Source organism: Falco peregrinus, chromosome 8, assembly GCF_023634155.1.
Source record: "Falco peregrinus isolate bFalPer1 chromosome 8, bFalPer1.pri, whole genome shotgun sequence".
Classification (NCBI taxonomy): Eukaryota; Metazoa; Chordata; class Aves; order Falconiformes; family Falconidae; genus Falco; species Falco peregrinus.
The window spans coordinates 370,829-442,917 of record NC_073728.1 but is presented as its reverse complement, the minus strand read 5'-3'; the positions used below and the strand labels follow the sequence as shown (position 1 = coordinate 442,917).

Here is a 72,089-nt window from a genome sequence, read left to right as displayed (position 1 = left end):
TCCGACCGGGCGACAACAAGGACGCCTGCGCAACGGCACTAGCACGGGCTCCTCCAGCGCAAAGCAACAAATGGCTCCTCCAGGGCGCTGCCACCATCGGCTCCTCCTCGGCAGCGTAACAAAGGGCTGCTCCTCTGCGGCACGACGAGGGGCTCCCGAGGCGCTTTGCCACCAATCGCTCCCCTGTGGCGCTGCGCTACAGGGCTGCTCCGGGGCGGCGCCACTGGGGGCTCTCCAGGAGCAACGCTATCAGCATCTCCTCTGGGGTGGTGCGAGCGCAATGCAACACGACTCATACCACGCTGGAAAGAACAGACTTGGAATACAATACGTCATACCACATATTACAAACAGCCCAGCAGAAAACAGAAGACGTACCATAGGATACAAAATACAACCCCCCACACACCATACCCACTAGGCCGGAAATACAAGATACAGCTCAAGAGACCCTCAGTACAATAAGCACTAAACCACTCAAAACCAAAACAATACATACAGCACAAAATACAGTCCAGATCAGATCATGCAATACTCAGTAGACACAGGACGACGCAATACGGAACACAAAACCAACTACAGTACGCTCCACCATGTACCCCCCGCCCTTGCTACAACCCATCCCCGACAAAGGACATTGTACAGACCACTTAAGAGACACAGAAGATGCCGTACAACCAAATACACCAAACCAAACGCCATACAAAAGAGCAAACGCAATGATGCGGCGATGACAGGCTCCTCCGGTGACATCTGGCAAAGGGCTCCTCCGGGGTGCCGCCATTCAGGGCTCCTTCAGCGCGGGGCGACGAAAGGCTCCACAGAGACGGCCTGGGCTGTGTGATGAACATGTCCTCTGGGGCTGGCACGATGCAGGGCTCCCCAGGCTAAACAACCCCAGCTCCCTCAGCCTCTCCTCGAGACACACACCACCGAAGAAATCGCAGGAGCCAGAACATTACAAACCATAGCGCATGTCACAAGACACTTCCAGAAACAGCGCACAAAACCAGACGCAAAAGACAAGACAGGAAACAGAATCTGGGCGGGAAATACCTCAAAAGACAATACGTACCAGAAAATACAGGCAAAACAAGACAAAACCCAGTAAACGACACACAACAGAAGGTACTATGCAATACATATAACATACAACAGAAAACAAAACACGAATACATACCATCAAAATCATCCTGCACAATAAAAGACAGCACAAAGAATACACAGAATACTGAACAGACAATAAAAAATACTCTACAGAAAACAAAATCCATTCCATGCAATGTATACCATACAGCACACACTGTACAAGAACTACGACTCCATACACACAATACATATGCTACAATACAAAATACAAGTACCACAGTAGAAAAATACAGGTCAACTACAATGCGACACCATCCCAGACCGGACAGGAGATACCACAGGCAGGGACCAGACCCACAGTACCTACCGTAGGGTACATACCAAATCACCAGCGTCAGGAAGATCTCCCGTGGGGCACTGCGATGCAGGGCTCCTCCAACATAGAGTTGACACAGGTGCCCTAGCAGGCAGCACGAGAAGCGGCTCCTGCGGGGCGGCACAAAGAAAGGCTCCTCCAGGGCTGCGCAACCAAGGACTCCTCCAGAGCGGAAAGACAAAAGGGCTCCTCTGCCGCCAAGCCATCAGGGGCTCCCCCAATGCTGCACCACCAAGGGCCCCACCAGCATGGCACCACCAACAGCTGCTCCGCTGCACCAAAGGGGCTCCAAGAAGAGCTGGGCATCAAACAAACTGCTCCTCCGGCGCTCCCTGCTAACCACTGCTCTGCTGCGGCGGCACAAAGCCAACCTCTGGGGAGGCGCCAAGACACGCTCCTCCGACGGGGCGACAACAAGGACGCCTGCGCAACGGCACTAGCACGGGCTCCTCCAGCGCAAAGCAACAAATGGCTCCTCCAGGGCGCTGCCACCATCGGCTCCTCCTCGGCAGCGTAACAAAGGGCTGCTCCTCTGCGGCACGACGAGGGGCTCCCGAGGCGCTTTGCCACCAATCGCTCCCCTGCGGCGCTGCGCTACAGGGCTGCTCCGGGGCGGCGCCACTGGGGGCTCTCCAGGAGCAACGCTATCAGCATCTCCTCTGGGGTGGTGCGAGCGCAATGCAACACAACTCATACCACGCTGGAAAGAACAGACTTGAAATACAATACGTCATACCACGTATTACAAACCCCCCAGCAGAAAACACAAGACGTACCATAGGATACAAAATACAACCCTACGCACACCATACCCACTAGGCCGGAAATACAAGATACAGCTCAAGAGACCCTCAGTACAATAAGCACTAAACCACGCAAAACCAAAACAATACATACAGCACAAAATACAGTCCAGATCAGATCATGCAATACTCAGTAGACACAGGACGACGCAATACGGAACACAAAACCAACTACAGTACGCTCCACCATGTACCCCCCGCCCTTGCTACAACCCATCCCCGACAAAGGACATTGTACAGACCACTTAAGAGACACAGAAGATGCCGTACAATCAAATACACCAAACCAAACGCCATACAAAAGAGCAAACGCAATGATGCGGCGATGACAGGCTCCTCCGGTGACATCTGGCAAAGGGCTCCTCCGGGGTGCCGCCATTCAGGGCCCCTTCAGCGCGGGGCGACGAAAGGCTCCACAGAGACGGCCTGGGCTGTGTGATGAACATGTCCTCTGGGGCTGGCACGATGCAGGGCTCCCCAGGCTAAACAACCCCAGCTCCCTCAGCCTCTCCTCGAGACACACACCACCGAAGAAATCGCAGGAGCCAGTACATTACAAACCATAGCGCATGTCACAAGACACTTCCAGAAACAGCGCACAAAACCAGACGCAAAAGACAAGACAGGAAACAGAATCTGGGCGGGAAATACCTCAAAAGACAATACGTACCAGAAAATACAGGCAAAACAAGACAAAACCCAGTAAACGACACACAACAGAAGGTACTATGCAATACATATAACATACAACAGAAAACAAAACACGAATACATACCATCAAAATCATCCTGCACAATAAAAGACAGCACAAAGAATACACAGAATACTGAACAGACAGTAAAAAATACTCTACAGAAAACAAAATCCATTCCATGCAATGTATACCATACAGCACACACTGTACAAGAACTACGACTCCATACACACAATACATATGCTACAATACAAAATACAAGTACCACAGTAGAAAAATACAGGTCAACTACAATGCGACACCATCCCAGACCGGACAGGAGATACCACAGGCAGGGACCAGACCCACAGTACCTACCGTAGGGTACATACCAAATCACCAGCGTCAGGAAGATCTCCCGTGGGGCACTGCGATGCAGGGCTCCTCCAACATAAGTTGACACAGGTGCCCTAGCAGGCAGCACGAGAAGCGGCTCCTGCGGGGCGGCACAAAGAAAGGCTCCTCCAGGGCTGCGCAACCAAGGACTCCTCCAGAGCGGAAAGACAAAAGGGCTCCTCTGCCGCCAAGCCATCAGGGGCTCCTCCAATGCTGCACCCACCAAGGGCCCCACCAGCATGGCACCACCAACAGCTGCTCCGCTGCACCAAAGGGGCTCCAAGAAGAGCTGGGCATCAAACAAACTGCTCCTCCGGCGCTCCCTGCTAACCACTGCTCTGCTGCGGCGGCACAAAGCCAACCTCTGGGGAGGCGCCAAGACACGCTCCTCCGACGGGGCGACAACAAGGACGCCTGCGCAACGGCACTAGCACGGGCTCCTCCAGCGCAAAGCAACAAATGGCTCCTCCAGGGCGCTGCCACCATCGGCTCCTCCTCGGCAGCGTAACAAAGGGCTGCTCCTCTGCGGCACGACGAGGGGCTCCCGAGGCGCTTTGCCACCAATCGCTCCCCTGCGGCGCTGCGCTACAGGGCTGCTCCGGGGCGGCGCCACTGGGGGCTCTCCAGGAGCAACGCTATCAGCATCTCCTCTGGGGTGGTGCGAGCGCAATGCAACACAACTCATACCACGCTGGAAAGAACAGACTTGAAATACAATACGTCATACCACGTATTACAAACCCCCCAGCAGAAAACACAAGACGTACCATAGGATACAAAATACAACCCTACGCACACCATACCCACTAGGCCGGAAATACAAGATACAGCTCAAGAGACCCTCAGTACAATAAGCACTAAACCACGCAAAACCAAAACAATACATACAGCACAAAATACAGTCCAGATCAGATCATGCAATACTCAGTAGACACAGGACGACGCAATACGGAACACAAAACCAACCACAGTACGCTCCACCATGTACCCCCCGCCCTTGCTACAACCCATCCCCGACAAAGGACATTGTACAGACCACTTAAGAGACACAGAAGATGCCGTACAATCAAATACACCAAACCAAACGCCATACAAAAGAGCAAACGCAATGATGCGGCGATGACAGGCTCCTCCGGTGACATCTGGCAAAGGGCTCCTCCGGGGTGCCGCCATTCAGGGCTCCTTCAGCGCGGGGCGACGAAAGGCTCCACAGAGACGGCCTGGGCTGTGTGATGAACATGTCCTCTGGGGCTGGCACGATGCAGGGCTCCCCAGGCTAAACAACCCCAGCTCCCTCAGCCTCTCCTCGAGACACACACCACCGAAGAAATCGCAGGAGCCAGTACATTACAAACCATAGCGCATGTCACAAGACACTTCCAGAAACAGCGCACAAAACCAGACGCAAAAGACAAGACAGGAAACAGAATCTGGGCGGGAAATACCTCAAAAGACAATACGTACCAGAAAATACAGGCAAAACAAGACAAAACCCAGTAAACGACACACAACAGAAGGTACTATGCAATACATATAACATACAACAGAAAACAAAACACGAATACATACCATCAAAATCATCCTGCACAATAAAAGACAGCACAAAGAATACACAGAATACTGAACAGACAGTAAAAAATACTCTACAGAAAACAAAATCCATCCCATGCAATGTATACCATACAGCACACACTGTACAAGAACTACGACTCCATACACACAATACATATGCTACAATACAAAATACAAGTACCACAGTAGAAAAATACAGGCCAACTACAATGCGACACCATCCCAGACCGGACAGGAGATACCACAGGCAGGGACCAGACCCACAGTACCTACCGTAGGGTACATACCAAATCACCAGCGTCAGGAAGATCTCCCATGGGGCACTGCGATGCAGGGCTCCTCCAACATAGAGTTGACACAGGTGCCCTAGCAGGCAGCACGAGAAGCGGCTCCTGCGGGGCGGCACAAAGAAAGGCTCCTCCAGGGCTGCGCAACCAAGGACTCCTCCAGAGCGGAAAGACAAAAGGGCTCCTCTGCCGCCAAGCCATCAGGGGCTCCCCCAATGCTGCACCCACCAAGGGCCCCACCAGCATGGCACCACCAACAGCTGCTCCGCTGCACCAAAGGGGCTCCAAGAAGAGCTGGGCATCAAACAAACTGCTCCTCCGGCGCTCCCTGCTAACCACTGCTCTGCTGCGGCGGCACAAAGCCAACCTCTGGGGAGGCGCCAAGACACGCTCCTCCAACGGGGCGACAACAAGGACGCCTGCGCAACGGCACTAGCACGGGCTCCTCCAGCGCAAAGCAACAAATGGCTCCTCCAGGGCGCTGCCACCATCGGCTCCTCCTCGGCAGCGTAACAAAGGGCTGCTCCTCTGCGGCACAACGAGGGGCTCCCGAGGCGCTTTGCCACCAATCGCTCCCCTGCGGCGCTGCGCTACAGGGCTGCTCCGGGGCGGCGCCACTGGGGGCTCTCCAGGAGCAACGCTATCAGCATCTCCTCTGGGGTGGTGCGAGCGCAATGCAACACAACTCATACCACGCTGGAAAGAACAGACTTGAAATACAATACGTCATACCACGTATTACAAACCCCCCAGCAGAAAACACAAGACGTACCATAGGATACAAAATACAACCCTACGCACACCATACCCACTAGGCCGGAAATACAAGATACAGCTCAAGAGACCCTCACTACAATAAGCACTAAACCACGCAAAACCAAAACAATACATACAGCACAAAATACAGTCCAGATCAGATCATGCAATACTCAGTAGACACAGGACGACGCAATACGGAACACAAAACCAACTACAGTACGCTCCACCATGTACCCCCCGCCCTTGCTACAACCCATCCCCGACAAAGGACATTGTACAGACCACTTAAGAGACACAGAAGATGCCGTACAATCAAATACACCAAACCAAACGCCATACAAAAGAGCAAACGCAATGATGCGGCGATGACAGGCTCCTCCGGTGACATCTGGCAAAGGGCTCCTCCGGGGTGCCGCCATTCAGGGCCCCTTCAGCGCGGGGCGACGAAAGGCTCCACAGAGACGGCCTGGGCTGTGTGATGAACATGTCCTCTGGGGCTGGCACGATGCAGGGCTCCCCAGGCTAAACAACCCCAGCTCCCTCAGCCTCTCCTCGAGACACACACCACCGAAGAAATCGCAGGAGCCAGTACATTACAAACCATAGCGCATGTCACAAGACACTTCCAGAAACAGCGCACAAAACCAGACGCAAAAGACAAGACAGGAAACAGAATCTGGGCGGGAAATACCTCAAAAGACAATACGTACCAGAAAATACAGGCAAAACAAGACAAAACCCAGTAAACGACACACAACAGAAGGTACTATGCAATACATATAACATACAACAGAAAACAAAACACGAATACATACCATCAAAATCATCCTGCACAATAAAAGACAGCACAAAGAATACACAGAATACTGAACAGACAGTAAAAAATACTCTACAGAAAACAAAATCCATCCCATGCAATGTATACCATACAGCACACACTGTACAAGAACTACGACTCCATACACACAATACATATGCTACAATACAAAATACAAGTACCACAGTAGAAAAATACAGGTCAACTACAATGCGACACCATCCCAGACCGGACAGGAGATACCACAGGCAGGGACCAGACCCACAGTACCTACCGTAGGGTACATACCAAATCACCAGCGTCAGGAAGATCTCCCGTGGGGCACTGCGATGCAGGGCTCCTCCAACATAAGTTGACACAGGTGCCCTAGCAGGCAGCACGAGAAGCGGCTCCTGCGGGGCGGCACAAAGAAAGGCTCCTCCAGGGCTGCGCAACCAAGGACTCCTCCAGAGCGGAAAGACAAAAGGGCTCCTCTGCCGCCAAGCCATCAGGGGCTCCCCCAATGCTGCACCCACCAAGGGCCCCACCAGCATGGCACCACCAACAGCTGCTCCGCTGCACCAAAGGGGCTCCAAGAAGAGCTGGGCATCAAACAAACTGCTCCTCCGGCGCTCCCTGCTAACCACTGCTCTGCTGTGGCGGCACAAAGCCAACCTCTGGGGAGGCGCCAAGACACGCTCCTCCGACGGGGCGACAACAAGGACGCCTGCGCAACGGCACTAGCACGGGCTCCTCCAGCGCAAAGCAACAAATGGCTCCTCCAGGGCGCTGCCACCATCGGCTCCTCCTCGGCAGCGTAACAAAGGGCTGCTCCTCTGCGGCACGACGAGGGGCTCCCGAGGCGCTTTGCCACCAATCGCTCCCCTGTGGCGCTGCGCTACAGGGCTGCTCCGGGGCGGCGCCACTGGGGGCTCTCCAGGAGCAACGCTATCAGCATCTCCTCTGGGGTGGTGCGAGCGCAATGCAACACGACTCATACCACGCTGGAAAGAACAGACTTGAAATACAATACGTCATACCACGTATTACAAACAGCCCAGCAGAAAACACAAGACGTACCATAGGATACAAAATACAACCCTACGCACACCATACCCACTAGGCCGGAAATACAAGATACAGCTCAAGAGACCCTCAGTACAATAAGCACTAAACCACGCAAAACCAAAACAATACATACAGCACAAAATACAGTCCAGATCAGATCATGCAATACTCAGTAGACACAGGACGACGCAATACGGAACACAAAACCAACTACAGTATGCTCCACCATGTACCCCCCGCCCTTGCTACAACCCATCCCCGACAAAGGACATTGTACAGACCACTTAAGAGACACAGAAGATGCCGTACAATCAAATACACCAAACCAAACGCCATACAAAAGAGCAAACGCAATGATGCGGCGATGACAGGCTCCTCCGGTGACATCTGGCAAAGGGCTCCTCCGGGGTGCCGCCATTCAGGGCTCCTTCAGCGCGGGGCGACGAAAGGCTCCACAGAGACGGCCTGGGCTGTGTGATGAACATGTCCTCTGGGGCTGGCACGATGCAGGGCTCCCCAGGCTAAACAACCCCAGCTCCCTCAGCCTCTCCTCGAGACACACACCACCGAAGAAATCGCAGGAGCCAGAACATTACAAACCATAGCGCATGTCACAAGACACTTCCAGAAACAGCGCACAAAACCAGACGCAAAAGACAAGACAGGAAAGAGAATCTGGGCGGGAAATACCTCAAAAGACAATACGTACCAGAAAATACAGGCAAAACAAGACAAAACCCAGTAAACGACACACAACAGAAGGTACTATGCAATACATATAACATACAACAGAAAACAAAACACGAATACATACCATCAAAATCATCCTGCACAATAAAAGACAGCACAAAGAATACACAGAATACTGAACAGACAGTAAAAAATACTCTACAGAAAACAAAATCCATTCCATGCAATGTATACCATACAGCACACACTGTACAAGAACTACGACTCCATACACACAATACATATGCTACAATACAAAATACAAGTACCACAGTAGAAAAATACAGGTCAACTACAATGCGACACCATCCCAGACCGGACAGGAGATACCACAGGCAGGGACCAGACCCACAGTACCTACCCTAGGGTACGTACCAAATCACCAGCGTCAGGAAGATCTCCCGTGGGGCACTGCGATGCAGGGCTCCTCCAACATAAGTTGACACAGGTGCCCTAGCAGGCAGCACGAGAAGCGGCTCCTGCGGGGCGGCACAAAGAAAGGCTCCTCCAGGGCTGCGCAACCAAGGACTCCTCCAGAGCGGAAAGACAAAAGGGCTCCTCTGCCGCCAAGCCATCAGGGGCTCCTCCAATGCTGCACCACCAAGGGCCCCACCAGCATGGCACCACCAACAGCTGCTCCGCTGCACCAAAGGGGCTCCAAGAAGAGCTGGGCATCAAACAAACTGCTCCTCCGGCGCTCCCTGCTAACCACTGCTCTGCTGCGGCGGCACAAAGCCAACCTCTGGGGAGGCGCCAAGACACGCTCCTCCGACGGGGCGACAACAAGGACGCCTGCGCAACGGCACTAGCACGGGCTCCTCCAGCGCAAAGCAACAAATGGCTCCTCCAGGGCGCTGCCACCATCGGCTCCTCCTCGGCAGCGTAACAAAGGGCTGCTCCTCTGCGGCACGACGAGGGGCTCCCGAGGCGCTTTGCCACCAATCGCTCCCCTGTGGCGCTGCGCTACAGGGCTGCTCCGGGGCGGCGCCACTGGGGGCTCTCCAGGAGCAACGCTATCAGCATCTCCTCTGGGGTGGTGCGAGCGCAATGCAACACGACTCATACCACGCTGGAAAGAACAGACTTGGAATACAATACGTCATACCACGTATTACAAACCCCCCAGCAGAAAACACAAGACGTACCAAAGGATACAAAATACAACCCCACACACACCATACCCACTAGGCCGGAAATACAAGATACAGCTCAAGAGACCCTCAGTACAATAAGCACTAAACCACGCAAAACCAAAACAATACATACAGCACAAAATACAGTCCAGATCAGATCATGCAATACTCAGTAGACACAGGACGACGCAATACGGAACACAAAACCAACTACAGTACGCTCCACCATGTACCCCCCGCCCTTGCTACAACCCATCCCCGACAAAGGACATTGTACAGACCACTTAAGAGACACAGAAGATGCCGTACAATCAAATACACCAAACCAAACGCCATACAAAAGAGCAAACGCAATGATGCGGCGATGACAGGCTCCTCCGGTGACATCTGGCAAAGGGCTCCTCCGGGGTGCCGCCATTCAGGGCCCCTTCAGCGCGGGGCGACGAAAGGCTCCACAGAGACGGCCTGGGCTGTGTGATGAACATGTCCTCTGGGGCTGGCACGATGCAGGGCTCCCCAGGCTAAACAACCCCAGCTCCCTCAGCCTCTCCTCGAGACACACACCACCGAAGAAATCGCAGGAGCCAGAACATTACAAACCATAGCGCATGTCACAAGACACTTCCAGAAACAGCGCACAAAACCAGACGCAAAAGACAAGACAGGAAAGAGAATCTGGGCGGGAAATACCTCAAAAGACAATACGTACCAGAAAATACAGGCAAAACAAGACAAAACCCAGTAAACGACACACAACAGAAGGTACTATGCAATACATATAACATACAACAGAAAACAAAACACGAATACATACCATCAAAATCATCCTGCACAATAAAACACAGCACAAAGAATACACAGAATACTGAACAGACAGTAAAAAATACTCTACAGGAAACAAAATCCATTCCATGCAATGTATACCATACAGCACACACTGTACAAGAACTACGACTCCATACACACAATACATATGCTACAATACAAAATACAAGTACCACAGTAGAAAAATACAGGCCAACTACAATGCGACACCATCCCAGACCGGACAGGAGATACCACAGGCAGGGACCAGACCCACAGTACCCACCCTAGGGTACGTACCAAATCACCAGCGTCAGGAAGATCTCCCGTGGGGCACTGCGATGCAGGGCTCCTCCAACATAAGTTGACACAGGTGCCCTAGCAGGCAGCACGAGAAGCGGCTCCTGCGGGGCGGCACAAAGAAAGGCTCCTCCAGGGCTGCGCAACCAAGGACTCCTCCAGAGCGGAAAGACAAAAGGGCTCCTCTGCCGCCAAGCCATCAGGGGCTCCTCCAATGCTGCACCCACCAAGGGCCCCACCAGCATGGCACCACCAACAGCTGCTCCGCTGCACCAAAGGGGCTCCAAGAAGAGCTGGGCATCAAACAAACTGCTCCTCCGGCGCTCCCTGCTAACCACTGCTCTGCTGCGGCGGCACAAAGCCAACCTCTGGGGAGGCGCCAAGACACGCTCCTCCGACGGGGCGACAACAAGGACGCCTGCGCAACGGCACTAGCACGGGCTCCTCCAGCGCAAAGCAACAAATGGCTCCTCCAGGGCGCTGCCACCATCGGCTCCTCCTCGGCAGCGTAACAAAGGGCTGCTCCTCTGCGGCACGACGAGGGGCTCCCGAGGCGCTTTGCCACCAATCGCTCCCCTGCGGCGCTGCGCTACAGGGCTGCTCCGGGGCGGCGCCACTGGGGGCTCTCCAGGAGCAACGCTATCAGCATCTCCTCTGGGGTGGTGCGAGCGCAATGCAACACGACTCATACCACGCTGGAAAGAACAGACTTGGAATACAATACATCATACCACATATTACAAACAGCCCAGCAGAAAACACAAGACGTACCAAAGGATACAAAATACAACCCCACACACACCATACCCACTAGGCCGGAAATACAAGATACAGCTCAAGAGACCCTCAGTACAATAAGCACTAAACCACGCAAAACCAAAACAATACATACAGCACAAAATACAGTCCAGATCAGATCATGCAATACTCAGTAGACACAGGACGACGCAATACGGAACACAAAACCAACTACAGTACGCTCCACCATGTGCCCCCCGCCCTTGCTACAACCCATCCCCGACAAAGGACATTGTACAGACCACTTAAGAGACACAGAAGATGCCGTACAATCAAATACACCAAACCAAACGCCATACAAAAGAGCAAACACAATGATGCGGCGATGACAGGCTCCTCCGGTGACATCTGGCAAAGGGCTCCTCCGGGGTGCCGCCATTCAGGGCCCCTTCAGCGCGGGGCGACGAAAGGCTCCACAGAGACGGCCTGGGCTGTGTGATGAACATGTCCTCTGGGGCTGGCACGATGCAGGGCTCCCCAGGCTAAACAACCCCAGCTCCCTCAGCCTCTCCTCGAGACACACACCACCGAAGAAATCGCAGGAGCCAGAACATTACAAACCATAGCGCATGTCACAAGACACTTCCAGAAACAGCGCACAAAACCAGACGCAAAAGACAAGACAGGAAAGAGAATCTGGGCGGGAAATACCTCAAAAGACAATACGTACCAGAAAATACAGGCAAAACAAGACAAAACCCAGTAAACGACACACAACAGAAGGTACTATGCAATACATATAACATACAACAGAAAACAAAACACGAATACATACCATCAAAATCATCCTGCACAATAAAAGACAGCACAAAGAATACACAGAATACTGAACAGACAGTAAAAAATACTCTACAGAAAACAAAATCCATTCCATGCAATGTATACCATACAGCACACACTGTACAAGAACTACGACTCCATACACACAATACATATGCTACAATACAAAATACAAGTACCACAGTAGAAAAATACAGGTCAACTACAATGCGACACCATCCCAGACCGGACAGGAGATACCACAGGCAGGGACCAGACCCACAGTACCTACCGTAGGGTACATACCAAATCACCAGCGTCAGGAAGATCTCCCGTGGGGCACTGCGATGCAGGGCTCCTCCAACATAAGTTGACACAGGTGCCCTAGCAGGCAGCACGAGAAGCGGCTCCTGCGGGGCGGCACAAAGAAAGGCTCCTCCAGGGCTGCGCAACCAAGGACTCCTCCAGAGCGGAAAGACAAAAGGGCTCCTCTGCCGCCAAGCCATCAGGGGCTCCTCCAATGCTGCACCCACCAAGGGCCCCACCAGCATGGCACCACCAACAGCTGCTCCGCTGCACCAAAGGGGCTCCAAGAAGAGCTGGGCATCAAACAAACTGCTCCTCCGGCGCTCCCTGCTAACCACTGCTCTGCTGCGGCGGCACAAAGCCAACCTCTGGGGAGGCGCCAAGACACGCTCCTCCGACGGGGCGACAACAAGGACGCCTGCGCAACGGCACTAGCACGGGCTCCTCCAGCGCAAAGCAACAAATGGCTCCTCCAGGGCGCTGCCACCATCGGCTCCTCCTCGGCAGCGTAACAAAGGGCTGCTCCTCTGCGGCACGACGAGGGGCTCCCGAGGCGCTTTGCCACCAATCGCTCCCCTGCGGCGCTGCGCTACAGGGCTGCTCCGGGGCGGCGCCACTGGGGGCTCTCCAGGAGCAACGCTATCAGCATCTCCTCTGGGGTGGTGCGAGCGCAATGCAACACGACTCATACCACGCTGGAAAGAACAGACTTGAAATACAATACGTCATACCACGTATTACAAACAGCCCAGCAGAAAACACAAGACGTACCATAGGATACAAAATACAACCCTACGCACACCATACCCACTAGGCCGGAAATACAAGATACAGCTCAAGAGACCCTCAGTACAATAAGCACTAAACCACGCAAAACCAAAACAATACATACAGCACAAAATACAGTCCAGATCAGATCATGCAATACTCAGTAGACACAGGACGACGCAATACGGAACACAAAACCAACTACAGTACGCTCCACCATGTACCCCCCGCCCTTGCTACAACCCATCCCCGACAAAGGACATTGTACAGACCACTTAAGAGACACAGAAGATGCCGTACAATCAAATACACCAAACCAAACGCCATACAAAAGAGCAAACGCAATGATGCGGCGATGACAGGCTCCTCCGGTGACATCTGGCAAAGGGCTCCTCCGGGGTGCCGCCATTCAGGGCCCCTTCAGCGCGGGGCGACGAAAGGCTCCACAGAGACGGCCTGGGCTGTGTGATGAACATGTCCTCTGGGGCTGGCACGATGCAGGGCTCCCCAGGCTAAACAACCCCAGCTCCCTCAGCCTCTCCTCGAGACACACACCACCGAAGAAATCGCAGGAGCCAGAACATTACAAACCATAGCGCATGTCACAAGACACTTCCAGAAACAGCGCACAAAACCAGACGCAAAAGACAAGACAGGAAAGAGAATCTGGGCGGGAAATACCTCAAAAGACAATACGTACCAGAAAATACAGGCAAAACAAGACAAAACCCAGTAAACGACACACAACAGAAGGTACTATGCAATACATATACAACAGAAAACAAAACACGAATACATACCATCAAAATCATCCTGCACAATAAAAGACAGCACAAAGAATACACAGAATACTGAACAGACAATAAAAAATACTCTACAGAAAACAAAATCCATTCCATGCAATGTATACCATACAGCACACACTGTACAAGAACTACGACTCCATACACACAATACATATGCTACAATACAAAATACAAGTACCACAGTAGAAAAATACAGGCCAACTACAATGCGACACCATCCCAGACCGGACAGGAGATACCACAGGCAGGGACCAGACCCACAGTACCTACCGTAGGGTACGTACCAAATCACCAGCGTCAGGAAGATCTCCCGTGGGGCACTGCGATGCAGGGCTCCTCCAACATAAGTTGACACAGGTGCCCTAGCAGGCAGCACGAGAAGCGGCTCCTGCGGGGCGGCACAAAGAAAGGCTCCTCCAGGGCTGCGCAACCAAGGACTCCTCCAGAGCGGAAAGACAAAAGGGCTCCTCTGCCGCCAAGCCATCAGGGGCTCCTCCAATGCTGCACCCACCAAGGGCCCCACCAGCATGGCACCACCAACAGCTGCTCCGCTGCACCAAAGGGGCTCCAAGAAGAGCTGGGCATCAAACAAACTGCTCCTCCGGCGCTCCCTGCTAACCACTGCTCTGCTGCGGCGGCACAAAGCCAACCTCTGGGGAGGCGCCAAGACACGCTCCTCCGACGGGGCGACAACAAGGACGCCTGCGCAACGGCACTAGCACGGGCTCCTCCAGCGCAAAGCAACAAATGGCTCCTCCAGGGCGCTGCCACCATCGGCTCCTCCTCGGCAGCGTAACAAAGGGCTGCTCCTCTGCGGCACGACGAGGGGCTCCCGAGGCGCTTTGCCACCAATCGCTCCCCTGCGGCGCTGCGCTACAGGGCTGCTCCGGGGCGGCGCCACTGGGGGCTCTCCAGGAGCAACGCTATCAGCATCTCCTCTGGGGTGGTGCGAGCGCAATGCAACACGACTCATACCACGCTGGAAAGAACAGACTTGAAATACAATACGTCATACCACGTATTACAAACAGCCCAGCAGAAAACACAAGACGTACCATAGGATACAAAATACAACCCTACGCACACCATACCCACTAGGCCGGAAATACAAGATACAGCTCAAGAGACCCTCAGTACAATAAGCACTAAACCACGCAAAACCAAAACAATACATACAGCACAAAATACAGTCCAGATCAGATCATGCAATACTCAGTAGACACAGGACGACGCAATACGGAACACAAAACCAACTACAGTACGCTCCACCATGTACCCCCCGCCCTTGCTACAACCCATCCCCGACAAAGGACATTGTACAGACCACTTAAGAGACACAGAAGATGCCGTACAATCAAATACACCAAACCAAACGCCATACAAAAGAGCAAACGCAATGATGCGGCGATGACAGGCTCCTCCGGTGACATCTGGCAAAGGGCTCCTCCGGGGTGCCGCCATTCAGGGCCCCTTCAGCGCGGGGCGACGAAAGGCTCCACAGAGACGGCCTGGGCTGTGTGATGAACATGTCCTCTGGGGCTGGCACGATGCAGGGCTCCCCAGGCTAAACAACCCCAGCTCCCTCAGCCTCTCCTCGAGACACACACCACCGAAGAAATCGCAGGAGCCAGAACATTACAAACCATAGCGCATGTCACAAGACACTTCCAGAAACAGCGCACAAAACCAGACGCAAAAGACAAGACAGGAAAGAGAATCTGGGCGGGAAATACCTCAAAAGACAATACGTACCAGAAAATACAGGCAAAACAAGACAAAACCCAGTAAACGACACACAACAGAAGGTACTATGCAATACATATACAACAGAAAACAAAACACGAATACATACCATCAAAATCATCCTGCACAATAAAAGACAGCACAAAGAATACACAGAATACTGAACAGACAATAAAAAATACTCTACAGAAAACAAAATCCATTCCATGCAATGTATACCATACAGCACACACTGTACAAGAACTACGACTCCATACACACAATACATATGCTACAATACAAAATACAAGTACCACAGTAGAAAAATACAGGCCAACTACAATGCGACACCATCCCAGACCGGACAGGAGATACCACAGGCAGGGACCAGACCCACAGTACCTACCGTAGGGTACGTACCAAATCACCAGCGTCAGGAAGATCTCCCGTGGGGCACTGCGATGCAGGGCTCCTCCAACATAAGTTGACACAGGTGCCCTAGCAGGCAGCACGAGAAGCGGCTCCTGCGGGGCGGCACAAAGAAAGGCTCCTCCAGGGCTGCGCAACCAAGGACTCCTCCAGAGCGGAAAGACAAAAGGGCTCCTCTGCCGCCAAGCCATCAGGGGCTCCTCCAATGCTGCACCCACCAAGGGCCCCACCAGCATGGCACCACCAACAGCTGCTCCGCTGCACCAAAGGGGCTCCAAGAAGAGCTGGGCATCAAACAAACTGCTCCTCCGGCGCTCCCTGCTAACCACTGCTCTGCTGCGGCGGCACAAAGCCAACCTCTGGGGAGGCGCCAAGACACGCTCCTCCGACGGGGCGACAACAAGGACGCCTGCGCAACGGCACTAGCACGGGCTCCTCCAGCGCAAAGCAACAAATGGCTCCTCCAGGGCGCTGCCACCATCGGCTCCTCCTCGGCAGCGTAACAAAGGGCTGCTCCTCTGCGGCACGACGAGGGGCTCCCGAGGCGCTTTGCCACCAATCGCTCCCCTGCGGCGCTGCGCTACAGGGCTGCTCCGGGGCGGCGCCACTGGGAGCTCTCCAGGAGCAACGCTATCAGCATCTCCTCTGGGGTGGTGCGAGCGCAATGCAACACAACTCATACCACGCTGGAAAGAACAGACTTGAAATACAATACGTCATACCACGTATTACAAACCCCCCAGCAGAAAACACAAGACGTACCATAGGATACAAAATACAACCCTACGCACACCATACCCACTAGGCCGGAAATACAAGATACAGCTCAAGAGACCCTCACTACAATAAGCACTAAACCACGCAAAACCAAAACAATACAGCACAATATACAATTCTGACAAAGGTCGTGGAATACATACCCATGAACACAACACATTCTTTAGAATACACGCAAAACACCATACAAAAACTACACTACACTACATTACATATGATGGAAGATATAATACAGGACATATACTACAGATTTCAAAATAAAATACTAAATACAGAATGCAATATGAAATACTACACATTGCATAAGATAAACAAGAGACTGTTATAAATCATTAGGGTAGAACACATTATTGCACAGTAAATACCATATTACACAGCATACAATAAAAGCCACCCCACTCTACAAAGGACACATAGAACACAGGAAATACATTGCATAAAGAATTCTCTACAGAAAGCACAATCCATTCCATTTCATGGATACTACATAGTACATGCAGTACAAAACCTACAGTTCAATACACATAAGACATCCACTACAATACAAAATATAAATACAATAGAAAATACAATACATACAAAATGCAATACCTTACCATATGATACCATAGATACCGGACTTAGATTACATACCACACAATACATGCTAAGTTATACCACACCTGCTAAAAAAAAGGCATGCATACCATACATTACAATGCATACCATGCAATACATACCAGACCGTTCCCCACACCATCGCCTAAATACCACAGCATACCTGAAATACCCTGTAATAGCATACCATGCCATCCTACAGCATAAAAAAATATACCTTCCCATACTAAAAAAACCCACCACTATACATACCATACTGCAAATACAGGAAAGGCAATACAAAATGCAATATCACGCTTAACGTAAAACAACGCAGACCACACAATACCATACCCAATGCCTAACCACATCCCACACTACAGCCAATGCTTCTGGGGCAGCACAGTGAAGGGCTGCAAGGAGGCCTGGGCAGCACGATGAACAGCTCTGAGAAGGAGGCAAAATATAGGGCTCCTCAGGCATGGGGCAACAACGGGCTCCTCCACGGCAGCGTGATGAAGATCTCCTCTGGGGTGGCGCAAGGAGGGGCTCCTCCCGTGCAAAGCTAATAAAGGCCTCCTCAAGGGCGCTGCAATGAAGGGCTCCTCTGCGGGGGTGCAAGAACCAGCTCCTCCGCTACCAAGCGACTAGGGGCTCCTCCAGGGTCACATGAGGTCACATAATTCCACCGAGCTATACAACCCCACTTCCCTCTGCTGCTCCTCAGACAACTTGCAATACACACCCCAGATACAATACAAAACAAAACAAGATACACACCAGACATTCCATACCATACCCGACATACAAAACGTACAGTACAATTCCTAGAATAAACATAATAAATACCATACAACCTATAGAATACAAGAAAGCCAACAGATTACATACATAAATACCATACAATACAGAAAATACACGCTACAACACAAATAACCGCACACAAGATGGCACAAACTGAAGCACAATACAATACATATGAGACAATGCAAGAGCCCTACATAAAATACAGTACATACAAAACATACCAAACAACACAGGAAATCATACAGCACCACACATACCACACAATTTATGACAAACCACACCATACAAACCACAACACAATACACGTCATCCTAAAACACACATCACAACACAGAGAGAATACAACACTACACACAAGAGACAGGAAATACTAAGTGTCAAATACCATGCAGACAGGGCATTACAAACCATCCAACAGAAAATACAGGGCATACCCCAGAATACAAGACTATACTATACATACCATACACACAACACACACAGAAGTGCATGACACACAACACAAAATACAATCTATGCAATACCAAACCATACAACGGGAAACGCATGCAACCCAAAATACAGTCCAATACAAAATACAACCCATACCACGCAATAAAATACAGACCACAAGAAACAATACATACATATTACTGTGCGTGTAATACTATGCCACACAACACAATGCATAGAATTCTGCACAACACAGGCAATACACAATACAATATACAATCCAAAACAACCTGCAGTACAATATGGTACATACTGTATGGTCTGTCTCACAGGGTATCTACTACACCGTACGTACCATGCAACACAATACAAGAAAACACAGAATACAAAACACAACACAGAATGGAAAAAGTAGTATACAATAGAACACAAAATACAATAAAACACACAAGAGAATACAGTACATCTAACAACAAAATTCCCACACAATACATACAATAAATATACAACACATACAGTAGAAGTACTACACAACACAATGCACTAACACACTAACAGAAAAAATATAAAAAGAGTACATACGATCCAATATGATACTACACATACAATACATACAGATACACACAACACAGTACATAAAACCAATACACAGAATACATACAGTGCAATACAAAATATAAATACCATACCATAGAATAGAAAATACAATACATACAATAGAAAATACCATACCGCACTATACCATACCATACAATGGATACCATACATGCAAGACATATATTATATTCCATACAATACATGCCAAACAATACTATACATGCTGTACAATACAATGCATATCATGCGGTACATACCATATAACTAAACACCATACCCTAAACACTGTACACTAGCATAACCTACCATAGGCACAATACCATACCACACATACTATACCATACAAAATACACCTTACCATCCAAACCAAAACACCATACATACACTAACGGCAATACAAAATGCAACACAACGGTCAAAGTAATGCATAGAACACAGTACCACAGCCAGTTCCATACCATATCCCGTACCACACCAATACCTCTGGCACAGTATGCTGAAGGGCTCCAAGACCACCAAGAAACACAATGGAACTGTCAAAAAACACCAACTGGGGAATCACCCCAAAGAAACTAGGAAGAGAATGGCTCCTCCAGGGCCATGCAGCGAAGCCCCTCACCAGCGTTGTGTGGTGATGCACTCTAATAAAAGCTGGATGATGAAGCACTACTAAACAGATACACAGTGAATGAAGCTCCCCAGAAAATCCAGGTGGTGAACTCCCCAGGAAAGCCAGGCAGTGGAGGAACCCAACAAAGCCACTCTGTGAAGGACTAGCTGGGCATTCAAGCATCCTCCAGGACCTCATGCTGACACACTCCTCACATGCTTCAAAACCCTTGTGAGCACTTCTAGAAAACAGCACTGAAATAGCTGTTCTTATCCTCAGTCAGAAATACCCAGCCAACAACCGTACAGAGATAATTCCTAGGAAGCTGCAGGAAAGTTCCTGAATGCATCCAAATTCATCACCTCCTAGGCCTTCCTGGGAAATTCCTCATTTCTCACTGGTTTTACTGTGCTAAAGAACTGCACTACACCATTCCCAGAATGGAAATGCTGCCTGCGTTTAGCCAGGCTACACCTCACAGGGACACAAATGCCGCATCTCTTCCCAGACCACTGCTGTTGCACAGGGATCAGTCAACTTTGTGGGCAACAGAGTTGAGAAGAAGCTATCCTCTTCAGTCTTTATGTTAAATATATACTACCTTTACAGGGAACATAGACATTCTCAAGGCCAAGGGAGGAAGGGCTTGTCCCTGCATGGCATTTAACAGTCTGTTCCAGAAGAAAAATAAAGTACCGAGATTAATTTCTGGGCCCCAACACCACAATCCAGCATATCCTGTAAATGCAGACTTAAAGGGAAAGCAGTGAGCAAGCCACTGCACTTTAGACACAATCCTGCAACACCTTCATGCATACGAGGGCAGGGGGGTCTCCCTGGCAGCGAGTTACCTCCTCCCCCTGCCAGCAGCAGGGACAGAAGAGCGACAAGCACTCACACCATAAGCAAAGACATGTTTCTGACACTGCTTGGAAAAGACCACTCCACACCACCTACTCACACACACTGAGCACCACAAAGCTGGGCAGCACTAAATTCAGCCTGCTCAGGCAGCTCCTGCTTGCCTCGGGGGTGATCCACATACCCTTCTCCCCACAGCCAGCACAGGAAGACTGGAGCTCCCTGAGCACAAAACCCTGGCATCGTTTCTACATGCACCCCAGGGTGTAGCGCAGGGCATGGGCCAGGCTTCATTTATTCCACATGAAGAACTGCCTGAAGAACAGGTTCTGAATGGACTGGTGCCCATGAACCATCTTAGCTGCCCCTCACATCAACAGCACATCCATAACCAGCTCCGTTTAGTTTTCAAATGCCAAGGGGGGTGTGCGTTCAACAGCCTCTTTTGAGGTGGAAACTGGCAGCACCAGAGGTCCCCGGTCCCTATCTCCAGTGCTCAGCCTCTGAACCGCGGGGCCTGATGCTAAACCACCCGGCGTGACACAGCGCCACAGCCCGGCGCACACTCGGGGCCTGTCACCGTGCTGGCTCCTCACGGCAGGGCCGGGCACAGGCTCCAGACCCGCAGGCAGGCTGCCCGCCGCCCGCTCCGGGGGAAAAGCGCCTTTCTCCCCTCGCCAGTCCCGCCGGACAAGGTGTTGGCTCACCCGGCCGTCCTCCACGAAACTGCCGCCGCCGCCTCAGGGCGCTGCCGCCTCAGGGCGCCGCAGCCGCGTCCTAACGACAGCTCCGCGCGCGGCAGGAACCGCCCCTCGCACCGGCCGGTGCCGCCCGAAGTTTCCCGAAGCCGCGCGTGCTTCGCACCCACCAATGGGAGGGGAGGGGAGGGGCGGGCCAGAGCGGAGCGGGTGCCGACAGCCCCGGCCGGAGGCCAGAGTAGCCCGCCCGCAGCTCTGGCGGGCCGAGGGAGGGGAGAGACAGCGGCGCCCGCGGCAGAGCCCGCCTGGCAGGGCTCGGCTCGCCCGCCCGCTCCTACCCAGTCCCCGTAACCCCGCACCTCAGCCCCGGCCCCGGCCCCGGCCGAACCCCACCTGAAGCCAAGCCTGGGGCGAGCCCCAGTCCCAAGCCGCAGACCAGCTCCTGCCTGTCCCGGGGAGGACTCGCTGAGGCGGCTCCGTCCCGACACAGCCCGGCTCCGATGCCTCGCTGCGGCAAGAGCTCTGGCCGCGGCAGCTCCCCGCCGAGGGCAGCTCCCCCCGCGGGCAGGGGCGGCTCGGCCACAGCGGCGGCAGCAGCGCCCGCCGGCCGCAGCCGCCCGCGGGGAGGCGCTGAGGCGCAGTGCCCTGGCAACAGGCAGACGCGCTCCGGGGAACCCCTCAGATTCCCTCTCCTGTGACAAGGCGCCACCCCATTGGCCGGCGGCCCCGACGCCTCTGGGCCCAGCCAATGGCGAGCGCCCTGGCCCCCCGCCCGCCCGCCCGCCCGCCGGCAGCCCCGGGCCCGGCCGGGCCCAGTACAGGCCCAGCGTGGGGGGCGGTAGGCTCAGGGCTGCGGAGGCCGCGCACAGCTCGGGGCAGGAGCAGAGGGGCCCCCTCAGGGCCCGGTTTGAGTCCCCCTCGACTCCTTCCCCGAGAGGAGCCTGGTCACAAGGGGACGGCCACAGGAGCTGGTCAAAGAACACAGCAGGGGTGTTGCAGAGGGCACCGCGTCCACAGAGGCCTCCTCAGGCGGCCACAGGGAGGGCAGCGGGCCTTCACCCCACTGTAGGGAGAGGGGACTCAGCCAAGCCCTGTAACGTGCTTCCCTGTCAGCATCAACACCACTCACGGTGACTCCCTTGAGCAAAACTATTGGGGGACAAACTTGGAAGAAACCTGCAATAAACTTTGTCAGAATCCACGGCTGAGCCTATGGAAAGCTCTTACTCCTTTGCTGTCTGCCCAGATGTCACGGCAGGATGGTAAAGAACTAAGAGGCAAGAAAAGCAGAGAAAAATCAAATTCAATTGAAAATAAATTCCTTTAGTTTAAAAATGAAATCACATTAGTTTAACTAAAGAACTCCTTTTCAGGTCCCACTCCAAGATTAAGTCATTATCCCAGAGTTACGTGTATTCGGGCCACCACAACAAAAAATGGCAATGAAGAGAGGACTGTGCAACAGGAGCAGCAGAGCAGCTCCCTCCTCTAAGCCCCTGTCAAGGGCAGGTACCTGGGCACGGACCCCAGACGGCCTCCGTGCCCCCTCACCTGCCATGCCCATGAACAGGCCAGCAGAGGTTTGTCTCTGCAATCACTGACCTCGGTGGAAAACCCCTCCCAGGATCATGCCTGGGCTGGGGTCTCCTGTCATTCTCACCCGAAACAGTGTCTGTTTCTGAGGATCACTCTTCCAGAAAGACATAAGCCAAGGAGAAAGCAGCCAGAGGCTATGGTTAAGAAGGGTCAGGGCTTCAGGAAACAGGGTCTCACAGGATTAATCATAGGGTGAACGGACTTGTTTAACATCAGCATCTTCTTAACAGAAGAGCTGTCTAAGGGCCTTTAAATATTTAAAAGGATGCTACAAATCAAAAAGTAATTAACTTCTCCCCATGCTCTGGGTTGAGGGCACTCCGTGTTGACCAGGCTTTCAATGAAGCAAAGGAAATGCATTTGAGGTGTTACGGAAGGAGAATTTGGGGGCAGTTTGAGAGCAGTCTGTAGCACCACAAGATAAAAGGAGGGAGGAGTTACGGTCTGCGCCCCATCACACAAGGAACAGAGGCTTGCACATCTTAGCCATATTATTAAAACAGATGGGTACCCTCTCAGGTGGCAGCTGGAGAGAAGCACTTCCTACTCACTTCATTTGAAGTACAGTATTTCAAAATGGATTTTCTGGGGAGGAGGCAGGGGGGTAAAGATTTCACCAGTTGCTTTTTTTCAGAGCAAATAAGCATGTATTACAGGGTAAGGTGATGCAGAGTCTACGTGGTGAAACGTTACCCTCTGCCTTTCTGGGTAACTTGAAAATTTTCAGGGTCTCCTGAGTGCCCGGGTACTCTCATCTGTATCTCCAACAGAGTAGTTTCAATCAGTATTCCAGTATCCTGGAGTTACCAATTCATCCTGCCAGAAGAATAAAAATGCATCCTGCTCTTAAGGAAAGAATACAAGAACAGGGAAATGCACTTCAACAGAGAGAACTTCAACCTACCAGCACAGAGCAGCTCACAACGGCTTTGACTGTCCCAGTGTGCTGCTTTGGTCATACCCAAGTTTTTCAGTCCCGATGTATCAGTAATAAAACTTGATCTATCATGCAACATCAAAATTTACTTCCAAATGTGCTTTTGTGATTACAGATCTGACTGGGAGCCTCCAGCAATAAAAAGCTATTTCTGCTTTCAAAATAAAGGCTAGTAGCTCCTGTGAGCAGCTTAAATAGCCATTCACAGACTAATGCTGTGATACAGAATGCTTTAGCTTGAGGAAGGTTATGGTCACAGAAATCACTGTACAAAACACCAAATGGATTCTTTCTGTATGGAATAACTTGAGCAAACAGTAAGCCGTTGGCCAACAGAAGCTGATGTTCTCCAAATTCGCAGGAGTTCCCCATCATAAATGTTTGTATTTTTGACATCTACAATTTTTGAGAGAAGCTTCTGACACACAATTGGCAGAAGATGGTCCCCACATCCAAAAGCACCCAATGCCAGCTTGCAGCAACAGCCATTTCATTTTAAGCAGAGCACACTGAGCCACACAGCTGAAAAGCTTGAGCGTATTTGGATGTCTGTCTCCAGCTCCCAGGGGAGCCAGAGCCACACAAGAATAATTCCCCTGCAGAATTTCCAGATTTGGCACCTTTTTGGACACAATTCACATGGCTCCAGTCACCTGCCCTGAAACACACTAAAACTTTTACTTTCTTGAAAGCTCAGGCGTGCTGCAAACACACAGAAGGCAAGATCCTTCAACAGTCTTTAGAAATCACAGAGACACAGGCAAACGTTTTTCCCGCAGTATGTTACAAGTTTAATTGTGCAAAAATACAGTCATCAAGACTTAAGCTTTGTTGTAAACTGAATGTAATTCCAGTGAGGTACAGGCATGGAAAGAGGTCCTACTGTAATTACAGCAAATACACCATAGTCACTGTGTGTATGCGGTTCGATACACTGATATACTGTTCTCAAGTGATTTACACATTCTGTATTTAACTGTATTAATCTGTATTTAATCTGTATTAATCAAGAGAACCAAAGAAATGACACCAAAGAGGAAAGCCAGTAGCACTGCACTAACTCAAAAGAACGTTAACAAAATTTAGACAAACTCCCCAGTGATGGCCAAGAATTAATCTGTGATATGGCAGGTGGGCAGTGTAACTCCCCTTCATCCAACACAGTATATACTGTGCTTCAGCAAAAGAAAAGGCTTTCCTAATGCCAGCATTTATTTCAAGCACAGGAAGATGAAGCATTAACAACCTTTAAAACTGTGTTTCAAACCATGAAATACCAATGGTGTTGCATAAGAACATAAGAAATAGATGGGGGGGGGGGGGGGCAGGAAACACAAAAAACTTTCAGAGCTCAGTTCTCTGGCTCCACCACTTAATAAGACAAAAAACCCATATGGAAAAGACAGACACTGCTGAATCCCCTCGCTGACTAAAATCCTCCTGCAGTCCCTACATCACTGAGGAAAAAATAGCTTTCAAAGCAATTCCCCTCCTTACACATTCATGTTTTAACATAACCAGCTTGGGCATTCGTAATGCTGTCCCCCTATGGCTACTTTTTGGTTCTAACAAATGTAGACGCTTCTTGCAAAAGCATTTCAACATCTTTGTTATCCTTGTCTTCTGAACTTGGTTCCCAGTCAGAGTCTTCATCGGTAGGTTTGCACACCTCTTCCTCATCATCTCTAAAGCCGCCATTAAGGTCATACTCATGTGGTTCATCTTTCTGCAGGAGCGGGCTGGAAACTAGGACCATGCGTGGCAATCAGTTAGCTGAGGGGAATGTGCTCAAGCTTGTCTAGACAACAATTAACATGATGAGACGTGTTTACAGAGCACAGGGGAGTGGGAGACGGATGGTGGATGGCGCCAAGGATGGCACCAAGGAAAGGGAACACCTTGCTGTTAATTGATGGCAGTTAACCACCAATCAGGGATTGCCTAGGATGCAATGCTTAGCTTCAAGAACCAATCTGTTTAAAACGCGCAGCTTCTGAAAGTGTATATAACCTCGTGCTTCTGTACAATAAATTGACATTTGCTTGCATCAAGCTGCGTCCCGTCTCTTCATTCGCCGCATCTTTCTCCACAGCCCTTTCTCCTGTAGGGACAAAAATGCCATATATTCATTAATGATAAATACAGAACGAAAGAGACCTTGCAGGGGCCATCTAGTTAGCCTCTCTCCTCAGCAGGAGAAAGGCTCAACTAAAGCACTCTATCCAATGCTGACAATTTTGTGTTTGACTTTCAAGACTCTCATGTAAAGCTGTACCATCCCTCTCTGACCACTACTGCAGGGCTTACCAGTCTGATCAATTAAGAAAGTTCTCCTTAGTGGCTTTTCTTCCAGCACTTGGAAAACAGTTGCCAGGCCTCTTCTGATAACATCTTCTGATATCAGAAGAAAACGGTATCAGATAACATCTTCTGACAACTCTCCTTTCCTGAAGGAGTGGCATACACAATTTTCCTGGTCATCTTCCTGCTACTTCTATACCTAAACAAGGCATCTTTCTTGCCCTTTAGCCCCTAGCTCTTGCTAGACAGCTATTCCGACTCTAAATTTTCTGCCTTCACCCATCCATATTTACTTAGGGCTACTTTATACTCTTGCTCTTTGGAATCTGACATGGCTTTGAATTCCCATTCACTTCTTTCCTGAGCTTCAGGTCAGCAAAGACAATCTGCTAGATCACTCACCTCCTACGTTCTCAACTTCGATCTGTGCTGTGTAGTCTGTGCTTCCTTTCTGAACACACGTTAAGGAAACAACAAATGCTGAACACTTCTTTCCTGAGCTGGATGCAGCCTACCCCTTTCCCAGTTCAGTCTATTCTATCGCGCTGCTGTCCAATCTGCTGCCTATCCATCTTCTGCACAGCTCACACTTTGTGATTAAATTGCCTTCTCTCTTCCCAGTATGTCACAATACTCTACATTGGCAGGAGTCAAAACTTGGAAACCTCTATTCACAAGAAATGGATGCTGCTCGCTGCATGTTCCTAAACTTTTTTAGGCAGCTTGTCTTGCAGTAGTCTTTTAATTGCTCAAATATGTTGACATATATAAACCAGTTCCCAGAGACAGGGCAAGCCTGATTTTTGAAGAAGCCTTATCTACCTGACTTGGTAGCATCGATGCAAAGCTGCTGCCATAGCAGCATTGCCTTCTCCTTTTACTTATCGGTAGCTGTGAACCTTTAACATGTTTATTTCCACTGCTTTGGGACTTTGGCAGATGTGCACGACCATTGCTCTACCAGCCTACGCTACCTCCCTTTTTCTTACAGGCCCACAATTCCTAACTAGCCACAGTCTGTTAATATTCCAGTCATGGTATGCTGCCCTTAAGTCACACCCCCGAGTAAAGCTGTATTTGTTCCTTTTCTTCCCAGCCTCCAGTTTCTGCATTCTTACCTCATTTGGAGATAACCTGTCAATGATCTCATAATGATTTATCTGTTGAGCAGTTCTTATCATCTTTTATATGAAACTAGAAATGTGTCTTCTCAGCTACACAACCCAGTCCAAATCATCCATGTTTATATTAACCTCAGGTATTTCTTAGCAGCTTCTTGAAACCTCAGGTCAGAGCTCCAGACACTCAAGCTGTGCGTGTGGTGAACAAGCAAGAACACCAGCACCTGGTGTAGTCAGATCACATCCTCTGTCAGTTACATTTTTCTGCTAGTGGGAATGTTACTATTCCAGAATCATCTTATGGTCTGATTAACATTTTATACTCTATAGCAAGGTTTTCAAAAGCACTTACAGCAGCAGTCAATTCCCTCAAAGGTACACAATTTTATGGGTGAACTGTGCTACAGAGGCACCCAATGACTTCCTAGAATAAAGTCAGCCATGTGTGACACAGCCAATACTACAACTGAGAAATATCCTATGGCTAGCAACCTATATAGCACCTAGCAGAAAATCCTGAAAATGTCAGCTGTCAATTTTGGCTGTAATCCCATCCCATATGATGCTTGCTAGTTTACTGTTTACCAGACTTTAGAGGAAAGTAATTATGCCCATGTTTACCCATAACAGCAGAATTTTTTCTAAGAATCACAGACTATAGTCGTGCAGAAGGAATTATGTCTGGAGGGAGAAGTCGAAACAAAGATTCTAAATACCTTAAGAACAAAATCTCTCTTCTCAGCCTAAGCCTGTGAGAATAATAAACCCAAGACCGGATTAACAAAGAAAAACTGCTCTTCACTTTCACAGCACTGCAGGTGGTATTTTACAACGGAAATAGGAATTCTGGAAAAATACTGATTACTTCCATATTTCTCCTACAAATGTATGAGGAACATACGATGTTGGTTTTCGTCCACCAGTGTTTTTAGATTTCAGCAGTGAATGATGCACTTCCTTCCATGTCTTCCCACTCCTCTCTTTCTGCTATAGTTTAATTCAGCTCCACAGCCCCTGAAGCTGCTCATTAAGCACAGTTCTGCCTTTCCCCTAGTACCATATTTATAAATATGACCTTGAAACATTCCCTGGAAGTATCTCCTTCACACGGGGAGAAAAAGCTTGCTGACCACCCCTTTACAAAGGGTTATGTTTGGAAGTGAGCCGATCAGCTTGCTAGAAAACATACACAGAAGTGTGCAGGAGAACTCTCAGACTCCATAGCCACAGCAGGTCATTCATCCAAGTAGCAACAAGGCAGTGAAGTCATTCACTAGTGACAATTTAATGACAACACACATTCCAGCCTTTCTTTTTTTTTCCCCTTCCTCCCTTACAGCTATTTCCCCAGTAATTAGCCTTAGACTGTTTCTCAGAACATAGACCACATTCTCTATTGGCAATTTGTAATCCATCTCGCAGCAATTAGACTATCAATGTTAAAAACTAAACATGGCAAATGTCATGTAGATAGCACCCTTCTTTTCTTGGCTGGTGGAGTTTCAGTGCACTTGAACAGAAATTAATCCTGCTGTGCTTAACAGTGCAGTTGTGCCAAACAGCACGAAATAAAGGCTAATGGAACCTTGCCTGTGTGATCTTGCATGGCTCGGTACGACCGCCTCAGACGTGAGCTTGCTGAGTGCAACCTTTTACAAGCTTTCCCCTCAAGAGAACGAAGCAAGCCAGTCAACAAGATATTGAGGGGAAAAAAGAAATTTAAACAATCATTAAATATGAACAGAACTTTAATTAATGAATTCCCTTCTTCCCACTGTGCATGGAATATCATTTTTTCCCTGGTTTGTTCTTAGGATGAGGAGTTGAATTTAACAGATTGAATTTCACTTCCATGTCAAAGATTTACACATTTACAAAAGAAGCACTTTTCCATCCATAGCCATGCCTGGCTGACCACCTGCCATGAGCTGCACACACAGGATCTACCATTCTGGTAAGGAAGGTCCTCTTATGAAAGACACAGCTACAATTTTAAACCTTCAAGATTAGCTTTAAACTTCAGATATGCACACAGTCCAGCTTGCTTCATTATTAAAATCTTAACCGCTCGCTGCACTTACAACGCTGCTTACAACTCTTGCCACTCTTTAATGCACATTTCTGCAAGGGAGTGGTGATCAAGATGGGGCTCATACTTGCATCATGGGATGTGGCAAAGCGTACAGCTAACAAATATGCCTCAAAATATGCTAGTGCACAGATACACCCATATCAAGCATTCAGTGACAGCAGAAGTACACACACACATGATAAGGAAATGGGATGGGAAAGACATTCCCGAGTGGAAAGTAGGTCGCAGACAGAATGGAGGCCAAAACACTTTGTCTAGAAAACTACAGCTATTTGCACTTTACTTTCTCTAGAAGGCAGATCTCTGTTTTGAAGATTTCTGTAGGAAATGCCCAGCCACACCTTGGTGATCTCAAAGAAGACAAGTCAGTTCCCACCTCCACTCGAGATGCAGCAGTTCCACATCCTCATGCCTTGTTCAGGCCAGTGAAAGTAAAGATGGCATATCATCAGGCTTTCAGACTGCTCTTCAATGCTCACTTTTAAATTATTTTAGAAATAACAGGAAGCTTCACATTTGGAAGCCAAACTGAGATACAAGAGATGCCTTGAAACAGAGCTAAAGGATATTTAAAACTGGAGCCCATGCACCTGCCACATGTAAGTTAATATTATTGGCAGCAGCAAAGCAAGCTAGGTGTACTACTGGTAAATGGAGGAGATACTCATACACAGTATTACAGGTTACATTATCAAGAGAGACTACAGCTTGCCTGTGATACTACACAATCCTCACTGATGTCTAGAAACTAAAGTTCGAAGGATACATACATAGTTCACAGGGAACACTGCCCCAGCTGAAAGGCATTACCCTTCTTCGACACTTCAGTCCTAACAAGCCTGTAACATCAATACCTCAGAGTAAATATAAGAAAAGCTCATCACCACATCCGCAGATATCTTTTGACATTTATTTAGAGGTCAATGCAATGCAGAAGGAGTATCTCAATGTTTCAAGAGCAATCAGTCTTCATGGGGTAACCTTAACTAGCTGTGGATGAACTATTGGCTCCTTTCATCCTATTATGAACCCTGTTCAAGGAAGGAAGAATTGACTTGGTCACACATGTCTCTCAAAACATTTGTTTGTTTCGCTGCCTGCTTCCAGGGAAGGACAGGTGTGCTCAGCACACAGGAATTCAATTCCAGCACTATTACTTGCAAAAAAGGAAGCAGAGTTTTACTAAAATAATGACTACCTTCTTCTCAGGTAAGTATTATCAAGCATCTCCAGCACCACTAAATGCCCCAAAACCCAAAGCAGATCAGTTGCATCCCATGCTGATGGGCCCATTCATAACATCAGAACATACCATTTTTTGAAGTTTTTGTCGTGTTCTTCTCTCAGGTACTAAAGAAAGAAATGTTATTAGCCAGGACAGAGTACAACCTAGCAATAAGGTTATTCGGAGAGGTTGCTACAACAGAAGACTGACTTATTAAAAGAAATGCTGCAATGGTTGTGCTGTATTTACAAGTATAAAAACTACTCTGCTGCCCCCAAAAACCTTTTTTTTTGTATTAAATGATTCTTGAAAGATTACCCAGATGAACTGTTCTTACAATTATGAACCATGCCATCTGTAGACAAACATCATCGGTACTGTTTGGGGTTTTTACAGCAGACAATTGCAGTATTTCAAAGCATTTAAATATTTTACGCCATTGTTTCCATAAATGCAATTTCTCCTTAATAACCATAGAATCATAGAATGGTTTGGGTTGGAAGGGACCTTAAAGGTCATCTAGTTCCACCCCTCCTGCCATGGGCAGGGGTAATGTCATAATCCTGATTTTTTGAAGTAAAATGCATTATCATTACATTTCCCTAACTGTTCTGCTCTAAAGTATTGTCTTTTTGCATTGGGAATTAAATTGGGGAAAAAAAACCCTCCAAGTCCAATAATTAAGAAAAAGCACAAAAAGAATGCAAAGTACATCTTTGAATTCTCTAAGAACAGACAAAATATAAACAGTATATTCCCCTGTGTTTTTCAACAAGTCTAGTTACTGGAATACAAAAAGATTTTTAGAATAGAATCTCAGATTCAGTTTTAATTGTATTCCCTCCAAGCCTCAACAGAACATACATGCTATAGGGATATACACATTTTGCTGTGGGGATGGGAAAAAAAGCTACAGAAAAAATTTACTACAGTATCCATTTGAAATGTTGAGAAATACTTCAGTATATTCCCTGTTTTCACTGTAATACTCCAGCTCCAAATGGAGGAAGCAGAATAGAGAGATCTGGTAAGACCATGCTATACCGTGCTTAGTTTTCAATAAAACCTGTTAAACTCATGAAAACAGCCACTTGCCACCTGGCATTTTTGTCAAATCCTAAGATATAAAGCATACAAACTATGTCAGCGGTGTCTGACCCAGACCATCTTGTTTCAGTTGAAAAACATTTGAAAAAGTGAATGTAAGTGTGCAGCGGCCAAGCAGCCTTACCTTCCTTATCACAGACAACGGCAACACCGCATGCTCAAGAAGAGCAAGGGTACAGGGCAATACAGAGCAAGCTGCAAATGCAATGTTACTTTCTCACTTAAAGCATTTTATTCCAAGGTGTTGGCATCCATTACTGGGTTTGGGGGTTTTTTCCCCCCACTTTGAGCTATACTGAACAACTTGGCTTACCTGGAGGTGCACTGTGCTTGTATTCTAGTTTATGCTGTGGATTCTTCCTGCAAAGAAAACAGTAAAAGCTTGATTTGCCACCTTGTTCCACACCTAACAAGAACCTAACAAGTTCCCAGAACTCCTCTGTATTTTGTGAATAATTTTCACTTCTTTTTAAAATAAAATTCTGTGACCAGTGCCTTACTGCAGTGTCTCAGCTTACGTAATGTAGGGTGGAAGAAAAAAAGGGTTCCATAAGAGTTCCTTTTGTTTCAGCCTTTTAAAAAAAAATAAAAAAGACAGCTGATCAAAACCAAGAGATGAGATAGTTTCCAAACTTGTAAGATGAGATGCATTTGTTCAGCATAATAAGAACTGATCCAATTATTTACTCTCACTAAAACCAAAACCAGAACATAACCTCTGGTGCACAAAGTGCAATGCACACACAGTGCATCACAAGTCTGAGATACCCAGCCGTAACTTCCATATTCTGCAACATAAGGCTAAAAATCAAATAGTTTGGGAAAATTAAAGAAATTGAAAAGAATTGCCTGTCTCAAAGTATCACAGGGAAAGGCCAAAGAAGGACTGTTAAGAGAGTTTACTCATTTCTGCAATATGCTGCTGCAATCTGGGAAGTTCAATATACAAGTGTGTATGTCTTCTATTAAAAAACAGCATCAATGCAATGAAAATTAAAAATTTAAAGTCAACTTACTCTTTGATCTGCAATAAATGCTCCCCTCATTCAGGCTGCGATCCAGGTCATGAACACACTGATTTATCCCACCCCCTAAAGCAGTTATCCAATGCTGTTCTAATGTTTTAACTTGGTCCCACTTACACCGTGCTGATCTGTTGTGTTAGTGTATTAGAGCGGCACGTTAAAATTGTTTCAGCTCAATTTACTTCTGTGCAGAAAATTAAAATTAAAAAAAATTCTAACTTTGGAAGAAAACTGGTTCAGTTGTCCTAATTTCTCCTTCTGAAAAAGAATCAACAATTAAAGCCCACTATTTAAGAATGACATACCATTTGACATTGCTTGAAACACAAGATTAATTTCTATAACTGCAGAATTTTTTTGATATTTTACAAAATACCCTTGCTGTGAAGACTGCCTTGTAAAACTAGTTGCTTATGTTTTCTTATTCTTCAAAAACAGAATACTCTTCAGTAAGAAAATCTTATTTTTACATCAAATAACTTGTTACACATTCACATACTTGAAGCTGATTTACAGTTTTATAGCTACTGCTATCCCAAAGTGCATTTCATGTGCATTAGAAGGGATAGTTATCTGAATAAAAACATGCAAGTACAGCTTTCTATTAAATACCGTACTGAAACAGAACAGTTGCTTAATCCAGTGTTTTGCAAGTGTTGGTAGCATCAGAGCATTTGATCCCAACTCAAGGCACAACATTTAGATAACTCAATTATGTATTCCAGTAGTAGCCAACAGATAAAGACAACAAAAATAACATCCAAATCCTTCAAATGACACCTGTTGCTTTGTGGAAAGAATTATCATTGCTTTGTGGGTGCCTCCTTTCTTCTGCCCCAAAAAGAATGAAACGCTGTTTAAGAAATGATCAACTAATACAGCACAGGAGTTGACTTATCTGCAAGGAGAGACAGTTTTAGTTTTGGACAGTGTCCATTGTACTCCTGAAAAGTATGTTGGCAATTTCAGGAGCGGTATAAACCTAGATTTCGCATCCTGAGATGAGAAATTCATCTCACAGATGGTTTTTGAGAAAAGAAACACTTCTTCTGCATTAGTTGAACATAAGATGGCTTTTCCTTAAAAGTTACTCCCATTTTGTTACACTTTATAAAGAACACGCTCTTTAGGATCATCACGCTTCCAGGGAGAGAGAGAGAAAATGTTTCTGCTCAAGCACAATCTTTAACAGCGGCTGTTAGTTTCAATATGCCCCCACAGAAGGGCTGTTGTCTCAAAATATATCCTTTTGTCCATTGCATCAATTACAAAGCAGTCCTTACACTCTGCTAAATACAAGTGTAAAACCTAGATATTGAGAAACAAATGGAACAAAAGGATCTTTTGAAGAAAATCAACAGCTGCTAAAAGAAACAGCAGTCAGCCATAAACCGGATTTTCTTGCTGGTACCTAAATTATGCTTTCTAACAAATCAAATACTGACTAAAATAGAGGTTTTGTACAAAATCTTAACAAAAATTTTGTCAAAATCTGAACTAAAAGTTACATATCAAGAAGAACATGTAATTGTTTCTATACAAGAACAGTTTACTACAGGTTGAAAAATGAGAAAGTTTTGATCTCTAGGCCACTGAACAGGTTCCAAAAGTCAAGGCTTCATGTTCACCAGCTGAAATCACAAATACTTTGCACAGACCTTGGTGGCATAAAGGTAGCAGTCTGGCGCCAGTAAATTTGGAAAGCCACAGTCAAGATTTAACATCACTATCCTACTGTCAATTTGCAACTCCAGGGGAGAACATTCTTAACCTGTAAAACAAGAAAAGCCATTTTGTACAGTGCTTCTTACCTATAACAAGCCGTTCCATACGGACATTCAGGCCGGTTATCATTGTTATCCTGAGTTACGATCTCTGTTTCATGATTGTCATCGTCATTAGGGTGACTAAACTGCTGAAAGTGAATGGGATTCTTCCTGCAAAAGACAAATATAGATCAAGAACTGACTATTCCATTTAAACAGGAGAAGTGGAGGTAAGAAAGGTGTTACTGAATCAGTGACATTTTCAGCGGTTACAGAAAGAGAAGCTTTTAACGTTTAACTTGGTGCAGAATGTAAGACCTGCTTTCAGGATAATTGAAGAAAAGTTTTGTTTCAGCAGAGGCCGCAAGAGGTTAAAACATGAATTCTCCTATTTGCCATCATCAGCTTTACGTTTCAGGCCTCCAACACACACACAATCTACTGATGTAGTCCCATAGCATGAATCTCGCTCCGTGGCTTGCTCTGTCATGACTCCCTCTGGAGTTACCAAGTGCTACACAAACCTCTCGCAAAGTCTGAGCTCAAGCTGCGAGGGCCAACCCATGGCAGCCGAGCAACTGCAGTCCTGAAGCCTTCCCACGCTCTCGGGTGATCACCTGTGAGCTTCAGGCAGCATGTCTCAATCATTACTTCTGTTCCGTATGCAAGTTACTACTCACTTGAACACTTCAAATGCCAGCGTATTATTCCAGAGGGATGAAGTGCTGGGGCCTGAGCAGCAGGCCCTGAGCCGAAGCTGACCTCCAGAAGAACCCGCCAACCCAACCTTAAATATATGTATTTAGTATCCAATCATTAGCGAAATATGCACGGTCATTAGTGAACCATGTATGGCCATTAGCAAAAGATGCACCTTGGATAAACTACAATCATGAGAGAAGAGACAGCGCATCCTTCCTTGCTTAGAGGCGGGCGGCCAAAGCCATGAATCCAGCTGTTTGGCCTTGTCTGGAAACCGGTGGTTAAAATCCAGTCGATAAAGGGAACTCCCTCGGTTCCTCCCAACCCCTGGCCAGGCTTTGGTGGCATCTGACAGGAGAGTGAAACCAGATGTTTCCACGTTTGGAATTACGTGAGCTTGTTTATTAATAGTATAAAAGCTGAACCCTCTTGCAGCGACGTTGCAGACCTCACCTACCAGGAGATGCCCTGCGCAGGACTTCCCAGCTGCCGGGACAGGCTCTCCAGATCCTCGTGCAACAGGGGCTCCCCAGCGACTGCGGAGCTGGAGGATGGCAACCTGTTAGGGCAACGGGTGATGTATCTTTCTGAACCACTACAGCTAGCTGTGAATAGTAACGATTAGGTGCATTGCCTTGCTTATCTGTTTTATTGTTTGAATCAGGGTATCGTAGGCTAATCCTTCTGTATGTGCATATTGCCTTGTTTTCTGCATTAATTTGAAACAAACAGTGCATCAAGGGTATCTTCTGTATTGGTTTCTGTGTGCTATCTATTGACCCCATCAACTGGCAAAACAATGGAGCAGTCTCCTGGACATTACATTGATTATGCTCTCAGGTTTGCCTTGGCTACCGTGGCATTTTATTTGAAATACCAAATCACAACGATGACATGAAGTTGTACCCTAAGACATAACTCTGTGTGTAGCTGAGCCACACCGATGTTAGTGATGAGAGCACCGTACAAGACAAGGCAGCTATAAACAACATCACTTTGTGAAGAAGTGATGTTAAAAAGAACACAGAAAAATACATTATGACTTCAGGAGAAATTCATGGGGCAGATCAAAAGACACTACAAAAAATTATGTCATAGTGAACATACTGTACTAAAAGCAAATCTACTTTTTCCCTCTGATTTCTTTTAGAGACACTTTTTTTCAACCATATTTGAAAGCAAGAAAAGTGAGATGTTTTAATAAATGATTTTCCAAAAGATATACACAAAATACTTCAGTGATTTACCACTAATTCCCAGTGTACATAATCAACATCTTTGTGCAAACTGTAAAAGTGAACTGCTTGCCTCAAGCAAGAGCAATGCTAACTTTAAACTGCAGAGGGATTACTGCTGTCATTTGCACTTGTTACAGCTGCATTTAGAAACACCAAGCCAGAAGCACGTATGCAGCTAGCGACATACACAGCAGCTTCCTCACTGACCACAACAGGCTCTTATGAACTTTCTAGGGAACAGTCAGTATTATTTTCAGCATTTCAACCAACACCGTAAGAGAAAAAGCGTTTGTTATAGCTTTTGCAAAATGATTACTTAAGCACCGTGAGCCCCACTAACCATTCAGGCCTCCTTTCAGGCACCGAAAACAGATTAGATATTTAGTATTAATACTTTTACATCTCCATCTGCTTGGTATCTTTCACTCGGGAAACTCAGCAAGCAAGCTACAGATAAACTCTTCCAGGAGCTACTTATCAGAGATCCAGTGTCCCTTAGTCCTATTTACACAGGTGACAGACGCCTTGTTCTGGTTCTGGTCTTTTCTGTTGATTTCTGCAGACTGTAGGGTAAGTAAATACTGTTTCACTAGATATCATTGCAAGGCTGCATTTACCAGTCTTTTATTCTACAAGTTCTCAGAAAACATCACTTCTAACGCCACATTCAGGCTGGCTGCCTACTTCTTTTGCCATTTAAAAATAAATGGGATGAAACCAAGTCATTTTAGAGGCTACTTGCTTTGTTTTCTAAATGCACAGAGCTAACGTACTAGCAATATTAGCCAGAATTTGAGTTCAGTCATTTGAAACACAATTCATCTTCTCAAAGGGACACAGAAGCAGCTAATGCTCTGTGAAATCATTTTAATACTTATTCCTACAATAAGATACATGCAGCATCATAGTCATGAAGGAAAGAAGGCCTAAGAGCTGCCGGTTAGCTAACCTATTCTGTTTTAGGTGATAGCCAGTTCCTTTCATGAATTTACTTCAAAAGCTATTTGGCCAATACCAAAGAGCCTTTATTGCAGGAGAGAAAAAAGAAAAAAAAAATTGTATAGGAGGAAGCAAGAAAAAGGGAAGGGTCTTGAGGTACGCACCCTATCACTGGGCCTCAGGATTCTTTGGGCCAGTGGATGATGCTCCTCAAATTATTCATCACCTGTGAAGCACCTTAAACATGTCCTATTTCAGATGCTCAGGACTAGTAACAACATCATAGCTTCTCTTACCTTTATGTGGATAATTTATACTTACTCCATTTCTAGATGTTGTGCAACGATATCCAGCAAAATAAATAGAAGCAGAGAAATGCACAGCTAATATTAAGTACACATTATCCCTTCTTGCAAAAATCTTCTTCCTTTTATTAAGAGTTTGGTTTGTTTGAGGGTTTGTTTGGGTTTTTTTGAATACAAGAGATCTGAGTTGTAAGAGCACAGCACCCTTCATGCTGGAAGCTGCACTCCAAAGTTAGTTTTACAACAAAACCTTGCTGCACAGGAATACGTTATTAATTTGATCAAAACAAAATCATTAAGCTTTACTCGCACAAAAAATAACCAATTAAAAGCCTATTTTAAGAATAAAGTTTTAGGAGAGTTGCCTTCTCATACACAGAAGCTCTGAATTTGTGGCAGAAAATTATGCAAATAAAAATTATGCAAGTAACACTTACAAAGTTCTTCAGAATCAATGCAGTCATCTCCAGCAGCAGCTGAGCATCGCTCAGTGAAATACTCAAGACAGTTTTCATCTATGCAGCTCTCAAAAGCATCTTAAAAGCTTTTTCTAAAACAAATTTAAGTGGTAAGGTCAGAATCCCTGGCTCTTCTTAATCACATGCAGGAGACCCCTGTCATCTCAAGGGCTTATTTTCTCAGCCTACTAAAGAAACTGGTAAGGAAAACGTAATGACTCACCAGCACTAGTTATAAAGCCATAGTATTCAAGCCTGAAGTTAACGCCACAAGTGCGTGTAAGATGTTTATAAGTTCTAAACTCTAAGTCTTACTAGAAAACAGGTCTCATAAAAAGACAGATGCAAGTCTGTAGCTGCCAGATTTACAAGCTGAAGGTGAAATGAAAAATACTTCTTTTCATAAACAAAGAGCACAGTATTTAGAAGAATGCACATACAAATCCAAAGGCTGGTTGAGCATGCCCTGCTTTGACAGTTACAGGAAAGATTCACACACACCCAGTCAGCACAGAACTGTACCACAGGCTAGCCAAAGGATAGAATTGTGGACAAAAATTGTGAAATTACAGTTTCAGAGATGAGAGTTCAGCTGTACCACACCCCTACTATGCAACTCGAAATGGGGGTTGGGTTTGAATTTGTTTTTGTTTTTAAATCCCTATTCTTCTAACTTCTGAAAAGCGAGCAGCAGACAAGAAAATGAACACAAGACAGTATTCAAAGAGTAAGTTCCTTGACAACAAATATAGTCAGATATAACACAGACAGAGCACTTGCCTCCTAGTGGTAACAGCAGTTTCTTTCGATTTGGAAAAAGCTTCAGACTGCCACAGGAAGAGAATCTCACACTGACGGAGGATAAGAAGAAGAATCTCTGCAGAGAGAAGTGTGAATCAAGCTTGACTCTTTCAAAAAGCGTGTTTTCAAATTCATAAATGAAGAAACTGAGCTATGGGTTACAAAGTTATTTCCTAAACATTTCAGCTATGTGTTAGAGACATCTAATAAAATCAACTAAACTAACATTTCATCTTTTCCATTTGTGCTGTTCAACCACGCACCCACCAAAGGTGCCTGTCATATGCAGAAGACAAGTATCTCTTACTAGGAGTTTATAAAATACGGATTAGAAAACTGAAGGGCATTCAGTTATTGGAAAAATTACATTTTATATGAAACCTCACCTAGAAAGAACACTGTAAGGAAATGTTATGGTTACCAAAGCAGTCCTCATTTAAGACGTTGACTCCTACAGCACATTGTGCTAGAAGACACCTTTCATAAGGTTAATGGAAGGAGACAAAAACCAGCTACTCATCGTACTCAAAAGAGCACTCAAAGCAGCTCCTCTACCTTAGCAACTCTAAAAAACAGGTTTTGCTCAAGGAGAACACTACACAATCAAAAACTGAATACGCTATCAGTGCGTTCCTTCAAAGCGTCCATTCACATCACACTTATGTACACTTCTGTCAAGCATATGGGTAACTGCAATGGCTTGCTTTACTGCAACATAGCTATCTCATTGATGCAGAATGACTACTTGGTGGTCTTGCATTAAAAGCACATACAGGACAGACGATAAAGCACCTTTCTTTGCAAACAAGCAGGTTTAGTCTCATCACATTTCCTGAAGATCAAAGCTGATGGTTTTGATACTTCCTATTTACAAATTTCTCCAACAAAATAAGATTTCGTTATGTGCTATTTCAGAGCATTCTTTTCTTCTTACAGAGCAACACTTCCCAAAAGTACTGCTGCCAAATGTTTTAGAATAAAGACCCAAGAAGAAACGTGCACATGCAGACTCCTATTGCATGTTACCTGTAACTAAAACTTGCCTTCCAAAACATTAGGAATCCTTCAGCGTGTCAGAGCACTGAATCAGCTTCACCCCCACAGAGGGGAAAACTTGTCTGAGCAAAATGAAAAGTAGCTGGAGCAAACTAAAGGCTGCATTTGTACTACTGGATCAGCTTGGCTGCCTAATGAACCATGTCCTCCTCATAATCATGAAGGGCAAAAACTGAGATATGCGAAGGAATGCTACATGAAAACTGGAAGCCTGATGTGCTCATGAACACAACAGCTTTACGCAGTTATCTGCAGCAACAGGCACACCAAACATACACAAGAACCCATTTACTTGTGCTTGCTTGTTTGCTGAACAACCTAAGCTTTTACTGTCACTCAAGCCCCTTGGGGGAAGAGGTAAAAAATACAAAAGTAGTAATAGTGATAATATTTAAAAAAAAAAAAAAAAATCACAGGACCTCCTGTTTCCTGGATTAGCCTTATCTTTTGTGGTTACAATGTACATAGATTTATGTAGTGCTCAAAATCTTCTCCTAAAGGCAGTTCTCAGGTCACTGGTCACTTGCTACCCTCAGGAACACCTCTAGACGCCTATCTTCTCTTCAATATATTAACACATGGCATTACAGATCTTTTCTGGGCAGAAAGAACTAGCAGGAGACCAGGCACTCAGCACTGGGGTTTTTGGGATCTTGCTGGTACATTTGTATCGCACAAAACATTTGTATGACAGATTGTGAATTGAGAGGATATGAGTAGCAGAAAAAAAAATAAAAATCATCCCTCAATTGAAGTATCGCCAAAGACACTGACCAGATAAGGGTTCACAGGGAGTTTATAAGTGTGACTTGTTCTGGTTTTAAGAGGGGACTGAATGCTTAAAAAAAAAAAAAAAAAAAAAAAATGGTGCAGATTGGCCAAGTTACAACAGAAGTAATTCTCCATTGTTTAGGGATAACAAATAATAAGCATTTTAAATAGTCAGATCACAAAGCATACAATAACTTCATCTTTCATAAAAGTTTCAGCTGCAAATAAAATAAGCCTACAGGGTCTATGTTGGGCATTTCAATCATTTACATCTCTTCTCCCTGCCGGTACATGTACTGTACACACAGGGGGGTTTATTTCTTTCCTTTTTAAAGTGGACCTTTGTTTCTTATTTCCTAGAACTCTGCATCGTTTAATCTGCTGAAGTACATCATCCCTTGTTTAGGTTATATTGAAAGTTAGCAAGACATCCTAGCTCCTCCTTTTATACTTTTAAAATTCTTGCTATGCCATTGGTTTCTCATCAGTCCCCATTTACCAAAAGATTTCTTTCAAATCAAAGCTTGTAACGACTTTACTGTTTTTGGTAGCTAATACAGTACTTCTTAATAACAAGCTAGCTTAAGCTGGGTTTATTTTTGCTTCACCTGTAACAGCCTGTTCCATACACGCAAGGTGTCCTCTTACGCTTGTTCTGTTTGGAGCTTTCTGAAGTATCTGCACTTCTGGTTGAATCAGAAATCTGTCTTGTAATCCAGATTTGCATCAGGCTCAAGAGTCCTTTCCTGGGCACCAAAAGATCAGGAAGTCCTGCCCAGTGAGCCTGTTGGCTTGCAGAACCAGTCATCTGCTCTTTGTTTACTGTTTCCTCAATTCTATTTCCTTTACTGGAGATCTGACCTACTCTTTTAGACAATTTACTATGCTGCTGCCTAGCTTTTCTTCCCACAGAACTTCCAGGGGTTTTTGTTCCAGTCTTGCCATTCCCTGCCATGTTTCTCATGGTATTCTCAAGAGGAAATCCAGAGCATTCTGTGGAACAAGGTTCCATTTTGAAGGACCTGAAAATGTACATTCTTCAGAACTAAAAGCTTTAAGGTCAAACTCTGCCTCATCATTCCTGTTTTCAAAGTGAGAGAATCATAGTAGAGCCCAGGCTGGAAAGGACCTTGATAGAGATTAAAACCAGCCCCGTGGGCACATATTAGCTTGGGGCTCATCGTTAGCCAGCAGATGTGTTACACTTGAACAAAAGGTTAGATGATGGAAGTGTAAAGAACTCTAGTAGGTAACAGAAACTAAACAACAGACTGCTAATGTATGCAAAGGTAAGCAGGAAATTTAGGTAACTGCCCAATAAGATGAAAAGTACATCCTGAAGAGGCGCCAGAGGGAGGAGGTTATGATAATGAATTTTTGGAAACCTTACGTATTTGCATGACTTTGTATAATAAATATCTGTCGGCTTGTTGAAACAGCGTGCAAGTTAGGAGTAGCGATCCCCCTTGCACCCAACGCTGCAATAAACATACCTCTTTGTAACTGCCCTCGAGTTGTACAGTTCGATTCCACATGTCAGTTTGGTGACCCAGGTGAGACCCTCTCTGTCCGGCTGTAGGACCTGCTGAGGACAGGACTCCTCTGGGTGCCCCCAGGGTTTCTCAGGAGGACTCCCCTACTCACCTAGATGACTGCGAGGACAGACAGGGACCATCGTCGGTGGACCAGGTATGTTGCAGTTGGGTTGGGGATACCTGTAAGTTGTGAGGAGACGTCCTACGTGAGGTAAAGAGCGCTGGTGCTTGCCCCTGGAAAGGCTGGGGGTGGGAATTCGGGTGCTCTCCTCGCTGCGGTAGCGGGAAGGGGCCTCTCGAGGGGTAACAGGTTTTCTCCCAAGTGGTGTGTTTTGGCCAATTTGGGTTCTCTTCAAGAATGTCTTTTGGCCATTTTGTCATCTGTTGTAAAATTCGGTACCGTGTATTAGTTGAGACCTCTTGTTGATATTTGACGTTCTGGGGTGGCATAACGGTGTTTGAGGTCGGAATGTCCATCATAAAATGGTATTGTTGCTATCTATCTGAGTAGCAGAGTGAGTGTGTAACGGGCCCTTTTGTGCGAGTGTTTTGTGCAACTGAGACGTAGCTCAGCTACAAAGCGAGTGCTGAAACCTGCAACTTGTGATAATTTGTATTATTTACTGTATTGCATAAAGGTGAAATGGGAGGTCAACAGAGTGGGGAAAGAGTGAACATGAGCCCTTTGGGTTGTATTTTGGCTCACTGGAAGAATACAGGAGGACCGCAGGGTGGGAGTGTGAGGGAAAGGGTTAAAGAAGTTTTAGTAGGTCTAATTGCTTAACGATTACCTAGATTGTTGTTGATAAATAATGCTTTGTTTTACTAACTATTGTGTAAATTAACTGAAGCAAGGAGTCTACAGCTCCTCCTGAAGGACAGTTTGTGATGAGAACTAGCTAAAACCAACTCTATAGTCTGGACAAAGACCAAGGAGCAACTGAGTCTGGCAAAGAGAGAAGGTTCAGAGTGAGAAAGACTACCAAGCCTTCATCCCCATGACCCCCATGACCAGCAAGAGGCACTACGCAAACGCAGTTGGGAGGGACATATGGAAATGACTTCTTGGAACTAATTTTAATATGAAGCAGGGCTAGGTTATGAATATGTATAGGTATATTTGGAAATCTTATGTATATGCAACATTTGATTATATAAATTGAGACAAGTTGTTGCCCCTGGCGCACACGGCTTTGGTGGGACTACCCCTGGTGCTGCCCAGCGCTGAATAAACATACCTACTTTACAATCTGATAAAGATTGTGGAGTCTGATTCCACACGTCAAGCAAACATTGATAAAATATTATAACCAATGGTGGCCTTTATGTATCTTAGAAGATCAGGAAACTGTAACACCTCGCTACAGTTAATGCTATTTTTAAGATGACAAGGGAAATGGGACGACACATGCAGATTTGTTTTTCACATTGAGAAGCCATACAGAGTGTGGCAGAAGGAGCGTGGGATTAATATAGCACCACCTGATCCTTTGACTTTGGCTCTAGAAAAGGACAAGGAAAAACTGAGACCTAAACTAGAAAGATGCTCTTGTTGAAGTTTTTTGTGTAATATAGGATCGCTGTGTTTTGTAAAGACAGAGCCTCAGGCTGTGGCTCCTCCTGGGGTGAAGCGTATTGGGAGATAAAAACTTGCACTAATGTAGGACCTGAGGCGGGGGGAGTCAAGGACCCCAGGGAAGGGTTAAAGTCTTGGGGTGAGTTTGTACAAAGCCCCACACCCGCTGGGAGGTGCGGCTGAGCCAGGCTGGACGCGTGGCAGGCTGGTTGCTGGTTGCTGGCAAAGGCACCACAGGTAAGGACACAGACTTAAAGCAGCACAGAGCAGATCTGCGTTCAGGGTTCGAAAGGGTCAAAGCAGAGGTGCTGTTGCAGAGGCAGGCACTTGTGCCTGCTGCAGAGCAGGGAGCATCTCCTGCCCGGAATCCTTCCAGTGCGAGGAGGCGGGGGTCGCTGTTGCTGACACCAGAGCTGAAGGACCTGACAATGTCACCGCAAGGGCCGCAGCATTTGCAGCACGACAGGACCGGGAACTGGCCCCTTCAGGGCACGCAGTGGGGGCGGGGGGCGGGCGGGAATAAAGGCGAATCTGTGATGGGAGATTTAGATGCTTGGAAGTCGGTTGTGAAAGACTATCAGGATGACCCAACAGGAGTAGAAAAAGGGTTGACTGTTACTGGGTAATCGCCACGTAGAGAAGCTGACAGAAGCAGCACGGCACAAGCACAGCAGGTCAGAGAAGAAAAGCTGAGTCGTGCTGTAGTCACAGCTACGGCGGCGGCTTCGGGAAAAGTGAAAACTGGCAGAGGGACTAAGGTGAGAAGACGAGGCAGAGGCAGAGGAGGGATGCCTGGCAGAGGTGAAAGAGCGAACCCTGCCCTGCGGGCCCAGATCAGTGGGCACATCGTAGGGAAGTGGGCACGGGCAGCCAGATTGCCCAAAGCTGAAGAACCATCAGGGGGTTCCGGTGACTGCATCAGAACCAGACTGAGAGGCCTGGGGAATCCACCCTAGCGGATCCACTGGTTAAATTAAAGCTGGGGACTAGAGAAAAAGGAGGTGGGATTTTTAGTGAATACAAAACCAACTTATTTGGTGTTAAACTTCAGTGAGAAAAGAATTTATTACAGTTGTGGGAGCTACTGGCCGCCAGGAAAAAGCATTGTGAAACCTCTGAAGTACAAATTAAGAAAAAAAAATCAGAATGCCATTTCACCAAAATCTTTAACCAGGTATATCCGGGAGTAAACTCCAGGCAAGGCGAAAAATGCTTTACCTGTTACAGCAGAAATGAAAAGGGGGGCCTGCCCAGTTCGGGTAAAACAGTATCCCTTGGTCAGCAGGGCTGTGGGGGATATTGGCACAAAAACTGAAATAAAACGCACTGTGTAGTGGTTCTACTACCAATGTAAATCTGTGTGTTTTGCCATGGCAGCGACTTGTTATGGGATGCGCAGATGAAACTCTGCATTGACAACAAAGTACAAGGAATAAGGTTGGTCAAGTGCCTCCTACCGTAGTCAAGGGCAAGACTGGGTTGGCCTCTGTGTTTGCCACCAAGAAGAATCTTGAATTCTGCTGTTGGCTGCAAGCCAGTAGGTGCCGAGTGGTGGGAACATGTGCCATGCCAGACCTTGATGTGAGGAATGGCCCCCGCTGTTGTAAGAGGGTCACCCAGGAAGGAAGAACGTCACAAGACCCATTGGGGCACTGACTCATAGTATAAATATTTAGACTGACAAAATTGTAGGGAGAACATGAATCAAATGGGGACAATTGGAGAAGAAAATTATCCAGGGCAACCGTGACAAACTGATTTCTCAGAACTCCCAAGAAAAGGGGGGTCTTGATACCTGCTGGTCATGACGGATGCCTTTTTAGGGTGGCCAGAAACACACCCTTGCTGAACCAATAAAGCCAAAGCAGTAACCAAAGCACTATTATAAGAAATAGTACCGTGATTTGGGGTTCCAGCAGTAATCTCATCAGACTGGGGGCATTAGCAAAAAAGGTTGCACTTGCTATCCAATACTCAGCAGTGGATACAATCTGTAGCCGCAGGAATGTTAAGGGAAGGTGTCCCCTACAAGAAATGGGTTTCTGCCTTGAACTAGCAAACATCTCTGTGCTTAAAGAGAAGCCTTTTTGCCTTGATGGAGATAATTTATTCTGTATTCTGTATTTATGCTGTATTCTGAATGTGGAAATTGGCTGGGACTAGGAGGCTGGCTTAAAGGCATTTTGCAAACAGGATTATTATTTTTGATCATTATTGTAATAATAGTTTTTTGATCAAAACCAGCCAAAATTATTTGTAAGCATTAGGCATATCTGAAGAGAATGCCTTTATTTGAATCAGCAGTTAAGGTGTAGTTTAGTCTGATGCTGTGGTTTTATCTGCTTCTGGTGAATTTTTGAAGTGATGAAATCAGAGATACTAAGAGTTATGAGGTAGTAAGGTAATAATCTAAGTAAGGGTGCTGTCTTTTATATCCACAAGTGCAATATGCTTTTATGTAGCAGAGAGAAACTTTGACAATAATGTTGCTTGAGCAAGATGTGCATGTGACAACTTGGGAAAAGGGATATCACAACTGGAGTGCAACAGTGTTTCTATGTCTGGCAGAGTGAAATCTTTCAAGACCTGAGTTTAGACAGTCTAAAATAAATTGTCAGTATTCAAAAAACCCATCTTAAGCCTCTTTTGCTTACATAGTGTTATGGAAGTCAACTGCTATTGTAGATAATTAATGATTTTTTAATACATATTAACAAATACTACTATTTTAACTTGAGGCAGTTGAGTGAGAAATACTCACGTGTAGCATCTGAGGGAATGTCAGCATAAATCACACTTACAGTAAGACTGCATTTTTAATTACTGTACTCATTAAGATTCAATGATGCCATAAGGCTAAGGCCTTATATCACAGATTGGTTCTGAACTAAAAGGTGTGTGCACATGTAGTTACGCACATTTGTGTTATTTTCCTTAATTTGCTACAAAATAATATAATTAGGTTGGGGACTAGATCTTGGGAATTTACCTATTATACTTCTGTTTGTTAAGGAACGTGCATAACACAGCACCCATGTAGGCTTGGCTTGTGGCATAGTTGTCAAATTTAGCATAGACATTCAGACAGATAAGCAACGTACTCTTCTTGTGTGTATCACCTACAAGCCATTATGGCATAGTGTGTAAATCTGTATGTAACTATTGAAAAATCCACTTATGAATGTATATAGCTTAGAACTAATTTTTTCCCTTTGTTAATTCTTTGATATCAATGAGGAATTCTTCAGAAAATGTATGGATTGGTTGGTTGCATAAGGGCAGTTGTTATTTGGACAGACAATTGTTAATGGTCAGGGATTTTCCACTAAAATATTTGCAAATATTCCTAGTCAAACATCAGTTTGGTTTCTTTTTGGGTTTTGAGCTTGCATTAGTCCATGTTCAGAACTTTAAAATTACCTTTGAATTTTTTAAACTTTTTATATCACTGGAACAGAAAGAGCATCTAAATTAAAGCTTCAAGCTAACTTTATTTTTCAAGTATTTCAGGAATTATACTTCTGAACTGAGATTTTATAAGTTGGCTGTGTATTTTCCTGTGTTAAAATGCTGTTATTGAAAATGGTCAACCAAGCCTATGTCGCCCAAAATAAAAACGGGGGAATTGTGGATAACTGGCTAGCTGAAAAGGGTCACATAGACATAGTCCAGCTGGCTGAACAAAAATGCGCATCGCTCTCAGCTTATCTGAAGTAAAGCAAAATACACTGTCTTTGGCTGTCCTTGTTACACAGTAACAGGAAGATTTTGGTGGGAAAAGAATGTTGCAGGTGGGAACAGAAAACTACAGAAGAGAAACAAGGGGCGGGCTTGGTATTTAGGCAACTAACCAATAATGAGCTTAACTTTTGTAATATGTATGAGCTAATTATAAGAAGGCATAAAAGGTGACTGTAAGGCACAATAAACGAAGTCTGCTGATCACTCATATTGAGTGACTGTGTCTTCCCTCCATCGCAACAGGAAGGAACATCAGGAATACTATCTCAAGAAATAAGGGAAATAATAGGCAAAATCAGCCTCACCACTCAGTTTGAAAAACATCACCAGGCTTGGTGACAACTAGTAAACTTCACCTACAACCCACAACAGGAGCAAACTGAAGCATATGTGCTCCCAATTAGTGCAGCAAAAGAACAGGCAATCTTTCCCGTTGCGACACTAGGAGCCATACACCAGAAAGTCACTGTCAGACCCCTAGGCCATAATGTTTGGGCAAGTTATGGTCAGACCAAAGGCAAGTGGCAGTCAATGAACATGGAATGAACATGTTCCCCAGGGAACAACTGGGATACATCTGTGAAAACGCAGTAATAAGAGAATGAAGATCTGTGTTTAGATATCAAAAAGGCTATGCGTGCTTTTGAAATGTTTCCACATATTAAAGCCCAGCCACAAATATTTTATGTAGGAAATGGATGCACATGTGTTACAACTTCTTCTGGTAACAAGAGTATTGATAATTGTCATGAAATGGCAAATGGTACTAAATTTTGTATGTATAATTTTACTAGAATTGTAGGCTGTGACTTTGGTTATGTTGTTCCTGTAACTACCAGACAGTTAATTGGAACTGATTATACCCTGTATCATGATATACCTAAATTAAAAATAGGCATGAACATTAGCCTCTTCAAAGCAATGCTTAGACACCCCAACATAGAAAGACTGGTCCAAGAAATAAACAGAACGGCCCAACACATGCTTCAACAGGAGAAACGTGACTCTGAAAATATAAAATCCATCTTTAGCCGATGCAGAACAAGTTGGAGAACATCACTGGTGGGACACCTTTGCAGGCCATTCCCCCAAAGCAACACAAGTATTCTACTATTTAATACATCCCATGTCAAGTCATGTTGGAAGGAATGATCCTGTTATCTCTCTTAAACGTCTGTCTGTGGTATAAACTAAGTATCATAGTCAGAAGAACACAAATAATGTGATCAATGATGCATGTCTACCAAAACCCTTTGTCTTCAGAACTTGACAAAAGACTTCCCAAGTCCTAAGAAAAAGGGGGAATGAAACAGAGCAAGGTCTTGAAAGATTATTCGGGATGAGTTTGGTACCATGCTCTGGGGGATGCTCTGTTTATGTTGAGATATAACAGAGACGGCACGGCCTGTTCTGTTCTGCTGATGCTACTGAAGTAAGAGACAGGAGAAATGTACTCTGAGCAATCTAGCAGTCATAAATAAAGATAAGGTGGGCATTTGAAGGAGATGAGAAGGCCATGAGTCAGGAGGCTTTGCAAGCTCCAGCCAAAGAACGGAACGACCACCCAAAAGTCTCCCCAAAAGACAATTCTAGAAGACTCCACTTCAAGCTCCGCCTAAACCCCATCTATTATGAATATGATGATTAGATGTCAAAATCAAATGAATATGTATGTAAAGATGTTGTAACCTCTCGTGAAAACTGTATAAATTACCTGACTTTTCACTGAAAACTTTGGGGCTAGTTTGTCTGGTGCGAACTGGCTAGCTCCCCAGCATTGCACGAAATAAATACCTTTGCTGCTTAAAGACAAAATTCATCTCTGAGCAGTTACTCTGTGCCGTTTTGGCATCACCCTCCCAGAGAACTGCAGAGCTGTGGACTTTCAGAAACACCGGGGCACAACGCTTGGCCAGCCTGAAATGTTCAGGAGGCTCTCAGCAGTAGAAACCGTTCTGACTTTACAGCAAGGCTGACCACACTTGCGAGTTTTCTTTTGCATGCTCACACCTGCAAGCCAAACCAGAACAGCTGCACACACAGCAGAGCAATTGCTCAGCACATCTACACCAACAGAGCTCTCCTAAAGCACACCTGGAGCCACTCATACCCCAAGTCAACATCTACAGCGGAACCTGGCCACAAGCTTTGACACAATGTCATTTTGGGGTCAAACTGATGCACACCAAAAAATTAGTAAAACACACCTCCTTCTCTGCCACGTCAGGTATCGTGCTCCTTCAGTTGAGCTGTAACTGTTACATTATTTCCCAAATGCAAAGCCAAACAGAGAAAATATAACCAAGCATGCTCCTTAAAAAGCACAGGCAACTGTTCATTGTGTGTGACCAAGGGATGATGTGACCACGGCCCTTCAAACTTGCGGGATGCCTAGGCGGGACTAAACAGTGCTTGCAAACAAAGAACATGCCTGCTCGTTAAGACAGGCTGGTCAAGTTTACCACCAAAACTCTACATCACCATTTGCCAACCCTGTCCAGCTTTGGGTCGCCAGAGCCACACTCAGTTCACTTGAAAGCATCTCCTAGTAGCAGTATCAAGCTCAGAACTGTACCTCCCAGATGCCTACGTGGAAGAAAACTCAAACTGTGCCCCCTTCTCCTTAAGCTGGGTTACAGCTTGTGACAGGAATTTCATCCCATTGCTTGGAAAAGCTCCAAGGCTGCAGCTGAAGGGAACTGGAGTTCCCTGCGTCTCAGAGTAATTCTAGAGCTAAAGTGGTGACAGACATCAGCTCTAGATCAGACGATACATGCCAGCACTCACCACTGACCCAGGGTGGCAACCTCCTTCTGTCCTACCCAAAGGTTTCAAACCCAACACACTGTCTTCCTACGGCAGGAAGCTTTTAATTTTTTACTTTTTAATTTTTTACAAATTTATAATTCGTAACACCGTTAACGCATTCCTTGAGACGGGACTACAGATACATTATGCAGACCACCAACCTGCCGTTTGGAAGCACTGGAGCCTTATGGTGAGAAATTTTTTCTACAACAGAGCGAGCAATGGTGAATAAATAAGACTGAGACAGGGTCCTTTTCCTCGAGGGAAAAGCACGCAACACATCAGCGATTGTTGAACAGACGGGCAGAATTCTCAGAAAAAGCAACCCCTAACTCTTAACAAGAAAAAGAAGGTCATTCCTCTTAATAAAAGCACAGCTGTGCTGAAACAAGTCAACACAATGTACTCACCTGTCCTCCTCCCAGATGAAGGCGTATAAGCAACATGTTTCTCTGGAAATGACACGCTTAGGGCATCAGGTTTTCTTACCCCATCCTTTCATGGCATCACCTTTAAAAAACACCAAGAAAAGGTCAGTTGTGGTGTTGGCTTGGGAGATTTCCATGCCTGGGGGGAGTCAGGAATTCCACAGTAGTAAGTGCCTCTTTGGACACAGACTTTCCTGAGGTGCTCCCCGCCGCCAGACAACTCCCTGGACCCCGAGTGGCACGTACAGGTGCAAGGAGGAAAAGAACGTCAGGGAACAGACCAGAGGCGTTAGGGAAAGGCGGGGGGGGGGGGGGGGGGGGGGGGGGGGGGCGGGGCGGGGGAAGAGAAGAAGAAAACCTAAAAAGAGACGGGGATACAGATGAGGACAGAGATGTAAAGGGAAAACCAGCCCTGGGCTGCAGGACAGAGGCAGAGGATGAAGAAAAGGGGAGAATGAGAGGGAGTGGGACACAAGCAGAGAGAGTAAAAGAGAAGGGAGCAGCAGAATGAGAGAGAAAGACAGAAGGGAAGAGGGAGCAGGACAGAAGAATAGGATGGAGAGCTACAGGGAATCAAAACACGATGGGTTTGTATGGCAAGGTTTGGGGAGGAGGAGGAAAAGGAGGAGAAAGAAGAAGAAACAACTGTGTGATCAACTGACCGCAGCTGCCGTTCCCCATCCCCCTGCGGGGAGGAGACAGGGAAATCGGCAGTAAAGTTAAGCCCCGTAGAAATGGGGGCTGGAGGGAAGGTGTTCTGAAGATTTGCTTTTCCGGCACGTTCTCCTGCTCTGACTTGACTGCTAATCAATCGCGCTGATTTCCCCAGGTTCAGTCTGTTTCGCCCACGGAGGTAATGGCGGAGTGACCTCCCCATCCTTGTGCCCACTCGTGAGCTTTTTGTTATATTCTGTCCCCCCTGTCCAGCAGAGGAGGGGGACCGGTAAGAGCAGCTTCGATCCAGCCCGGGTCACCCCCACACAAAATCACAGCGGCACAGGGAAGGGGAGGGGGGGGCAGAGGAGGGGCAGGGGGCGCCTGGGGCACACAAGAGGGGAGACAGGGTCCCACGGACCAGGACTCACCACAGCTCTCGCTTTGGTACCGCTGCGAAAATGTGCCAGTTCAGACGCGCCTTTCCCCCTCTCCCCTCCCTCCCTCCCTCCCTCCCGCAGAACGCCGGCCGCTCGGCTCCCCCACCCCCGGTAACCCCCGGGTGTCTCACAGCTCTTCCTCGCAAGACGCGGCCTCCCGGACACGGCGCGTCGCTCCCTCGCGCACCGGGGGCCGCCCCAGGCTGTGGGTGACACACGGACCCCGCGGGTGACACACGGACCCCGCTGTGCACGCTGGCACCCGGCTGCTGCGGGGCTGGTCCCCCCCCACCGCAGGGCCAGGCCCTCTGTGCCCGCAGCAGGAGGCAGCTGCTGCCCGCCTGCCCTCGGGTTCCTTCTCCTTCGCCTCGCCCCGGCCGGCCCGGCTCCTGCCCACACCGGGCCGTGCCCCCGCTCCCCTCCCGCACCCGCGCCGCGGGGGGCGAGGCCGGGCAGGGACAACCCCCGCCAGCCCGAGGCGGCGCGGCCCCCGGCAGAGGGACAGAAGCGCAGGGGGCCGTGACCGGCGCCGCTCGGCCCCGCCCGGAGCCGCTCCTGCCGCAGGCCCTTCCCGAGCGGCAGCGGGGGGCCGGCTGGCCGCCGCCACGGCAGCGCCGGGGGCACCTGGGGCTGGGGCCCGGCTGCGGGGGAGATGCTGCAGCGGGGGCAGCGGCGCGGGGCGAGCGGGGGCCGCGGCAGGCTCGGGGGTCTGGCGAGCTGGGGAGGCGCCGGCGCCCGGGGGGCGGCCTCCTGCTTCCCCGCCTCCCCCCCTCAGCCCCCGGACCCTCCGGGGCTCCCGCACCCGGCTCGCGGGCGGCTGGAGTCCCCCGTGCCGCCCCCCGAGGCGGCCGGCGGGCAGGAGACACCCCCACCCCCCCACCCCGCAGGGTCCGCTCGCCTCCCCTGAGCCCCCGCCTCCCCCGCCGGGCTCGCCCCCCGCAGCAAAGCGCCCCCCGCGCCGCGCCGGCAGCCCGGGCCCCGCGGCTCCGGCCCGCAGCGCCGCCAGCCCCCGGCACGGCCCGGGCAGCGCGGCCGCAGCCCAGTGCCGGCAGCCGGCACCGCCCGGCGCTCCCGGCACAGCGCGGCCGCCCCCCGGCAGCGCAGCCCCCGGCCCCTCGCGCAGCCCCGCGCCCCCCAGCGCGGCTCCGGCACCGCTCCCCGGCCCGGGCCCCGCCGCCCCCCCGGCGCTCTCCCCCGCGCCCGCCGCTCGCCGCCCCGGCCCCGGCTCACCTGCCCCGGCGCGGCCGCGGCCCGGCGGCGCTCAGCGGCCGCTCCGCTCCCCGCCCCGGCCCCGCCGCCGGCAGCCGCCCCGCTACAGGGAGGGGCCGCCGCCGCCGGCCCCGCTGCCCGGCCCGGGGGTCCCCCCGCCCCGGCCCTCAGCCGGAGCCCCGCGGGGAAAGGGGCCCTGGCCCGACCCCTCCCCCGGGCTCCTCGCAGCCCCTCGCCCGGCGCCGGGGGGTTACTCGGGGCACGGGGAGCGAGCCCCGGGAGCGAGCCCCGGGAGCGAGCCCGCTGCGGGGTTGGGGGCCCCCGCGCCCCCCCTTGCCCCGGGACGCCTCGGCCGGCGTTCCCCGAGCCGCGCTCGCCGTTCCGGGGGGCTCTGCGACGCTCCCCTCCGTGCCCGCGCCGGGACGGGCTCCCCAGGGCACGGACGCCCCCGGCATGTGGGCACATGAAGGAGACCCCAGCGGGGTGCGGAGGCGCTGGGGCGGGTGCGGGGCAGGGGGCAGCTGAGCTGAAGGGGGAGCCGGGAGCCAGGTGAACTCCTGAAATCCCCGTGGGGCCGCGGGACAAGGTAGCACCGTCATCGCAATCCAGGCTCACCGACCCCAAAAGGGGCGTCCTAATACCTGCTGGTCATGCAGGAGGTATTGAGGATGCCTTTTCAGGGTGGCCCGAAGCACGCCCTTGCCGAACCAACAAAGCTAAAGAAGTAACCAAAGTACTATTACAAGAAAGAGTACAGAGATTTGGGGTTCCAGCAGTAATCTCATCCGATTGGGGGCCACACTTCATTGAAAAAGTCATTCTGCAAGTTATTAAATTTTTAGGAATAGACTGGCAGTTACACACCCCATATAATCCACAAGCAAGTGGTCAAGTGGAAAATGAACCACCTAATTAAGCCGCAAATTGTAAAACCTGGACAGGAGGCTGGTTTATCTTGACCTCAGTCATTGCCTCTGACGCGCCTGAGAATTAGAACCAAGCCCAGAGCTAAAGAAGGGCTAAGTTCTTTTGAGATATTGTATAGGAGACCTTATAGTATACAAACAGGAGCAGAGCGTCAGCCCGAGTTGAGAATGAAGTACTTACTGATTATGGAAGAAGCATGCAGAAACAGCTTCGAGACGTAGTTTTAGGAACTGGAGCTCGAGGTCTTGATGGACCTGTGCATAACATGGAGCCAGGAGATTATGTATGTGTCAGACCTCTTTCAGGTTCACCTCTGGAACAGAAGTGGGAAGGTCCTTTCCAAATACTGCTTACATCCCATACCGCAGTCAGAGTTAAGGAACAAGCATCCGGGATCCGCCACACCAGAGCGAAGGCAGCCCCTAAGTCACAATGGAAATCAACACCTACCAGACCTCTGCGGCTTTGGATCCAACAAAAAGACCATTGATTGTTTGTATATTAACAATGTTCTGTACAATAGGAACTCATTCTTGGGACCAGAATCTGTTTGTACAATTAACCCATAATGTAACGAATGCTTTGAATCTGGCAGATTGCTGGGTATGTTCAGCATTTTCCAGAGGTAGTAGAGAATTTCCATTATATGGTGTAATGGTATCACAGGCAAATTGGAGCTGGCCATTTAATCATAAAGGATTTGGTTGTTACAAATCTCCAGATAGTACGGCAGGACCCTGATATGAAGTACAGAAATCAGGAAATTCTACAATAATTAGAGGGAATGATGGGAATGAATGCTCCACTGACAGGATGGCTCAGTTTAAACTATACTGCTCTGAATTGGAGTGTATGTGGCCCGCCAATTCTAACACCAACTAATACAAAAGGAAAATATAGTATTACCCCGAAATGTGGGAAAGTGCATCTAGATATGCTCGCTAATCAGACCTATAGCTGCTTACATCAAGTATTATAGTGGTTATGTGGAGATGGCAGGGCCAGGAAAAGACTACCTAAGTGACGGCAAGGTGAATCTGGGGTAGGATACCAGTTCCCCAAGGCAGGATATTTAATCATTCGCATCCTCCACCAGGTGTTTTGAGATCCCCATGGAAATTGGTTAAATGAGGAACTAATAACCCCCTGATGACCCAAAAGCCCCTCAGCATTCCATAGTTTTGCGAGACGGCATCTTCCTTCATTAGGGGTGAGTTAGAAAAAGCAATAATAAATATTTCTGCCACAATAGAACAAATGGAAAAACTCACCATGGACGCTGTACAGGGAGTCCAACAAAGTTTCTTCATTAAGAAATGTAGTACTTCAAAACTGAACGGGTCTGAACAGACTTTTAGCAAAAGAAAGAGGATTGTGTATGGTTATTAATCAAACTTGCTGTGTTTCTTGTTAACCAAGAAAAACGTATTGAAACGGATTTGCAACAAATTTGGATAATCCCCAAAATACTACATCAAGTATCCCTAGATGACACTTCCTTTGGATTTTCTGACCTCTGGGAAAAGTTTACTTCTTGCCTACCTCATTTTATGTGGCTGAAGCAGCCCTTTGTTGTAGTTATCATAATTATTGTATTAGAATTATTGATTTGTATTACGTTACGATGCTTTCTGTGCATGTGAAAAAAAAATAACAATAGCAGTTACGAAGAATGGAAGAAACAAGGGCTAAGACAAAGGCTAGAAGATGGGAAATATTTTACCAGAATCCATACTGGGGGAAGGGGTGCATCTCAGAGGCAGAGGGGCTCTAATCGCCCCGTTTGCAGTGAGGAAGTAGCTTGTGCAAGTGAGTCCACATCACAGAGCAAAATCCTGCCACAGGACCTGGGCTACCCAGGAGCACACAGCTAAAATGTACGGAGAGTGGGATACTGCACTGCCTGGTCCTACTCCCACCTCACACAGTGCCCGCCTCAGGAGCCCTCAGTGGGGAATTCCCCTGTTTTCTCGCAATACCCAGTATCCCCATCATCACCTCCACTCCAGCCAGTTCACACCCCCATGCCCCTTCGATGGGTGTGCAATTGCATCCGCAGCCCAGCAGCAGCACAGTGAAGCGGTGCAGTACCCAGGTGGGTGGATGCCCCCTCCGTGGGGCAGATCCGTCACACAGCTACAGCACCAGGTAGAGCACAGCACTCCCCACTGTGCCCGGTGAACAGGCATGTCAGTACTCATTTCTGAATTTGCTGATCTTTTTAATGCATTCTGTAGCCCAAGGCTTTATTTATCACCCATGCTATCCTCTGCACTGACAGCAGTGCTGATCTTCCTCGCAGGCTGTTGTTTTCTCATCTCACCCCTGACATCAGAGTGCATCAGAAGTAACAATTTTTTTCCTCTGTGGCCTCTTAATGTGAGGGCAGTTCCCTGGCATCCCTGTCTAACAGCTAGGCACTGAGGCACAGGGCAATTACAAACATCCCTTAGATCCTGGGCCAGGTGAGCCGTGGGTTTTGCTGGCAGACCCGAAGTGCACGGTGCAGTGAGTATCTGGCTCTGCAGCCACAGCAGCGGAGCGCTGAGCACCAAGAGGTGCTGTGCCAGTGGAAAATGAGGGACGCACCCTGGCACGGCGGTGGAGAGACTGGATGAAATGATCTTCCTGTAGGCCCTGTGTAGCCTCTGCCAATAACATTACTCAGAGTGATTTAAAGAGTCAGTCACCAATATTCGAGTGAGCGGAGGAGGTTATCTTTATTTGCCAGCGCTGGGTGCATGGGGGATCCCTCCACCAAAGTCATGCACACCGAGGGGATTTTTCAGTCCCCTCTTTATACAAGCAACTCAGACCTATTCATTAACTTTCCAGGAAATCGTTTACATATTCATTACAATGCCAGGAACTCATTTACACATCTCACTAAACTAGTGACCATGATTTAAGTCCTTGTCTTTGCCACCTTTCATAAACAGCAGGAACTTAGGACCAGATAGCCTTTTTAAAGATGACAGATCCAAGGACTTCGCAATTAGTACATCCCTCATGTTAGCAATAAGGGTCCTTGCATGTTTCCCAGCTTTTAGATAAACATAAGTACATCATCCTATAGATAAGTGGTGCATCATTCATCATTCAGCACGTCGTTGTCAATGCAGTTTCATCTGCGCATCCCATAACAAGTCTGTGTCGTGGTAAAACACACAGATTTACATTGGTAGTAGAACTACTACACAGTGCGTTTTATTTCAGTTTTTATGCCAATATCCCCCACAGCCCTGCTGACCAAGGGATATTGTTTTACCTGAACTAGGCAGGCCTCCTGCTTATCATTTTTACTGTAACAGGTAAAGCATTTTTTGCCTTACCTGGAATTTACTCCCGGATATACCTGGTTAAAGATTTCTTTTACTTCAGGGATAAAGATAAGCTCAAGATTTCAATTAATTGATTATTTTTAAATTTTGGGTTCATTTCTCCTTCTTTAAACATCTAGATGTTCTAATAAATCTCATCCCAACAAAGATTTTGGTGAATTTGGCATTCTTACTTGTTTTCTTAGTTTGTACTTTAAAGGTTTCAGGATGTTTTCCTGGTGGCCAGCAGCTCCCACAACTGTAACAAATTCTGTTCACTGAAGTTTAACACCAAGTAAGTTGGTTTTGTATTCACTAAAAATTCCACCTCATTTTTCCTAGTCCCTAGTTCACCAGAACCCCTTGCTGGTTCTTTAGCTTAGGGCAATCTCGCTTCCAGTGTCCACTTTCCCTACAATATGCACAGTGATCCGATCCCATAGGAGAGGGATTCACTTTTCACTTCTGCCTGACATTCCTCCTGTCTCTGCCTCATCTCCTCTACCAGTTCAGCACGACCCAGCTCTTCTCTTACCTTCTGTACAGGTTCCCTGTTCCTTCTATCAACTTTTCTACATCACAATTACCTAATAACAATCAACTCGAACCTTTATCTAGTCCTATTAGATCATCCTGATAAGTCTTTCCCAACCAACTTTCAAACATCTAAATTTCCCCATCAAAGACTCACCTTTATTCTCCTCAGACCCACCGCCTGCCCTAGAGGGGCCGTTACCGGTCCCGTTGTACTGCAAATGCTGCAGCAATTGGGGTGACATTGTCAGGTCCTTCTGCTCAATCGTCAGCAACAGCAACCCCCTCCTCCTCACCATCAGAAGGATTCGGGGCAGGAGATGCTCTTCCTGCTCTGCAGGTTACACAGGCCTGCCTCTGCAACAGCACTTCTGTTTTAACTCTTTCTTACCCTGAATGCAAATCTGCTACTTGTTGCTCTGTGTTCTTACATATCACGCCTTCGCAGGCAAACAGCAAACACCCTGCCATGCGTCCAGCATGCACCTTCGAGGGGGTATGGGGGTTTGTACAAACTCACCCCAATACTTTAACACTTTCACAGGGTCTTTGACTCTCCACACCCCGCTTTAGGTCTTACATACGTTAGTGCAAGTTTTTATCTTACAACGTGCTTCATTCTGGTTGCTCCACAGAAGGAACCACAACCTCGGCTCTTCTCTCTCTTCCCACCCCCCCCCACCCCCAAAAAAAAAAAAATCAACAAGAATATCTTTCTAGTTTAGGTCTCAGTTTTTCCCTTATCCTTTTCTAGAGCCATAATCAAAGATCAGGTGGTGTTAATTCCACTTTTGTTCTCTATGAAGAAACAGCATAAGGTGTAAAATTGTGTTGTAATATAAGACTTCCTTCGAGTGGCTATCTTTCACCATCACCTAATGTATACAAAGGCCACCAATTCTGACAATATTTTAAATATGTCTTTTTGTTCAAATTTCCACTGGGAATTCTGCCAAATTCTTTCCAATGCTTCAAAATACATCCCAGGGGTGTTTTGGTATTTATTTCTTGGCTCGGTCTGCCACCCATCGTCCTAATAAGTCTGGCATTTTTCTACAATGTGTTAGTTATTACTGGAGGTACCATACTTATCTCAGAACACACACCACAGTTCCAGACCTCTATTTAGCCTTATTTCTTGGTCTCATTATTTTTCTTCTTATTATTATTATTGGGGTTTTTTTGCAAGGAGATAATATATCTTAGACACTTGCAACCTCTTGCTCGAGTATACAGACAGCACCTACGACACTAAGGGCAGAGGCTAGTTCGTGCTTTTTCCAATGATGTTAGTTCTAATGTTTTGTCCACAGTCTCCCGCTATAATGTCTAATTATGCATTCCAACACTTCATAAACTGATTTTGCAATCGCTCCGTCCGTCTCTGGCCGGCCCCTCGCGGGGAACACAGACACACAGATCGGGACTCCCCAGTCGCTTTGCAGTGACACCGCGTCTCTCACACACGCCACACTCTCTGGGCAGCCCTCAGTCACACAGGCAGTATGTTACACGGTACCGTGCACTTACATACAACTCTAGGAATGCTGACAGTTTACGTTATCACACAAAGTATGCATTTCAATGAACAATTGCCAAAAAACAGATTCTCATTTTTTTCTGGCCTTAAGCAGAGTGTTAAGTTTTCAGCTATTTGCCTAGAATTACCAGAATATTTTTTTTTAACATACATTTCATAACTCCAATTTTGAACATGTAACAAGACAATACATAGAACAAACAAGACACAGAGCACTATTTCAGTTGTTATATTCTAGGAATTCCTCAAATCTTAAGACAACCTAAAGGAAGTTTTTAGCTTCCCAAATCTTAAGATAATCAAATAGGGCTATTACCCTTTTCAGAAGGCGTCCCTTCTTCTCAACCCTGCAAGACGGCGCCCTGTCTTTTGTCTTATGGGGTAAAAACAAATCTTAAGACAATCAAATATTCAAAACAAAGAATAAATATAAATACCTTTTATGTTGTGCAGAAGTCCTTGTCCACCTGTGTGAGAAGCCGAGAGGCAGGGGAGTCTTGCCGACAGAAGATGCAGTCGGGGGCCCTGAGGGTCCCCAGGCCCCTGGATTCCAGCACTGGTGGAGAGCTCTCCTGGCTGGCTCACAAAATCGATGCCAAAACAGCACAGAGTAACTGCTCAGAGACAAATTTTGTCTTTAAGCAGCAACTCCCACCATATACTCACTAATTCTTTACACTATATGCGCTTTAAAACATATAGAGGTTTACACTCACCCCTCGGATGTTCAAGACAATAACCACATGTCAACATTCATAATATACCTAATACAGAAATGTTCTCACATTTCCAGCATAAAATGAGTATAACAAATATTATTAGTAACCCTATAATTATTAATCCTATATACACAGATTGACTTCAAATCATCAAACGTGTCAGTCTTCCAACCAAAACAGAATTAGAGTTCCGATATTGCCTCAATATCAGAACAAATACCAGAACAGAATCAGAGTTCCGATATTACCTTAATACCGGAACAAATACCAGAACAGAATCAGATGTATACCTGCGGTGCTAGCTACCCGGCATACGCCATCCTGCATAAGCATGCAATGATCTTATGTCTTACGGACAGCTTTACAGATGGACCAGTCCCAGAACAGAAATATCCAAAACAGTACTGTTCAAAATATAATATTAATATAATATTTACAATTAATATAATATTTGAATAAAGATAGTACCTTTGCTCCGCAAGATGGAGTCCTTGTCTGCTCCTGCGGTGATCCAGATGAGATGAGGAGCCCCTCCGGGAAAATCCCCGGGGGTACCCTAGGGAGTCCCCGCTCGCTCTCAATGGGTCCCGCAGCCAAGCAGAGGAGGTCCCACCTGGGTCGCCAAATTGATTTAAAGAATCAGCCACCAATATTCGAGTGAGCGGAGGAGGTTATCTTTATTTGCCAGCGCTGGGTGCATGGGGGATCCCTCCACCAAAGTCATGCACACCGAGGGGATTTTTCAGTCCCCTCTTTATACAAGCAACTCAGACCTATTCATTAACTTTCCAGGAAATCGTTTACATATTCATTACAATGCCAGGAACTCATTTACACATCTCACTAAACTAGTGACCATGATTTAAGTCCTTGTCTTTGCCACCTTTCATAAACAACAGGAACTTAGGACCAGATAGCCTTTTTAAAGATGACAGATCCAAGGACTTCGCAATTAGTACATCCCTCATGTTAGCAATAAGGGTCCTTGCATGTTTCCCAGCTTTTAGATAAACATAGGTACATCATCCTATAGATAAGCAGTACATCATTCATCATTCAAGAGCATGAGGAGGGGAAAGATATTCAGCTGCTTTAAGGTTTCTATTCTACAGCACCTTATCTTCTCACTGCCTGTCATCTAGCACCCACAGCAAATAAGCAGGGCACCCGCAGAAGGCACCTTCCTTCAGTTTACAAACCCTGACCCACTCCTTGGGCAGATCGAGCATGAATCAGTGTCCCTGAGTCCCAGAGCAGCTGCATTATAGAGCCTTCACTGCAATGCTTGCAAGGAAAGGAGCACCCCTCAATTCCTACTGCACTGTTTTACCATAACTAGTTGTCCCCAGCACCAAATCTTGTGCGTTTCTACTTGAAATGCAGTTTAGAAAGCCCTAAATGATGACAAAGTTTCTTTCTAATTTTTTGCTCCCAAGTAAACAAAGTGTTTTGTTTGTCTTGCAATAAAAGGTTTTTGATTCATATCCCAAAACTGTCAGGACTTGGTGAATCCAACATGGATTTCTTCCAGGATACAGAATGAAAAGATTGAGTTGTTCTCACTGCTCTGGTCTCCAGGAGGAGCAAAGAAAAGACCGAACTTGCTCCATACAGGAAATCGGGCCCATTGATGGTAATAATGATGAGGAAGAAGTGGAGCGGCACTTTCCTAACAGCTATTCTTGGGCTAAATTCTAATATATTTTGCAAATGCTGGGAAAGTAGTACCCCTGAAAGCCAGAAGGTCAGTCTTTCTGATGAGTGCTGGCTTCTTACCACTGTGCCACCACCAGGCACAAACAATACATATATTTCTCCTAAACTAACTCTCAGAGGCAGCTGTGGAAATAAACCATTGTCAGCCCAGCCTGAGAAGAGCACTTGAAATGTTATCCCAAATTACTGTTTTGGAGGCAATGGTGGGAAGCCCAAGTGACTTGGAACTAGTGCAACCAGTTCTGCCTCTTACACAAGAGGTCATTAGCATTTGAACAAGGTAGTGACATGACACTTCACAGGCAGAAACCTTGCTTTGAAGAATACACAAAAGCACACACATATCTCAGTTATTTGAATGGGGGAAAAGGTTTCTCTTGTCCATCCCAGATTTTCCAGGACACCGCTATGTTGTTTACTTGTCTGGAAGATGTGCCTTGTATACCCACCCAAAAGTAATTCACACTCTGGTGTGGAGACAAACACACACACGGGTTACTGGTGACAGGTCTTTCCCAGTGTTGGTAGACACAAACTGTTGGGATGCTGTCAGGTACTGCAGTGCTGTCCCTGCTTGCCACAGCTGAGAGACGGGATGCAGCTTGATGCAAGCAGACGTCACTTTAATTAGCCGAATATCATGATTATATACACACAAGCAATTGTTACATCTAATTCTGATCGGTTCAAAAACTTGCTTATTCAATAACTATGTGGCAACTCCTGCGAGGATCTCACACTAGCTATTTAGCAATTCAGCAATAAAGACAACGTCTGCGGCTCTTGCACCACGTCTTTGAGCAAGCTGACAAACTGACCGCCTTATTCCTTGTATAGTCTCAACTTGATGATTAGTCCCTGTTTCTATACCCTTCAGAAATTTCTCATGTCCCTTTCACCAGGGCTTGTGACCCACAAGCTCGAGCACATTCCTTTCAACTAACTGATTGTTATTTGTGGTCCTGCTTCCCAGGCCCCCTCCTGCACCTGCTCTCGTCCAGCACATCTGTGTGGTTCCCCCATTCCCAGCTGATCTGCTCGTGCCCACATGCCAGGACCTGTCCAGAGCAGTTTTTCCCCTGTGATGGAAAGTGCAGCACAAGGCTGTGCCGCAAGTCTGGAAACCCCTCCGTGCCCCAGCAGAGTACGGGACAGACTACCACAGCACAGCGCCTTCCCTTACCTCCTCCCACCCTTGGGGTCTGCAGCTCAGAAACGATCCCTTCCCCTCACGTGCCCTGCAGCTCTGGAGTCCTCATTTGAAATTTCAGGGGCAGAACTTATGAGCGGGGCTCCAACAGTCCAGCTGCCTGGGCATGCTGGACTGGCAGAAAGGCATCAGTCCAGTTTCCAGGGCCTTGGTGCAGTTTGGTGCCTCACAGCACAAGGGTTGTATCGACATGATGAACATCCGACGTTAGGGGCAAACTCCATCTGCTCCCCTTCAGGAGAAGTTTAAAGTGGTTCCCAAAGTCAATAGGAGTCATGTGTGCATATCTGAGGGTCTTCACTAATCCATCTGCTAATTAAATAATAATTAAAAGCCATGCTGTCCACATGCACTGCAATCATTACTTTTCATAATTAGCTAAACGTGTAAGTCAGAACCACTGCTTCAATTTTTTTTTTGTCCGCTGCCTCAGCCATCGCTTGCTTTGACTGCCTAGGCTCTTCACCAAGGCAGAAAATTGGTTTAGCTGCATTTAATGGGTCTGTGCTAAGTACCACTACATGCTGTGAACTCCTTGATGCCTATTTAATGACTCTTGCCTATTACAACTGAGAAAAAGAGATGATTTCATGATGACGTTCAGCAGTGGTCTGGAGCAGCAATTGAACAAATCCAACGAAACCCAAAGAAAATGGTCATGCCGCCTTAAGGTTGCTACAGCAGGTGCTTACAATTAGAAAGCACTCAAAGAAACCCTGAGTGTGGGCCAACACTGTTTACTACGTATTGACACGCTCTTTCTTCAGCTAAACACGTCTGTTGGACCACTTGCATTGGTGCTTTCCCCAGCTTTGGAGAGAGAACAGAAACGGTGTGAGCAAGACAAGAGAGCCACGGGCACAGGGAGGCTCCCACCTGTGTGCAAAACACTGGCCCTTGGGTTGCTTTTAAGACTCAGCCCAGTCCTCACTGCCTGGAGCACATTTTCTAACAGAATTCAACTCCAGTTCAGATAAAAGCCTATGTTTTGGGCATTATTTTGATGTGGTGTAAGGAGAGAGAGACACACAGAGTAAAATTAGGCTATGGCTGGTTATCAGCCCAAGGAGGCTCCCTAGCACCAAAGTAGGGTTGGGTCCTCTGCTAAGCAGAGCAGAACTGCCAGTTGGACAACTCAAGCTCAAGCTTCTCTGGAATAAGGCCCCACCTTTTTCCTGAATGAGTATTATTCCCTTGCCAAACTGCAGTTCTACTCAGACCTCAACATTCTGCCTGCAGGCTTCTCGGGAACAAACATAAGTATTACTTTTATAATGGGGAAAGTTTCTTTTTTCATGCTGCCCTAACTCAAAGCCAGCCAATGCAATTTTGCTCAAGCTTTCAAACAATAATGCCATCCCAGAAAATGTCTACAGATTGTATTTTTGAATGACTCCAAAACTTGGAAGCCTGTGTCTACGTTGCAGGAGAACAGACTGCCCAGTTACACGATTGCTTGAATACTCCCAGATCATCCCATCACATGTAGGCTCTCAACTTCAGCATTGAATTTAAAAGTGCAGCAGCTTTAGGCATCCCTGGAGGCCACAGTACAGGCAAGTACCTCAAGCAGAAATTCAGATCTTTGGTGCTGAAAACGGTCTCCTGGAAGTGCTCACCTGCCTCCATTCCCTAAAGATGGAGCCTAAAGCAACCATACTCCTAATGTAGGTACCACACCTAAGTGACTAATGGGTAACTGCTGGGCTCACGCTGACTGTGCAGCTCACCACCCGGGGAAGCCGGGGGTCTCTTTGCCTGGGAGGGGTCCGTGTTACATGGCTCCCAGCAGCGAGCGGCAAGATACAGGTGTCTGGCACTGCACTGAATGATGATGTACACATATATATATCTCCAGGGCGACCAGGCAAGCCCAGAAGAAACTGACGCTCAGGCTGAACACAGGTAAACGAGCCCAGCAGTGGATCTGGAAAAAATCTACACCTAATCCTGCCCAAGCCTGAAGGTGCTTAAATTCCAGAAGTATATTCTTTTTCACCTGCAAGAGCCCCGGGCATTCAGAGGAGTATCACTGCAAACCCCCAGCCGGCCTGATGGTGCAGGGGAGCTGGAAACACGAGGCACAGCTACGCCCGGCAGGACTTGGAGAGGACTCTGTTAAATAAAGTTCCCTGAGGTGTTCAGTTCAGTAGGCATTCTCAGGACAGATCTAACATGCGCCAACTGGATGAGAGTCATCTGAAAGCTCAGCTGCAGCAGCCGTTCTCACTGAAAACGTATCCAGAGGAGACACAGGAGGTATGCCCAAGCTTCCAGAATTCCTTCAGCAAGTTGTGAATGAGGCATGAGATGAAAAATCTCTCCCCAGTGGACAACACACAGACAAAGCTCAGCATACACTGCCCTTCCCTTTTTTGTTTCCCTCTGCTTTAATCAAGGACACTCCGCAGTCAGCTCGAATGAAAAAAAAAAAAACAAAAGGAAAAAAAAAAAAAGCCCTTTACAAATGCCCATCAAGCCCAAAAGTGTCAAGACTATAGAAAAATGGATGGGGAAAACCCCTTGAGAAGGTATTTAAAATACTCAGTACGTATTAAAAATTTCCCTTTTTTTAAGTTCACTGAAGCTCCCCCTAGCAAGATCAGCTCCTGCTTAGGGAAAAGTGTGAACTGTGGTTATTTGTTCAAAGGTAACTTTTCCCACTAATATAAAAAAGAATAACTGAACCAAGTATTTCAGAAGTTGTAAAGACTGTTTGAATCTGTGCTTTGGGTTTTGTTGGTTTCTTTCATCCTAGTTAACACTGAAAGTTTACTCTTACCTCTTCCAGAAGTAGCCAAACAGGCAATCAGGGATATTCTCCAGACCTTGGGTCCTACTGCTGGTGACTGTCTGCCTGTTTTACAAAGTACTTGGAACACCAGGTTAACCCAGGATGGTACAAAATACATGGGCATCAGGTGAACCAGGTCTGGACCTCAGAGCCCAGCCAGATTTCCCAGATCAGTAAATGGCTTTTGAAACAAGCACTACCTACAAGTCCTTCAGGGTTGTCTTAAAATTTGCTCATTTTGTCTCAGGTTTAGTGAATAAATAAGCTTCTCTAATTAGTGGCAACATTTCCTTTAATGTTCTCTATACCTGCTGAATGTAATCTAAATGCTGAGATAATGTTATTCTAACGTCTTCAGGAACTGGCACCTCTGTAACAGGGACACTGACTGATCTGTGGTGAACAGCAGGAGTAGGTAAGCACTGTGAGAAAGCAAATCTCTTCCTTCGTCCAACACCTTTGGTTGACTAAATGCATGGATTGTTTTTGCATTTGGTCACAAGTATCAAGATCTCAGCTATACTTTCCATTCCAGCTGTAGCAGTCAGGGACTTGTACTTCTAAGTTTGTGCATCTGCTTTACTCCTAAAAACATCCTGAAACCCCTCCATGAGAAATACTTCAGTCACAATTCTTCCTCTTCCAAGTTCCTGAACCCTGATTTTCAAATACATGGCATCAAATTACGATTCCCTCATCATAATAACTGTTGCAAAGAAATTACATGCTTTTCTCCCAAGAGCAAAGTTTCAACAACTGTGGAATAAATCTGGGCAAGTGGCTGGTGTAAAGGCAAAGTATCTTTCCAATGGTAGAAAATACTCATCGCACCTACCTGCCTGAAAAAGTGCTGTGTTGTTATAGCAAAGGCATCAAAGCCACAGCTGGCCCTTTTAAGGTCACCTTGAATATTGCTTAATTGCTGGGACTGCTCATCACACTCTTCCTTCAGTCTCTGAATGAACTGCTTTTCAGCATCTCGACTCTCTCCCGGTTTGGGGGAGAATCCCCTCTTTGGGGTGGTTGGCCTTTGCTTGGGATGTCCTACAAAGGAGAGAAGAAAAGACCATCAGGGTCCCTTTATATGTATGGATATGACCTTCCTGTGTTTTTAAGGCCCTTGGGACTCAGCCCTATAAAAGAAAAAAAGGTCTGTAGCATTCACACAGATCTGTAATGACTTTCAAAAAAAGCAAGAGCACAGCGCAATATGTTTCTGTAGGGGCCAAAGCTCAAACCTTCGTAACAGTCATCTCACCGCAGGCTCTGAGCCTGAAGGTCTGCTATGAGCCGGGGAGAGCTCTCCTAAGAACGTCTTACTGAGAACTGAGGTTGTTAGAGGAAGGTTCCCTCTCACCTATGTTAGACATCGACAACAACAGAGGTCTGCATCTTGATGCGTGATGCTGGACTCCCTTGGATAACAGTGAGAGAAATGGGCACGTCCGGACTGAGATTCAGCTTATCCTGTTGTGGATGTGGGAAACAGTAGGATGATGTCTACACTCTACACATGATTTCTTTGGCCACCTCAACCCCAAGTCTGGTGACTTGACAGAGGTCCCAGATGGCCTTTGTAGATTTCCTTTTGCCTCCAAATAGGACAATGTGGGACTGGAGTTGTCCTTCCCTGAATGCAAACACAGCATGGGTTGCTTGCTATTGGGATTCGCGACTTCTTTTTCTCAGCAATACTGCAGTCTACCTTGCCAGTCCCCCTTGCTCTGCCCTTTGTAACACTTCTAAAGTTGCAGCACAAAACAGATCTGTACAGAAATGCCACCAGGTGCCACACGGGGCTGACTGTTACACCACTGACCCTGCATGGCTGCTCTCTCTGCACCGTCGGTCACAGCAGCAGCGCTGTACAGTTTGCCCGCAGAAATGGGCCCCGACGGACTCTGGCTCCTCTGACGTGCTCCAGGTTGGCTTGAAGCAAGTCTGATCCTGTATAAAGATGTGGAACCACGGGAGTAGCTTGTGTTCAGGATATCGGCTCAAACACGGTGTCATATTCACGTGAATGGCTCAGGAACTAAAGCTCGCTCATGATAAGCCACTTTGGGGAAGTGAGGCTTTTATCCTAATTTAAGGTCATATCCTGCCTGGGTCAGCTGCTCCTTTCTCTGGAGATACTCGGGAGGATGAAGCAAGAAAGGGCAGTGTTCTGGTAGTGCCAGGTTGCTCAAGCCACTGCTTGGACCATCTGTTTTGTCTTTATCTTCTCAGCTTCCTGAGAACTCTCTGCAAACATCAGGCTGGGGCAACACCTTTGATTTAATGATTCTTGTTGCTACCCTTGTGTCTCCTCAGTTGTTGCTTTCTAGCTCATTCCTGAATACTGGCCAGGAATTCCTGGTTCACTTCTTGAGCTCCTCCCACTAGTATCAAGCTTTTAGCCGAGGAGCTCGAGTCAGTAAGAAAGAGGCAGAAAACAGCCAGACACCTTGTTCCCATGCGTTACTAGAAATGGAGGACATTGGTCTGGATAGATGAAAAACGAACACTGCTGTGCTGGCAGCAAGGGTTGGGTACGGAAGAATCTGGGAAAAAAGAAAAGGAAGAAAAAAAAAAAGAGTATCTTGTGGTCTTACAGTCTTGTAGCACGCAGTTCCTGCAAAACAACACAGGAACAATGTCTCCAACTAGTTGTCAGCAATGAAGGTAACAGGGGACAGTCTTCCACTGTGGATACTACCTACCCCTTTCCCAAAACCCAGAAGAATCTTTCCACAGAGATGCATCTAATGGTATGAGTTAGAACCAATTTACGAAGCCGAGCATTGCTCCAGAGGTAATTTTGTTAGATGTGCTTTAGATATTTTAGATTTTTAAGACTGTGGCCTGGGTGTGCAAACAGACCCTTAGGGCAATTTTACTACATCAGGCAGGGAAGCAGCATAGCTTTTCCAGAACAATACACCAGGAGCATATTCCTACTTTTTTAGATCCCTGACTTGCGTGGAGCCACTGGGAGCATGTCTTCCAATTTGCTGGACTGTGTCCTGGCTCCAGGCGAAGCTTACAGGGAACTAGCTCCAGAGATGCTCCCTCATGACCCCAAGTATCTCGTGCTGCAACCGCAGAGAGCCACGAGTGCAAAACAGCCTTTGACACAATTTGTGCCCATGACTGGCATTTGTAAGGAGGAATACCAGGTTTCCCAACATGTCAAAACTAACTTTACGATGTTGCAAGTCCTAAATACTACAATACGGGATGAGAGAGAGAGGACTTTCTGTCATTAAGAGAGTTCAACCAGCACAGCCATTGCCCTCTATCCATTTTCATGTCAGTTAAAGCCTGTATGCCTTTTTGTTCAGGAATGCTATTTTCTTACAGATTCTTCCATTCATGTAAAGGGGCTCTTAGCTGGGCAGTAGGCAGTAGGTATTATCACAAAATAAGAGATTCATAGGAGCAACGGCCACAAATATCTGTCTTTCTAGTGTAAAAATCTTGGGTTGTTGAGGCAGCATGGTGATGTTACAACAAAAGGCATAGGCAGAAGTGTAAAGGGAAGCTCTTGAAATCAGTCCAGTTTTAATGAAAACAGAAACCCATCAGGTTGCTTTGTCTTATATCTTTCTAGCTTTCCTGTTCACTGGAACACTTGAAGCACACATCTCTGTGTTGTCCTCGTCAGTGTTATAAGCTGTCCTTGCAAATGAAATTGTGCTATTCTCCTCAGGGATGAATCTGAACTTCTCAGTTCATTTGGGTCTGAAAAGCAGCTTACTAAGCTTACTCTGCCTTTTGTGTCTCCCTTCTGTTGCTCTGCACAAAACAGGGTATGTATTAATGATGCTGGCCCTGATCCTGAATGTCCTTTTTGCTGATGGTGGGACCAGGGGGGAGACCTCGTGTATGCTGAAATAATCACCGAACCCCTTTGATCCACTTCAAAACTCCCAGGTCTTTTTTATCTACTTGTGTTTGAACTAGGGGACATGACAAGTATATACTCACAATTAACACAGTCCATGAGTAAGGGCTGCCCCTTAGCCCCAGCTACACTCACGCCTTGTCCTGTTTAATGGCTGCTTTGATTGTTTTTTGGAATTGTTAAATAGGTGAAAACATTGTCTGCTTGTTATTTCTGTTATTGCTGTTGTCATTTCATAGAATGCTAAAGGCTACTCTCAAAAAATAAAGATGAGATTTACCTTCCTATTTGATCCTTACAGTGATAAACAATTTTAGGTTGCCATAATCTCAGACAACCAAGCTTAAGAAATCCTAAATCAGTCTGTGCAGTGGGAGAGAGGGCACTTACTCAACCTGTCATGACAATGAAGCAACATTTGAGGACTTACGAATTGGATATGCCAAAAATTTCAGCCTTGAAAACCATTAAGTGACCTGTGGAAATGCAGGCCTCCTTAGGACAACAGAAATACGCAGTGCAAACATGCCTATGTTTCATTTTGCTTTCCAGTTCTAGTGGAAGCAAATCAGCTGTTCTGTAACATGCTGCTACCACCACAATCAGTTCTGGTGCTTAAACTGGAGTCCCACCGTTATAAATGCTGGTGAGCTGCTGGTCAGGCACTCTGCACAACAAATTTTTCTTTGGATCTCTCTTGGTGATCTCACCAGTTGCAAAACAGCCTAAAAATTGTATGATTCAGAAGACAGCGGTAAGTTCATGTTTTTACCCTAGTAGCTTCGTGAGGAGAATTCTGAATCCTATCGGTGCCTGGGAAGATTAAATTTAACCTCCCATTTTCTGGATTTTCTTGGGCGTGAAGGAGGAAGAAGAGTTTGAGTTTAGTAAACATGAAGAGACTCTTGATGAATGTTCTAGAAGCCGAAGAGCTGTTCTACATTTTTTTTACTTTACCATCAAATGAAGAAACATGGGGTTCTGCCCCCCATAATAATAACAACTCAAGCGTCATATAGCTGTAGAGATGACATTTGAAGTATTTAAGTAGAGTCTAAAAAATGAGGCAACAGAACAGGAGATAAACTGCAAGCACAAAGAAATCATTGGGACCATGCCCACGCATTTCAGAAGCGTTATCAGCCAAAGGCCAGCCTTAGAAAAGCCTTTAGGTACCTTATACATCTGTTGATGTACACTTAGGAAACAAAAATAGAAAGAAAATCCCTTCATTTTAGTAAATAAGCAAAGGTATTCTTCAGAAATGCTAAAACCATGTGTTTGTACGCAATGTTGAGGGCTAAGCTGACAATGCCCCAATAGCACTCCGAAGGTTATTTCTATAGATAACCCCTTTTCCAGTCATGCACAGAAACAGCCCAGGAAATTCAGCGCCTCTGCAAACAGTAAGAGTAGATCCCAGGCAATATACAGTATACTCTCATTCCAGGTATCTGAGGTGTCTTTTATTTCACTATACCTATCTGTTCTCTTGTTAGATAAGAAAATTGTAATGATAAACATAAATGTTCCCGTGACCTTAAAGATGTAATAGCAACAACTCTTTGTTTTGACGGAGAGATGACTTCGCGGTTGTAACAAAGAAAACAAAAGTCTGTTCAGCTCATGTGTTGGTATGATAAAGCCTGCTGTACTCAGAGCCAGCTTAATGAACCTTGGACACAATCAGTCCTCACTTAATAGCAGGTCTCCGTTTAGTGTGTTGACAAGAGATGCAAAGTCAACAAGTTTAAATCTTCCCTGAGCAGTGGGTTTTGGTTCATAATTACCTGGTGAACGGAGCCTGGTGGTTGTTACCGCTGATCTCTTAGGGGATGAGACAACAGGCCTGTTAGCATCCTGACCTTTTGGTACTTCTTT

General features: G+C 46.9%; 1 long non-coding RNA gene, 1 other non-coding gene and 1 pseudogene across 2 annotated transcripts; all 3 read right to left on the bottom strand.

The window, feature by feature from the left end:
- Window positions 1–24,974: 24,974 nt before the first annotated feature.
- Window positions 24,975–42,183, bottom strand: LOC129785001 (aprataxin and PNK-like factor; annotated as a pseudogene).
- A 502-nt stretch (window positions 42,184–42,685) lies between these two features.
- Window positions 42,686–53,069, bottom strand: LOC129784989 (uncharacterized). The gene is made up of 3 exons (XR_008748386.1): window positions 52,485–53,069; window positions 51,242–51,341; window positions 42,686–42,886 (listed from the first exon to the last, which is right to left on the bottom strand). It is a non-coding gene; the product is annotated as an uncharacterized LOC129784989 (long non-coding RNA).
- On the bottom strand, window positions 50,734–50,818 carry LOC129785104 (small nucleolar RNA SNORD45). The gene has a single exon (XR_008748649.1). It is a non-coding gene; the product is annotated as a small nucleolar RNA SNORD45 (small nucleolar RNA).
- Window positions 53,070–72,089: the final 19,020 nt, after the last annotated feature.